The following is a 71883-nucleotide window of genomic DNA, read 5'->3' as shown; positions in this document are numbered from 1 at the left end:
TTTAGAGTTAGTCAGGAGCAGTTAACGAGGAATTACTCCATGAGTAGACTAGCCCTTAATTAGCGTAGCCTAATGCCCAGGCAGTTTTCTGCCAATACCAGCTATGGGGCACTTTGTATTCTACAAGGGAACTAGACTTCCATTTTAAAACGATGGGGGAGGGCGGCCCAGAAATACTCTTCTTTACCACTTGCTATAGCTCATTCCCCTTTAAACAGGGTCCCACCGTGGGTCAAGTTGTCTAGAGCTCTAAAGAGGGAGCAGACTTGAGTTGAGCAGCTGGAGCTTTGAAGGTGGTGAAGGGGGGGATTAGATGTGGAACTGTAGAGGGAAGCACGGGCTGGTTGAGTAAGATGTGGAACTGTAAAGGGAGAATTTTGGAGTGGTGGATCTAAAAAGCATCCCAGCTCCCTAAGTGCACTGCAGAACCCAGGTCTCTGATGAAGTCCACCCCTTATCCTGCAGGTGCAGAAGGAGCCTGTTACCTGATGGAGGCTTGGGACTGGTCTGGTGATGGTCACTAGGACACAAGCCTTGGTCCAGCCGAGCCTCTCTGGTTGAGCAGCAGTAGCGCAGGTTGCAGGTGCCGCAGCACAGAGTAGCCTCTGGGCTGTCGTAATGCTCTGGGCACCGAAAGCCCCTATGCCAGAGCTGTGAGCTGTCCGCCCAGCCATGACAGTACTCTCCATCCTGCCCAGAGGTGCCCCCCAGAGTCAGCAACAGCACCAGGACACACAATGGCCCCCTCTCCATGACACAGAAACCTTCGGGCTTCCTGCCTTTCGCCCCCTCCGTCAGAGGACTCAGACTGGAGACCTCCCTAGCCTGTCCCTTGATTAGTCCACGTTCTCTGAACTCCCCAGTTGCTTAGGGCACTCCCGAGCAGCCCAGACCAGGCTCCCTCCCGATTCTATTAGCCACCAGGATGCCCCTGCACCCGCAATCAGCCCACCAGGATGTATGGCTGCCTCCTCCCGCCAGTCTGTGAGCTGTTTGTACTGCCTTCCCACAGCCTGGTGTAAAGCTCTGCTCAGCTCAGCCCTCAAAAGGTTTTATCTCCTGTCCAGTGACCTGCCTCCAATTCTCTCTCCCCCTCCCTCCCAACAACAAAGAAGGACCCACTCAATTCGAAACCATTCCCAGCTCCTCCTGGCCTATCACCCCTCCCCCCCATTTCCCATCCTAAACTCCAGCAGGGAAGAGGCTCTGTTTCCTGCTGGAGATGGCATATCTCACACACTTGATTAGCCATTGTCACGAACAAGGGCACAGTTAGCCAACACTTAAGAGTGTGGGATGCAGCAAGCACAGGGCTAGCCTGGTACCAAAGATCCATTCCCTTAGGGGCCTGCAGATGAGCTGTCAGAGAGGGGCAGCTGGGGAATGAGCAAAAACAATGCATGATGACAAGTGAGAAATTAAATTTCACAAGCAGAGGGAAAGCACATCTACTGCCAGCTTCCAGAGGGCTCTTTAGTGTAATTGGTACAAATTGCTAAGGGACATTTGTATAACACCACGGAAGATAAGCCATTGTTCGCCTTGTTTAACATGGATAATCAAGTATGTAAGTATACAGAACAGGATTTTGGTGTAAAAGTTTTGGCAAAATACATCTTGCGAGGCCGACATTTCCAAATCCTACCCAAGCTGCGCTGTTTTCTGTGCATAGTTAAAGGTGTGGAGGCTGAAACTTGCAAAGAACCTGCCACAAATCTGCCTCACAAAGCTCAGAGCAATCCATGAATCCAAAAGCACATTCAAGGGAACAAGGTACATATTTTAAGAAGCCCTCAGTTACATTTACATAGGAAAAATCACTGTTTTGCCAAGACCCTTTTCCAACACAGGAGTGCCTGGCATTGTCTTTCATTGTAAATAGGAAAAGACCATGCTTTGCTTCTGGCATGTCTTCATTGGGGATTTAGGGTCTGGTGCTGTTACACGGATGTAGCTCTACTAGAGTAAACCCTAGTATACAGCATGGGTGTAAACCTCTTGGGTTTGGGGACCACTGTCCCTGCAATTACATTCGTAGGTAAGGCCCAGATCCAAAAAGGTATTTAGGCTCCTAACTTCCATTGATTTGAATACATTTGTAGATCCGGACCTAAATAGTGTAGACAAGATCTATGTTCCTGAACAGTGCTAAAGCCCTGCAAAACTTCAAGGCCCTGATCCTGCAAACACTTACGCACATGGTCATAGGTGAGGAGGGAACAAGATGGGGCCAAGATCCTGAGTACCTACAGTTCCCATTGACCTCAGTGGAAGTTGTGGTCAGTGGCACTGGAACGTTTTTCATAGTGGAGCTGAAAAGCCAGCCCCCTTACCCCTGTCTGCTTCCCCCCCCCCCTTCCCCGAGCTGGGGCTGGGAGTAGGGCCGTGTCTCTGGGAGGAGGGCACCCGGACAGGGGTAAGGGGGCCGAGGCTAGGGCCAGCAGTCAGGACCCCCAGATGCAGAGCCAGCGTCAGGGGAGTCCCGTGTGCAGGGCCAGGAGCCGGGTCCCCGCTTATGGGGCCGGGAGCAGAGCCCTGCGTAAAACCTGGGGGTACTAAAGCATCCCCTGCACCTCTAGTTCCCGGGCCTATGGTTGTGTGCTTATCACATGAAACAATCAGGCTCACAGCAGGTAAGGCAACATCTTTCACTCCCCTATTGGAACAATTGGCAGCAGTGTTTGCAAATTGCTTTAAGATTCCAGGGTGTAAAACTCTTTACGGATGCAGCATTCATTAATGCACATAAAAGCTTGACCCTGTTCTCATTGAGTTTAAAGGGAGTTTTGCCATTAATTACAGATAGTGGATACAGAATAGAGTCCAGTTCTGCAAACGCACAGAAACACAGCCCAAAATGATCTCCCCTCTGATTACTCCTGTTATAACATTACAGACTGGCATGCACATTTATGCTGTATTGACAATTTCATAGATTCAATTGAATCGTATTTCCAATCTGCCAAAGACTTCAGCTCTCATCACCTTTGGCAGTCTGTCACCTTTCATGCATCACTCTTTAATTGGCTCTTTGGCAAACATGTTTATGGAGATTCCTCTTCTCTGCTCAAAATGTTACTCTGAAATCTAAATAGAGATTTCATTTAACAAGAGAGATTTCCAAACACTGCTCAGTGAACTGAGATATACTTTCTGCCCTGCTGCATCTTAGCTTTGCAACAGACAGCTTGACTGATTTGCAAAGGACCTGATCCTGCAAAGAGCTGAGCACCCCCTACGAGGTACGGAGCACAGTCTGAAGACAATGGGAGGTGAGTGAGCCCAGCACCTTGCAGGACTGGGCCCATAAACAACTGGGAAGATGCTTTATATTCTGTCCAGTCACAAGCTGTCAAATTTGTCTGAAAGCAAATGATGGCTGATTTAGGCATAGACCCCTAGCTATATTGAACCAAACTAACTTCCATCATGATTATTAATGATTAAGAATAAATGCAGAGAGGCTCTGGGAAAGTGCTCAGCACTTCTCAGGGTTTGTCACAATAAAATAAGCATCAATAATAATAATCAAATTAACACCCTACACCTGTTACAATGTAAGTACACTATTGAGGTTGCAAAATCAAGCACTCTGAAGTTAGGAAATGCCTGAATTAAGATTGTCTGTGCAACCTTGGTTCAACCCCCTTGTGCATGTGCATTATGATACAGTCATTAATTACATGGTCATGTATTACTTTTTTTCCTCAGGTCCCCTGCCTCATTCAGTGCACAGGTAAATCCTTAAAATCTGAGCTCACGTGTTCTGCATGGACATGAACGTCCCGGAGCATTTTTATAAATTCAGGGGGCTGCTGTAGTGCCCTTGTCCAAAATCTCCCCTCTTCACATGGTTGTGCAGTGGACTGTGCTCTCGTCATCCACCTGGCTGCTGCCACAGAGCTTGCTGCACTATAGATGTGGTGTGGATGGTCCAAAGATTGTATGTGCAGATGTAACTTGTGAACTACTTTGGGATCCTTTCAGCTGAAAAGCTCTATACAGACAGACTGGGGAGCTGGTTGCAAACAGCTGTAATAAATGTGAAATGACAGTTTCCATTCTATTCGATTCCATTCTAATTCCCTGAAAACAGTCACTCACAACATTCAGCTCCTCCCAGGATCGGGCCCATAATAAATACATGGTACTACATGAGGCATAATAAGTACATTAAATAAGAACATTCGCTATTCGCTTGTCCTGCAGTAGCAATGAAGTGTTTTTGACAAAATGCCCCTAACAACTTGTGCCTACTGAGAACTGTCTCACTAATTCCTGTTCAAATACTTTGGGAAACGACTTTGGTGCCCTGCAGTCACTGAGCTCTTTACATTTCATGAGTGCAGTTATTGAATACATTTTGCCTATGAGAAATTATACAAAATTCAATTATAGATAACCAGTCACATACCACAATGTATATCTATATATGCACACACCGTAATACAGCCCATCTCATCCGATCCCATGTTGGCTGTGCACCATTAATGTCATCTGCCTCATTTGCTAACCACCAGGCGGGGCCCTCGCTACAACTCACCGGTGTACTTCACAATGCGGCAAGACTGCCATCTTTTCTGAGGAGTTGAGATTTAGTGTTGGTGAAAGTGCTGCCTTGAACACTGGATTTTTTTGTTTGGTTAAAGACAAGTGGAAATACCGCAGGTTTCTTCTTCACTGATCTGCCAGTATTCCTTCACGCATGTAGAGGGGTCAACCCATGGAGATGAGGGGCTAGTTCAGAGTCCAGGTTTAATTACTGGGGCGAGAATAGGAATGGGAGTCAGTGAGGATGGCGAGACAGAGACTGGACAAGGAGCCTGGGGTGGGGAGACTGGGACAAAGATGGGTGATGACTGAGATTGGATGAGGAGCATGAGTTGAGGAGAATGGGACAAAGTGCCTGGAGAGGGAAACTGGCACTAAGAGGGGGAAGTGGGGAGATTGAGATTGGATAAGAAGAGACTGGGGGAGACTGGGCCTAGCTGGACAAGGAGACTGGCACTGGAAGCCAAGGTTGAGGAAAGACTGGGACTTGGACGGGTGGCCTGGATGGGAGACCGGGGCTGGCTGTGCAAAGAGACTGGGATGGGAATGCAGAGCCCATGAGGTGGAGACTGGAATTGGTTAGGCAAGGTGAAAACCTTGTGTGTGCAGTGTTTGTGCTTTATGGGCACTGAAGAGCAAAGCTGTCTAGCTGGCCTTGATGCTATTGTATCTAAAATCAGTTCTGTGCAATTTCTGGTCTCATTAGGGAATTGGGTCCTGATTCTCACTCTTTACAGTTGAGCAACTCAGCTGATTGGAGCTACTCCTGATTTACAGTGGTCTAAGCAAGTGGAGAATCAGTATTCTTAATTATCTTAATTATCACACTGTAAAATGCTTGAGGACAAGTCGGGGTCATTGCTTTGGGCAGGGTTGGGTCCCTTAATGCAGGTGTCAGAGTATTAATGATGAGGATGGTGCTTATGACATTGACTTTATCCTCACGCACAATTATTTCAAATTTGGTGACAATATATACCTCCAGACCAGTGGCACCGCCATGGGCACCCGCATGGCCCCACAATATGCCAACATTTGTATGGCTGACCTGGAACAACACTTCCTCAGCTCTCGTCCACTTATGCCCCTTCTCTACCTATGCTACATTGATGACATCTTCATCATCTGGACCCATGGGAAGGAGACCCTGGAAGAATTCCACCATGATTTCAACAGCTTCCACCCCACCATCAACCTCAGCCTGGACCAATCTACACGGGAGGTCCACTTCCTAGACACCACAGTACAAATAAGCGATGGTCACGTTAACACCACCCTATACCAAAAACCCACCGACCGCTATGCCTACCTTCATGCCTCCAGCTTCCAACCCGGACACACCACACGATCCATCGTCTACAGCCAAGCGCTGAGGTACAACCGCATCTGCTCCAACCCCTCAGACAGAGACCAACGCCTACAAGATCTTCACCAAGCATTCTCAAAACTACGATACCCACACAAGGAAATAAGGAAACAAATCAACAGAGCCAGACGTGTACCCAGAAGCCTCCTGTTACAAGACAAGCCCAAGAAAGAAACCAACAGAACTCCACTGGCCATCACCTACAGTCCTCAGCTTAAACCTCTCTAATGCATCATCAGTGATCTACAACCCATTCTGGACAATGATCCCTCTCTTTCACAGACCTTGGGAGGCAGGCCAGTCCTCGCCCACAGACAACCTGCCAACATTAAGCATATTCTCACCAGCAACCATGCACCGCACCATAACAACTCTAACTCAAGAACCAATCCATGCAACAAACCTCGATGCCAACTCTGCCCACATATCTACACCAGCAACATCATCACAGGACCTAACCAGATCAGCTACAACATCACCAGTTCATTCACCTGCACGTCCACCAATGTTATATATGCCATCATGTGCCAGCAATGCCCCTCTGCTATGTACATTGGCCAAACTGGACTGTCACTACGTAAGAGGATAAATGGACACAAGTCAGATATCAGGAATGGCAATATACAAAAACCTGTAGGAGAACACTTCAACCTCCCTGGCCACACAATAGCAGATGTAAAGGTAGCCATCTTACAGCAAAAAAACTTCAGGACCAGATTCCAAAGAGAAACTGCTGAGCTTCAGTTCATTTGCAAATTTGACACCATCAGATCAGGATTAAACAAAGACTGTGAATGGCTATCCAACTACAGAAGCAGTTTCTCCTCCCTTGGTGTTCACACCTCAACTGCTAGCAGAGGACCTCACCCTCCCTGATTGAACTAACCTCGTTATCTCCATGCTGATTCTTGCCTGCATATTTATACCTGCCTCTGGAAACTTCCATTACATGCGTCTGACGAAGTGGGCATTCACCCACAAAAGCTTATGCTCCAATACATGTGTTAGTCTTAAAGGTGCCACAGGACTCTCTGTTGCTTATGACATTATTATTCAAGGAGGGGATGCTGAAAAATAAACAATAACAAAGAGGCAAGGTGGGTGAGGTAATACGGTTTATTGAACCAACTTCTGTTGATGAGAGAGACACGCTTTCGAGCCTCAAAGAGCTCTTCTTTATTTCCCAGGCCTGACAAAGAGCTCTGTGGAGCTTGAGAGCGTGTCTCTCTCACCAACAGAAGTTGGTCCAATAAAAGATATTACCTCACCCACTTTGCCCCTCTAATATCCTGGAACCAACACAGCTACAACAACGCTGCATAAAACAATAACAATGCGAGCTAGAACTCAGGAGGCCCATCTGATGAGATGACAGGCGGGTACACACCTCTTTCTGCAGATCATTAGCTGAGGTTGATTAGTGAAGGGGCTTCATCTTAGGAGAAGGAGGCGTGCTGTGGATAGTAATTTAGCAGAGCCCCGAGTGCTGCTGTTTTAATGAAGAAACCGCAGGACAAGCTGATAATCACTTCCTTGCTTGATGTAATGTAGAGGAGGAGGAGGAGGAGGAGGCAGCATGTGCATTCTCTGAAGAAATGGCTCGGATCATGTTGTCTGATTTGCTTATGTCTCTGTGTCCCCCTTTTCTGCCCCCTCCCCTGAGCTCACAGCATATGGTGCCAAGCTATTCTTACACTGGAAAAAAAATCCCTCAGCAAGGAACAGACTTTGCTTATTCTGTAAATGCCTCAGTCAGGAGCCAGGTGAAAGTAGATCAGAGAATCAACAAGACACAGTATTTGCCAGTGTGGCTCTTGGATCAGAAGCAGAGGGAGAGGAGCCTGATAAGGTTATTAGTTTGGGAAAGGGGGATAGCATGGAAGTGGGGCACAATTTCCTGCTTGTTTTATACCGTTCCATTAATCCCTTCTTAGAAACCTTCTGGCTGGCTTCAGTGTTGGGTGTCTAGGTGAGCAGCCTCTTGCTGTATTTCATCAGTGCAATTGTGGATAATAATGCCAGAGCAAGGACCACATTCAAACATTAGGAACACAGAGGCCTGATGGGGAGTCACTGAGATACCATAGGCTTGGAGCTTTTTTGCAATACGCATTGTGTCTTTGTTGTAGCAGCGGGAGATGGACAGAGCTCTCCCCCATCCCGCAGGTAACTCTGGTAGGGAGAGTGCGGCGGCCCCCACCTTTTCATTGTGCCCCTCCCCAGTACCGGCAGGCACGAGTCGTCTCTGCAGACAGATGGAGGAAACAATGAGACAATATTGGTTAGCATACCAGGCAGTGATCGCTGTATGCCAGCCGCCGTTGTCTGGTTTTTCAGAGGCATCCCAAAAAGGAGAGTTTGAAGGAGGGTAATGAGGTAGCTTTGCAGATGTTTACAGGGCAATCCTCCTAACTGCGAGGGAAGCAGGGAGAAAGCACCAAGGTACTTGTTTGAAAATTTAACAAGAGGGCAAGGGCCGATTTGAGGCAGGAGTTGACATCTTAACGGTAAATGAGAAGTTAGGTAGGGTGGGGATAGGACATGAAGGACCTTGAAAGTGAAGACAAACCGTTTATATTTGCTGCAATACAGAAGGGGAGGCCAGCAAAGGATTCCAAAAGAGGGGTGACTCGGTCAAAATGATGGGCTAGGCAAATGATCTTTACAGTAACATTCTGATTGCATATGAGTGGGACAAGATTGCATTTGTCAAAGCCAGAGAAAAGGTGTTGCAGGAATACATGAGATGAGGAGATCCTGAACAAGAGCTTCTCCTAAGAATACTGGTGGAAGCTCCATTACATGAGAATTGAACACTAAGTTAGAGAAAGCAGTAGAAAACATAATGTAGGGACCAATCCTGCACTGTTTTCTGGGGAGGTGAGAGTGGGTGCCCTAATAGGTCTTTTCCATCTTTATTGTCTATGATTCTATGAGATACACAATCTGTAGGGCAAAGGGATGAAGTAAATGGAGCGTTGGGGCTTGCCATCCACAGATTCTGGGTCTCGTTCAGCCCTGGTGAAAGGGGGAGCAGCTCCTGACACATGGTCTACATTTGATAGCCAGACAAGAATTCAAAACGCAGAGGGTCAGTGTCTTTAAACAATGATATTGTCTGAGTTATTGCAGAAGCATTCACCAGAACGGAGTTGATGTACTTGGTGATTGACCCAGGACAGTACTGCTTATGGACAGATGCTGCAGTGAAGCACTCACCCCACAGGGGATTGAATGAAGCAGTGATTTAGGAGATGTCAGTTGCAAACCTCAAACTGATGTTTCTTGGTGTGAATCTTCATAGTGTTTTCTGTTTACTGCTTTTTTCTCTCTTGAAATGACTTTGGTTTCTCCTGAGATCTTTTTGCATGACATTTTCTGACATGCTGTAGACACAGGTTGTGATCTACTTGGCAGTTTTGGAATTGCTTGTTTGAGAGCTACCTTGCATGCCAATCAGTCACCTTATAACGGTTTTGAATTTACTGTCAGATAATGCACCACTCACAGATTTACTATGGAGTTCAGCTGTATCCTCATTTGCTTGTGTTTTTGTGACCACCTGTCACAATCCATCATTTTAATTCCTTTTTAATGATTTCCCTGATAAGATTTATCACAGCACAAAGCTTAGGCTGTATTGACTGCAATGAAGGCTTTAGTTTGTAATAAAAGAAACCAAAAGGGGCATGTGGTCAGAGTGACTGGAAGACTCGGGGAATAGTGCATGGAATATGGTCTGTAGAACCGTACACCTCTAGGTCATCAGTTCAGATGGACCCAGAGTTATTTCTGAGCAAAACCAGTCAACCTGAATGAAACTCACTGCTTCAATGTTGAGTTATAGCTTCACCATATGGGTTTAGACGAGAGCAAAACTCACCACGATACAAAACCATGTGAGCAGAAAGGACTAAATTCCTTCCTGATGCAATTCCATTGACTTCCCCAGAGTTACACATGGGATGAATTTGGCACAAATTGCTTTAAAATGCTGACAAAACCCACACGAACCAAAATCAGTGAGTTTTGCACAGTTCTAGTCACATGATACTGTGGTGAGGAATAATTCAACATGGTAGAGCAAGGCAAGGGATGCCAGCTGGGAACAGTATTAAACTGCAAGCAAAAACATCTACATTAAAACAGAGCATTTGTGATTCAGGCTGGGAGAGTGATTTGTATGAAATAAACATTGATCCAAACTGTTGCCCTACATTCAACTATCCCATATGAGCCAAACCTTTCTAGAGGTTTGGAATAGTTTAGTAACTTCATTTTCACGATTTTTGCTTTCCATCGAATGGGCACAGTAAAAATCCTGACTAGTAATCATTCATAGAGTAACAAAATCGATACAAATGGCTTCCAGCTGGGATGGGAAGCAAAAGTGCCAACATTTAGTCGGTCTCATATTTCTCGCCTGTGCAAAAGCAGGAGGTAGCAGAAATTACTCTAGAAATTTGATTTCCATCCCCCGAATAGAGCCAAGAGGTTTGGCCCATTCAGAGAAGCATCCTCACTTTTGGGTGCTTAATGAAAACCAACCTGACCTCAGACCCTTTTGCTGTTTGACCATTACTTCTTATAAGTGATGTTTTAATTTTCCTCCCCAGCTGGTATCAGAGATAAGAGACTAAATCCACTAGACATTAAAACACCGAAGAGTTCTGTCATGTGTTACTTTGGTCTTATGCTCAAAGTCTTTCTCTTCTTCTCCCCGACGGATCTCAGATATAATGCAAAATAATCTGCGAGCCAAAAAAAGTGAGCAATTTAAACTGCTGGTTTTGAAGCTCAGTCCCAGTTCTCTTACCCCTGTTCTTCCTTTTCTAGCATCTTGGGATGTGTCTTCACTGCAGAGTTAACGTGGGCTCTTGGGGTGTCACCCCTAATCCCCCTCCCATCCACACACAAAAACATCTCATCTGAGTATGATGGTGCTTTAAACCCAAGCTTGCTGGCCTGGCTGGATAAGCTAGAGCTAGAGAGTGAGCCACTTTCATTTGGGCCGGTAACCCATCTACTCAGCAATGAGGACTCAGGCTAAACCACAGAAGTGTTGATTGTCCTCCAATGCCTTCCCACAATTCCCCCTGTGTGCCCAGAAAGACAGTCAAGTTCTCCCACGCTTTCGCTAGGAAAGAATCATAGAGCAGTTCAGCTTACTGCAGTACAAAGAATCATGGGATATGCCCCCAGAAATCCTAGCGACACATGGGGCCTGCAGTATTGACCTAGTCTAGCTACCTTGCTATAAGCACTACAGTTCTGTGTCTCCACTGGGATTTTACAGCAGGATAGCTAACAAGTGTTAGTTATTCTGCTGTCAACCCCTCACCCCCCCAACCTTTTTGCAGTGAAGACATAGCTATAGCCTAATTGATGTAGTTGACAATGACTGCTGTAGATAACTATTAGTTGTAGTTGGCAATCCATGATCCACCTCTCGTCCTCTTTTAAGGATTTATTTCACTCTTAATAGTGCAAATCCTGCAACCCATCCCCACATGCTAGGGACACATACTGCTCAAATGACAATGGAGCTGGTGCAGTCTGGCAGCATGGTGGGAGAAAGTCTGTACAGATGTTGAGAGCCTGTACAGATGTAAGGCATCCACAGCCTTTGCAGACTGCAGAGATATGCTCTTCCGGAGGCTCCATCAGTTCATCTACAGTAGCATATGCCCAGGGTGTTGGAAATAAGGGAGGGGCAAACAATGCATCCTTAATTAAGCAGAGCCTTGAGCAAATTCCCTCTCCTCTGCACAGGGGGCCAGCAGCCATTTCTGCATTAGCAGAAGTGTTGTGCCACAGCTTTTTGCAGCTTTTGGGCCTCAGTCCCTGCTGAGCCCTCTCTTATAAAGATGTCTGTTCTCCTCTCAATATGTGCATGTCAGCTCCCATTAGCATCAACAAGGGGTAGGCATATACTGAGGAGAAACTAGACTTTAATTTTTCTCTTGGATTAATACAGAACCAGTAAACTCCCAAGTCTCATTATCTTACAAATCTTCTGAAACAGACACAAAGCAGCAGAACCCTGGGGCGAATAGGGAAGGCTGTAGAAAGTAAAACAGATATATCTGCTGGTTGGTCAGTAACAACACAGTAGGAGTTCAGCAAGATCTGCCTTTTCTTAGTCCAAACCTTTCCTTCCAGACAAGGCTCTTTCTGATCACGCGTGTCAACAATGAAATCCTGCTGGTGTTGTCATCCACCAGGGGGAGCCATTGATTGAGAGACTGGGGACCACAGCAGCAGCATGCCAAGAGACTAGGGCTGAGACCCATATGTTCACAAGCTTCCAAAATAAAAAAACTGAAGACACGCAGCCATAATAGTTGTTTATATTTACAGCTTCCTCACTACAAGGAGAGAAATTGCTTGTTGGCTGAGTTCACTGGCTTTGACAATAAAATACCAAAGCAGTCACAGAGCCATTCAAGAGAAACAGTTGGCTTGGGTCTCTGTTCTGTTCAAATCATTAGTTTCCAGGGGCCGCAGCTCCATATTTGTTATAGAGTGAGCTGGAGAACAGTCCTAGGGTGTATTTTAGGACTCCACAGTTCACATCTATCATGTGGGAACCCACCCACAATGAATCTGTTCAGGTTCCCTGGAACTACTTGAAATTAAAGGTTCCACTGGGTCTTTTTTCCAGTGCCTCTGGAAAAAATTAAAATTAAAGGGCCAGGTCCTCATCTTGAGTAAATCTATATAATCTGATTTACCTCAGCTGAGGTAACTGAGGCCACTCTGACAGCAAATGTAAAAGTGGCATCTTTTCACTTGCCATATTTATTTTGCTTGTATATTCAACATCACACCTGCTTGGCTCAGTTACAAAGGCATGTTTTTACTACTTTTTACTCCTGCTAGCCATTCTGAGCCAACACAGCTTTGGGAGAGTGAACTAGAGTCTATTTTGGCTTGTGCATTATCAACAGATGTGTTAACTAAGGTTTAGTCTACACTACCAAGTTTTGTTGGCATATCTATTGCTGCTGGGGCTTGTTCCGAGGGACAGGCGAACAGGGCAGTTGCCTTGGGAGACAACTTCCAGGGGGTGCCAGACACCTGTACTGCCTGGATTTTTCCCTCCTTCTGTTGAATGGCTGATTGTGTGGGTTTTTTTGTTTTTGTTTTTGCTCAGCTGCTCAAGGGGGGTGTGTGTGGGGAGGGAGGGCATGCTTAAAAATGTTTTCTGCCCTGGCCAGCAGAATGTCTAGGGCCACTCCTGATGTCATTTAGGAGTGTAAAATAGCTATGCCAGCAAACCCTACAGTGTAAATGCAAAGAGCTGACCGAAGAGTACTTCTGTCGACTTAGCTAATGTCATTCAGAGGGTACGTCTATACTTACCTCCGGGTCCGGCAGTAAGCAATCGATCTTCTGGGATCGATTTATCGTGTCTTGTCTAGATGCGATAAATCGATCCCGGATCGATCCCGGAAGTGCTCGCCATCGACGCCGGTACTCCTGCTCCGCGAGAGGAGTACGCGGAGTCGACGGGGGAGCCTGCCTGCCGCATCTGGACCCGCGGTAAGTTCGAACTAAGGTACTTCAACTTCAGCTACGTTATTAACGTAGCTGAAGTTGCGTATCTTAGTTCGAAGTGGGGGGTTAGTGTGGACCAGGCCTGAGGTGGTTTAGCTATGCTTGCAGAACTCCTTATGTCAGCTTATGCTGTGTCTCCACTAGGGGGCTCTGCCAGCATAGCAAGAGTGGCAAAGGCTCAAATTCCAGTTGCAAAGCAACCTGTGCAGTCCCCTTGTCTTCAAATCCAGCCACCAGTTACACTTGTGCTCTCTCACTAAAAGCAGTAGGGTTCCACATGTGTAATGGATGGCACTATTTGGCCTGCATATGTTTACTAGTGATAATCTATGTGCCGGAAAGAACCCAGATCGACTGCAAAAGTTCAGGCAGGGTGTGCAGGACTAGCAGTTAGGAAACAAATACTCTTTTACTTGCAAGTGTGATATAGAATTATTTAGACACAATGTACGAGTAACTCCATGATGAGGTTCTTTGGTTTGTTTTTTTGTTTTGACAAAGTTACTTTTCAGAGTGGAATTGCACTTTAGAATCTGAATTAATCAGATCTTCAGCATTACTCTTCTGAAATAACTGCTTAGGGTGACCACACGACGTCCCATTTTGGCGAGGACAGTCCCTTTTTTAAGCCCTGTCCCAGACGTCCCAACTTTTTTGGCAAAAGTGGGCATTTGTCCCATTTGCTCTCGCCAGCTTGATCAGGGGGATGCAGAGGAGCGTGCGTGGGGGCGAGCAGTGGTGCCAGCTCCGTGCAGGGGGGAGGCAGGGCTCACACAGGGCTTGGGAGAGCAGCAACGCCAACCCTGCATTGGGGAGGGGGCTCAGGCCACCCCCGTGTGCGGGAGGCAAGGGGGTGGCTTGAGTGAGCGGCTGGTGTGCGGCGTGAGCTCAGATGAGTGGCTTGGGCCAGCCCCACGCGGGGGGACGGGGAGGGCTTGTGCTAGCCCCGCACAGTGTCTCATTTTCCCTTTGGGAAATATGGTCACCCTATAACTGCTTTATAGACAATCTACCAGGGTATGAGATAGGGAGAAATGGCAGCGATAACTGGTATCATAGTCCTAAAGAATCAGTTTTAATCTATGGGTGACACAGTTTAAATGAGTCATAGCCACATAGGTCACATGCAAACTAAGTTTTGAGTCTCAGTTGATGTTTTCCCAAAACATAAAAGTGTCAGTAAATTGGAACAGTTCATCAACAGTTGACAGACTAAACAGGAGAAGTCCTGGCTGCAATAGCAGGTGATGTTGTAGGTCAGGACTAAAATGCACTGTTGAGCCTCAGGACTGGAATAAGGGTTGTTGCAGGTCAGGATGAAATTGTATTGGCAGAGCTGTGTTGGGGCAACTTGCACATTGCCTTACTGTGACAAAGAGCACAACATTTGAGTGTATTGCTAATAACTCTGAGGACGTTTCTAACATGAACATCAGGTGTTTGAAAACCAAATCTTGCCAAGTCCTTATTTCAACTCAGGTGGATAAACTGAACTTGGAACTTCCTGCAGCTTTACTAAATAAAAACGTATCACTGATAATTTGTCTCACATAATGGGACCCAGGGTGGCAGACATGGCAGGACAAAGGGAAATCAAAGGACAGAGGAGTATGTAACCCTAATGGTCCAATTTCACCCTGCATTAAGGTTGCTTGGTGGTGTACACAGGGTAGCCCGAAGCGAGAGTAGCCAGAAAAAGATAACCCAATTTTAGAGCTGTTGTAGTGGTTCCTATACTACCTCCTCGTGCTAGAGCATGGCTGGGGTTTCCCTGTGTCAAGCCTTGCTGTCATGACAGTCCTTTTGGGGCCATTGGTAGCCGAGGCAATTTACAACAGCCTTCAGGCTACTCTAACTTACAGTGGGGGACTGGTTGGTGCACAACCAGCCCAGGATCAAGGAAGTGCAAAGGCGGATTTAAAGCACACACTCCTTCTTGGGCGTGGCAGAGGATGGGGATCAATAAAATAGAATCACATCATACAGTCAGAAAAACTACAGATGGAAAAGGCCTATTAGGTCATCTTGTCCATCTCCCTTCCAGAGCAGGATTGTTTCCTACAGTATAAAGTCCAGTGCTTTGCCTGTAATTCCATGCAAGATGGATGAAGTTTGATATGTACAGTGAATCAGAAGAACTGTTGTGTTTATTGACTTCCAAACTGTAACATACTGGTTATTGCTCAACCTAATACTGACACATCTGGTAGTCTCTGTGGAATCCTGGTTAGTGGTTGTACAAACTGGATGGCAACTCAGCCTCACACAGATCACACACATTGAATCATCGCTCAAACACAGGCCTACACTTACATGCAATTGTCCAATGTTTGTAATCTGATTTCCTTCCCCTCACTCCCCAAGTAGGTCTGGTTTGGGGTCCTCTGGCCAAAATCAATCAAGTGATAACATTTGTAAGAATGCACAGTAAAAAACAAATATATAGTTGGAGACTAAAAAGAAGGTGAGAAATTATTCTCATAAACAAGAATAACAGGATTGCTACAGGCAGTGTTAGCCTTAAAATCCTGAGCTCCCCTAGCTAGGTTAATCTTGGGGTATCCCATCCCCCACTCAAATCTCTCTCCATCCTTTCAGATGTAGGTAATGATAATTTATTATCCCCATTTTACAGATAGGAAAACTGATGCACACAGAAGATAAGTGACTTACACAAAGTGATCACACAGCTAAATAGCGGGAAAACATGCAACAGAACTCAGGAGGCTCTAGATTCACTTCATAGGGCTAACTCCTTGACTACAAAAATTCCAAGAGAAACCAGAGCCTGAAATAAATCTATGCAACTGGGTAGGTAGATGATTTACTATATGTATGAACTGGTTGGCTCATGTCTTTCACCGTTTCTATATGCCAGGGTTCGGCAACCTTTCAGAAGTGGTGTGCCGAGTCTCCATTTATTCACTCTAATTTAAGGTTTCACGTGCCAGTAATACATTTTAACATTTTTAGAAGGTCTCTTTCTATAAGTCTATAATATATAACTAAACTATTGTTGTATGTAAATTAAATAAGATTTTTAAAATGTTTAAGAAGCTTCATTTAAAATTGAATTAAAATGCAGAGCCCCCCGGACTGGTGGCCAGGACCCAGGCAGTGTGAGTGCCACTGAAAATCAGCTCGCGTGCCGCCTTCGGCACGCATGCCATAGGTTGCCTACCCCTGCTATATGCTCTCAATAAAGTTATCCAAATTTTTTTTTTGATAAAGCTAGGAAAGCCTGATGTTCAATTATTGCAGGCCTTTAATAACCCTCAAATTAAAAATAATATTGTACAGTTATCCTCAGAAAAGGCAGGCATTGGACTCCCAGCTATTACTGAGAGGCTTGGAATAATGGAAAACAGGATTTTTGCGGGATTCAGATGGAAAAAGAGACTGTCCAAATTAAGTCTTCCTATTCTAAATAAATTAAAAAAAAAATTAAAAATAAATAAAATAAAAAAAAAAAATTTTTAATTTATTTTATTTAATTTCTTTATTATGGCAACATTGGAGAGATGGACTTGACTAATTGGGAATATCGAATAAGGCAACTCTAATTACTGAATTTACATTTTTTGCTTCAGAGGGTTTAAATAATTTGGAAAGCAGCACAAATTGTTACAGAACCTGCTTTGAGGAGGGAGAATTGTTTACATAAGATCATAACAGAAATTGGAAAAACTTCATAATTACCCTTTCTACTTTTTCAGTTATGGAGATTTGCCAATAAATAAATAAATAAAAGATTAATTGACTTAGAGACAATTTCAATCCTGGATTCTCAGTGGAACAGGATTATAGATGGAATATATAAAAATTTACACAATCTGAATAAAATTAACAAAATAATGTATACAGATAGGGGAGGGAAAAGCTTTTGATTTCCATTTGGAAGAGGAAGAATGGAATGAGATGATATAATATACCAGCAGCAGGACCCCACTTACAGCTTGAGGAGAGCTCAACCTAAATTTTTATATGGATTCAGTGGTACAGGCTATTGTCCATGAGATGACACAAGTGGTGCTGGAGAAACTGCAATGGAGAACAGTCCTTAGAACAAACCACCCTTGATCCTGTAAAGAGATAATCCTGAGCAGTCCTGGAAGTGTCCCACTGAAATAAATGGTATTTTGCACAGGCACAGAGATCTGGATAAGTGGATCACTTTGCAGGATCATGGTCCCCATTTGGTATTGCACCAAAATACAGAATTATTGGAAGAAAAATTACCAAAGTTACCAAAAATATCATTGAATGAGAAATATTGAGTTCTCTCTACAGGTGGAAGTCTCAGAATTAGATGATATTGAAACAGTTATGCAGAGCCACAAAGGGGCAGATTTTCTCCTGTGCCCGAGATCTCCCTGGTACTAGAGAGTGGGGAGGAGAGGCTATCAGGGAGTTTTGTTAAACACTTCACAAATAAGGGGCAGAAAAAGGAGAAGGCCTGGTTAATGCACAAACTGAATGGACCTCGGGAAAAGGGAAGCAAAACTGTCAGTGTCACAAATGATTTTGATCATCTTGGTAAGAGGATTTAGGGCTTGTGGATTATTTTTGCCTCCCAGTTCAGCTTTATTTCTGAAATGGCCAAATTCCTCCTACTGTTTCTCCAGTGAATTCAGTTCCCCAAGGAGGGTTTGGCCTACATTGCACCGTATCTGATGCACTTAGCAGAAGTCTAAAATTGCCTTTTAAACAGGACTGTCCTTTGCTTGATTCATTTTTTTTTAAACTGCTACAGTCAGCCCTGATACCTGCTCCTCTTCTGTGCCCCTAGCAAGTAACAGAGTTGAATGAAACAAGTATGTGATAAATTGACCTTTCTTTTATAAAACCTACAGTTTGACTAGAACAAGAAACCAGTTTTAGTTCCTATGAACAATAGACTATTAGTCCCCACCCCCACGCACATTTTATTATCTTTAGTTATTAAAAAGCCCTGACCCGTGGGCTAAAAGGTAACTTTTCCCATTGCCCTGCTACATCCTTTTATTTTTTTAATTAAATCTTGCAGATTTGCCTATATCCTTTAAGTCAAAGGGCAACGTGCTCTGCCCGGGAAAATTAAAGGCAAGCAGCAGACTTTTTCTTGCCTCCTTTGCAGATGGGAGATTGAACGACTTTGGCATTTAAAGATCTAGCTCAGGTTCACAAAAGGCAATGAAACAGAGAAAACAGAATGAGGAGTATCTGCACTGAAGACCAACAGGGAAGCATTTACTCGGCAGTACTGGGTCGAATATGGGCACCTGATATATAAAAACATAATTAAGGTCTGAGTGCTAGCTGTATTCTGTTTCCCAAGACTTCATAATGGTTTCTGGCTTCTTCTAGAAAGTCTATGATCTCACAGGCATGGCAAAGCAGTAGTTCCACAGATTTATAAAGCAGAGCGAAGAAGGATTCTAGCTTCAAGTGTCAGGGCCAATTCTGCTTTCCTATATGCCAATAACCTCAGGAGAGGGGAATTTGGCCTTATGTGTCTACTTTGACAATGTTTTCTGACACTTGCCTAGTCAGATGCTTTACCTCCTCCTTACACTGCCTCCATTAATGTGGGATAACGATTGGCATGGCCATGTTTGAACTCTCTTGAAGTATTTAATATGGGAAGTGATCAACAGTTCTGATTATTCTAAAAATATAATCCAAGTACCAGAATGATAAATAGCAGGGTGCTATGTCTTGAGATCTATTCCTATTCTGTTCTGTACAATCCTCCTTAGGCTTGTTGTTCAGTGTGGCGGCTGCCATTCAGTATTAAAAATGAAGTGTGTGTTGGGGGGAGGGGTGGATAGGTGAGGAATGGGGGATTTTCCATGCCTTTAGTGGAATTTGTCCACCTTTTAAATGTGCAGCTTAGAGCAGCCCCCTGCCCTGCTTAAATGATGCTGAGGGCAGTTTGGGCCCCTGCAGCATCCCACAATGGGAGGACATAAAGTTGGCATAAAGGTACTGTGCTGTGCCTCCTGGGAGTGCAGCACAAAATCTGACCATGTATCTTTAAGAAATGTTGCATGCAGGAATAGGAGCATATGGCATTCTGGTGACTGACTTCATGAAGACTAGAGACCCCATTTGAGAGATCATATCTGCTGAATGGCCTGTGAGATGCAAGACAAAACAAGTATAATTCTGATTCTGCTTCCTTTGAACTTTGCCATGACTTCAGTAGAAGCAGGATTGGTCCCTTTGTGCTCAGCTACTGGGAGGGGAAGGAAACTACACAACTAGGACGCCAACATCACTGCTTTATGTCACTTTCATATCTTGACTACACAGCACAGTATTTTATGTCACTCAGTGTGTTCTGAGCATACAGCATGGTGTTGATGATAAATAACCTGCAATTGTTTATCTTTGTGCCCTACGGTGTCTTCTGTAACAATGGAATGATTCTACTCAATAAGGCTCCCTGGGTGATTTGCCAATGAAATAATCAATCAGTTTAAAAAAGAGAGAGAGAGAAATTTATGCAGCCACCTGAAGGCAAAAAAGTGGGTAAACTGTAGCCTATAATTCTCTCTGTGTTTACAATGGGAAATGAAATGTGAGTAATGATGGCTACAAGTGTAACTAGTAAACAGAACCAGGTTCACAGATATGCACAACACAGAGAGAGAGAGTCTGGAGTCTAGTATACAACAGTTCCATAGTACTTTTGCATTGTAGGCACATGAGAAATCCCCCTTGATTTAGTCTTTAACAAGCTGCCATCTCCAACAGTCCTCTTGTTCATCTCGGGATGAGGTCTGGGTCTCTGGTAGCATTCCCACTAGAGAAGATAGCACACCTGTAAGCCATTCTGAAATTTAAGCTTCATTACAGAAAAGAAAGACCAATTATCTGAATGTGGCAGGGCAAAACCCTAGAGGAAATTCTGTTTCCAGCCACATAAAGCTAGTGTTTGGCTGTAGTCCTGAATTATATCCCCTTCTGTACCTTTGCCAAACAGTCTCTGACTCAGTTCTCCAAATGCTGCCAGTGTTCTAATATAATACTGCATTTCAATACCCACACCTCTTCATGATACAGTGCAATCTTTGGCATGTTTTCAATAGCTTCCCTAAACTCACATCAGAATTCACTTTGATAAGTTTCAGTAGCTTGCTGAGAGGCAGATAATCCATCCTTTGTCACTGTGGATTGAGTCCTGCCTTAGGAAAAACTACAACTCCATATTCACCCAATGAAAAATAAAGTTAATAATAAAACTGCCACTGCTGACAAACTCTTTTAGGTCACAGTTTTGTTTAGTGGAATAAACAGCTTACGAGTGTAAAGCTTGTTGATATTGCAAAAGCTATTGTATTTGAGACAGTCTCTCTACAACATCCTGTTTCTTAAGCACTGTACCTCTTCTCTTTGGTTAGATGGTCATTTATGCTAGAGAAAAATCACAAAGGGTGACCTGCCAGATCAATATATGGAAGTGCCTACTTGTTTTAGGTCCAATGCAACATGATCTCCTTTATCCATTGCTGTAAAATGGCTCTGAAGAGTCCTTTACCCATAAGTTTTACCTCTCCATTTACAGATGTAACTAAACATTGTGAGCCAAATTCAGCCCTTAGCTACCTGAGTGCAACCAATGGCAGTGCTAAAAGGAATACAAATCATCTCTTAACTCACAGGAAATTCATTCAGAGGTTAATGAGTCCCTCTGCACTATGGAATCTCCTTTAAGGAAGGGTTCCAAGAAAACCACATACACATAAACCCCACCAAAGCCATACTGACCAGAAAGGATAGATGGGCATCCCCAGGGAAAATCCATGATCTGTGGGGTTTGAGAACTTAGAGGTGGGAAACCATTGCAAAATATTTTCTGAAGAAATTTGTTTGAAATCATAAATGTGTGCACTCTGGCCTTCCTCAAACTTCTTTTCCATTTCCATTCCATGGACATTCCTGAAACTGAGTTTTAGTAGCTTGAATGTTTGCAAAAAGTGCATTTCATATGAGCATGCCTCATAATGCTCCTGGAGAGTGAATCTATTCAGGAAAGAGAAACAATACCATGTAACATATGGGATATCAGAAATATATATTAGAATTGGAAAAGGTGCTGAGAAAGGCAATTAAAATGATCAGGGTTATGAAACAGCTTATATATGAGGAGTGATTAAAAAAGACTGGGACTGTTCATCTTAGAAAAGAGTGGGGATATGAAAGAGGTCTATAAAATCATGAACAGTATGGAGAAAGTGAATAGGGAAATGTTATTTACCATGTCACACAACACAAGAACTAGGTAGGGGTCACCTAATGAAATTAATAGGCAGACAGTTTAAAACAAACAAAAGGACGTACTTCTTCACAAAGCAATTGTGGAACTTGTTGCCTTGGAAAGTTGTGAAGACCAAATGTATGACTGGATTCAAAACAGAATTAGATAAGTTCTTGGAGGACAAGTCCATTAGTGGCTACTAGCCAGGATGGGCAGGTACACAAGCCAATGCTCTGGATGTCCCTAAACCTCCAACTGCCAGAAGCTGGAACTGGAGGACAGGGGATGGATCACTCGATAATTTCCCTGTTCTGTTCAATCCCTCTGAAACATCTGACACTGGCCACTGTCAGAGATAGGATACTGGGCTAGATGGATCATTGGTCTGACCCAGAAAGACTGTTCTGAGGTTCTGGCAATTCACAACTAAGCAACACAGCTCAAATTTTGATTTGCAAAACACAGAGTTAATCATCTTTATTGAAAGTTTTATGGAATAATTTTGAATAACCAATGAACCTAAGAAAAATCACAATCTATTTGCAGATCTTCATAGGAAAAGGGAAGAAACTTTACTGAATAAATTATCCATTATAAGATTATTCGCTTTGCTCCAAGTGCAACAAACTAGATAAAAATATATTACAAACACAGTGTTCACCAATTAGCTTCTTAAACTCTGCTGGAAGTGGATCAAGTACCAGGAGATTTCATCTGAGTGGCTGTTGATGTCTTTTGTTTTCTTTCCATTAAAAATATCTAGCCACAGCAGCTATAAAAATAAATACACTCATCTGAATATTTTCCTACCTGATAGCCCATTAGTGATTTTCAATCTCCGCAAGCGATGCCTTATTTAGCTGAAAATCCTCTGAATCTGAGCAGGTTGGAGGTGCTGTGCCACAGCCCCATCACAGCATGTCTAGCAGATTATCAGTCTGAAGAAAAGCAACTGGGGAGTCTAAAAATACCATGGACACCTGAGCCTCCCCATTTGATAGTGCTGCATTTAACAAAGCAAAGGGATGGTCTCTTCATGCAGATTGCGTGTTGCTCATTTGTCTGCATTTGCAACCTCTTCTGCAGAGTAAAACAGTTTGAAGGTGAGAGTCGGGGCTGCATAGGGCTCTATTTAAACAGCACAATTGTTGATTGACTTTAGGGATAAAATCTCAGAAAAGCAGTGCATGCTATGTTAGATGTGTGACTCCTTCTTAAATTAATGAGACATGACCAACAACCCAGCATCATGTTTTGGAAAAGGTAACCCTTAATGTCACAAGACTTCATTTATGAAAATCAGAATCTCAGTCCCATCAGCCAGTAGAAGGTCTTTGGAGCTACTGCAATTGACGCAGTCATCTTGTACTAAGGAAGTGGCCGGCCAGCCAAAATAGGAACAAACATTGCAAGGGTTTCCTCACACTACTGATCCACGTAAAGCTTCAGGGGAGGGGCTTTTCTTTAGAGGATTCCCAGAAGTTAAATAGAAATAGGTGTCTTTTGTGGAGGACTGCCCTGAGATCATACAAAGCCTCATCAAAACAGAGCTCTGGCACCTGTTAAAGATCATGTCATTTTAAAACCTGCTTCCACCAAAGATCCCTTTAGAATAATGGGAATCCCTGAGGTCGCCGCGTTTACAGATATTTATGCCCAGCTCTACCTTCATGCTCCTGGGTGGCCTCAGGTTTCCTGGATTGGGTTACTTCCTTTTTAAAATTTTCTCCTCTGGGAAGCTATGTAAGAACAGTCAAAATCCTAAAATATGAGGAAAAAATCCAGATTATCTTGTCCCCTAAGGCACTTAAGTCTCCTGAAAAGACAGCTATTTCTTGAGTGTCATTAAAGTGTGTGTGTGGGGGGGGGAATCTAAGGCCAAATTCATCCCTGGTGTCATTCCTAGGGTTGCCAACTTTCTGATTGCAGAAAACTGAACGTCACCTTTGCCCCACCCCTGCCCCGCTCCATCTCCATGGCCCTGTCCCTGCTGACTCCATCCCCCCTCGCTCACTCTCACCCACCCTTGCTCATTTTCACCAGGCTAGGGCAAGGGGATTGGGTGTGGAAGGGGGTGAAGGCTCAGGCGGGGGGTGTGAGCTCTGGAGTGGAGCCGGGGATGAGGGATGTGGGGTGCAGGAGAAGGCTCTGGGCTGGGGGGTGGGGCTCAGGAGTTCAGAGCGTGGGAGGGGGCTTCGGGCTGGGGCAGGGGGTTGGGGTGCAGGAGGGGATGAGGGCTCCATCTGGGGATGTGGGCTCTGGGGTGGGGCTGGGGATGAGAGGTTTGGGGTGCAGGAGGGGGCTATGGGCTGGGGCCAAGGGGTTTGGAGTGCAGAGCGGGGTGCGGGCTCTGGGAGGGAGTTGGGTTCTGGGAAGGGGCTCATGGCTGGAACAGGGGATTGGGGTGAGGGAGGGAGTTCGGAATGCTTACCTTAGGTGGCTCCCAGAAGTGGCCGGCATGTCCCTGCAGCCCCTAGGTGGAGGCACAGCCAGGCAGCTCTGCATACTGCCTGACTCTCAGGGCGGGGGCAACACGTAGAGTCTCCCTGGCCCCTGCATATAGGGGCTGCAGACACATGCTGGTCACTTCTGGGAATTGCGCAGAGCCAGAGCAGGCAGGGAGCCTGCCTTAGCTCTGCTATGCCGCTAACCGGACTTTTAATGGCCTGATCAGTGGTGTTGACTGGAGCCGCCAGGGTCCCTTTTCGACCGGGCATTCCAGTCGAAAACCGGATGCCTGGCAACCCTAGCCATTCCACTGAATTAACTGTCATTGCACCTGTAATGAAGTTGGCTCCTAAATACACAGTGTGTCATATTGTTAGTACAGATCATATTTCATGCATTTGGTTAATTTCTGAAAGGAGTGTCTTTCAGAATGGTATTTCAGAAATGCATGTGGCTGCATGTGGATCAACCAGGCAGAATCAATTAGCTGGGGAATTTTGTTTCACAGCAAGAACAGTCTTTGCAATGTGGTGTTCACTTGCAAAACTACAGAACCCAGCATCTCCTCAGGACTCAGAGCATTTTCTCTGAAATTGTTTCTTTAATCCCATCTAAGCACATCGTCTTGATGTCAGTATTTTTGGCAACTTGCTCCTGCTACCAGTGTTAAATTAGGCCCCTTTTGTCAGCAGCTACTTGGACATGCTTTACAGGAGTCTGAAGAGATAGATGTCTGAAAATTACCCTCTCATTCTGTACTCCATAAAAATGGCATCATGAAATGCTTCCTGAGTGTCTCCTGCACAAAATGTAAGTGGTCCAATTACCCCAAACCTGATTGTTATACTAATGGGCATTTGGCTAGTGTATGTAGCAAAGCTTAGCTTTTGCTTATAAGATTCCCAAAGTATGGGCATGTACATTGAAAATGAGTTTACAGGCATTTCACTTAAGAGTAACATACTGTAGCCAAAATTAATTCCAACCTTACCCCCATAGTAAAAGAGGTAGCCAGACTGAATGTCAGAATGTGGAATGGCCATAGAAAACCACTTCAATTATTCAAAAAATGCAAACATACAGACTCCTAGGAAAGATTAGCTTGATCTATACTTAAAACCAAATTCATCCCTGTTGTAACTCCATGGAAGTCAAGGATTAATAATGTGAAACGCAGGATTAATATAAAAATATCAGTCCCATTTGAAGACTTTGCAGGTCTTTCCTAGGATGCAGATTGTGTGCAATGGTGATTTCACAGCACAAAACGTGAATGAAGCCTTAAGAGAGAAGGGAAGGATTTGTGTTTGATGCTATGGTCTGAGCACAGACTATGTTATGGTCTGGCTATCAAGAAGTTCTAATCATGGTTCTGATACTGACTCTCTCTATGGCCACGGCCAAGTCACTTAGCTGCTCAGTCTTGGTTTCCTCATCTGTAAAATGGGAGTTATAGTGCTTATCTCACTGGATCATGAGACTCAATTAGTTAGGGTATATATGACAACCTTCCTCAGGCAAAACACCCATTGAAGGCAGTTTTGCAATTGACTTAAGTGTATGCAGGACTGGACCCTTAGACACACCTTAAAATGATTTCTGTTCTACTGTGACACTGAAGCCCTTCATTGGCGCAGAATATATTGAGGTGACATGTCTCCCTTTGCTCCAACAGCATGATGGCACTGCTTGGAACCAGGAGATACTGAGGCCTCCACTAAGCATAACTCTTGTTCTAAAAATAATTTTTGTGGCAGGCACCCTGAAACTCCAGCTATTTCTTTCATTATCATGCCTCCAGTTCATCTCAACATCCACATTATTCCTCCTTAGTGAGCCAATGCTATGATGGGTTTAATGCAGAGGTTTTTTAGACATTCCAACTGATTAGATCTCAGGTTAATCTTATGAAACAAAGCTCAGCCTTACCTCAGCAATGAGTTGATCAACTCATTGAAAGCCCTGCTTTCTAGCAAACTAGCGAAGCCACAGGTGAGGCACTGTGTCAAAATAATATTTTGTCTAACCCCTGGTCATCTCACACATTGACACTGTAATCTCCTCCTTCTCCTCATCTCATTTTGCCAGTGATGTCAGCCATGATCAGCCACTTTTCTGACCTTTGTGTTTTCTCCCATGCCACTGCACACTAGTGGGGAAAAGCTCCCAGTCAGAATTCATAAAGCCATCACTTTGTCCTCATATAAATCCTTCCCCCAAACTCACCTCTACAACCTGATAATGAATAGGCAGGTAGTGAGTTGTGATAACTGCTGCTGACTGGCGAAGAAACGTGCCCATTCTGTTATATTTGTAACCTATTTCCTCTGCTACTCATACCAGTCTGCTTGTGTGTCTATTCCCTTGTAATGTCTCATCTTTTAGGTTGTAAACTCCTTGGGACAGAGACTGAAATTTATTGTATGTTTTTGTAGAGTACCTAGCACAATAGGGACCAGCCTGGTTGCAGAATTTAAGTGGCCTTATTTCAAATGTTTATTATTAATAATGATAAAAGATACCACCACCGTAAAGCAAAAATAGGTTTGGATTGATCTATAGCACCATTTCCAAAACCCAGAGAAGCAAGAGGAGATTGGAGATAATGGTTCACATTCATCACTGAAGCCAAGGAAATTACACCGGTGATTAATTTCGCTTACTGTATTTTCCTTGTTGGAATTTCTGTATGCTCACCTTCCTCCATCCCACACAGCTAGGTTGCCGGATAAAATAAGGTAGATTACAATTGTGGGGGTTCCCATCTGTTTTACTCAAGAAGGTCCTGGACTCTTGTCAGAGAAACTGGAAAATTATATGGTATTTCAGCATTTCTCCTTTAATTAAATCATCTGTGACTCAGGATGCTTAGATTCATGCATAGCAAAAGCAGTGAGGAAGTATAAAAATGCAGTCCTTTACCCACTTTCCAAAGGTGCATAAAAAACCCAAAACCCAACAACAACAACAAAACAAACAAACAAAAACCTAAAGTTTTTTGCTTCTAAATATTTCAACTCAGCTGGCTCATTCATCAGAAGAGTTACTAATTTCACATTTGAGGTAACCATTTCAGGAAATGTAGGATAGATACAAGGTTATTCTTCCCGAAGTAACTTCTCAGCCGACTCAATGTGGTTTTGCCTTACTAAGAACACGCCTGGGAAAACTTCACTGTCCTTGAGTTTGCAAGGTATCATGAATATTGATTATGGAGGCAGCACTGGGTGAATGGTAATTACAGTGGTTCTCCTGTATCAAGTCTGATTATCTAAGAGAGCAAGAAGGCTACATGCTATGAATTTAAAAGGAAACAAATGTAAAAACAGATAAATGCAATTTTTAAAATAAAGTATATAATTAATCTGTGAAATTTACTGCTGTAGAATATTAAGGCGAATAGCTTAGTAAATTAAAAAAATGACACATATAAACAAAAGCAGGCTCTGCAGTGCCACTAACTAAGGTAAGTTTATAAGGGCTACCACCTTCTTTCTTCAGGGATGAATATGAGCACTAGAGGAGGGTCAAAAAGAAATCCTACAAACATAGTGTGGGACAGTTACGTGAATTATGGGCTTTTATATCTTCCTTTGAGCATCCAGCTTTCACTACTGTTGGAAACCATAACTGAAATAGTGATTGAGATCTTTAACTAAGAGACTTCCAGGAAAACATCTGCCTATCTAACACAGGGGTGGGCAAACTACGGCCCGCGGGCTGGATCCAGCCCCTCAGGGCTTTGGATCAGGCCCACGGGATTGCCACCCCTGTGGTGCTGTGGGCCCAGCGCCGTTCCCGGAAGTGGCAGGCACCACATCCCTGCGGCCCCTGGAGGAGGGGGTGCAGAGGGCTCCACGCTTTGCCCTTGCCTGTGGGTACCTCCCCCGAAGCTCCCATTGGCCGGGAACGGGGAACCGCAGCCAATGGGAGCTTCAGGGGAGGTACCCACAGGCAAGGGCAGCGTGGGGAGCCCTCTGCCCCCCCTCCGCCGGGGGGGGGGGGCGGGGAAGTGGTGCTGGTTGCTTCCCAGAGCAGTGCAGGGCCGGGGCCAGGGCAGGCAGAGAGCCTGCCCTGGCCCCCGCTGCACACTGCTGCCACCCCATAGCTGCTCCAGGTAAGCAGCGCCGGGCCGGAACCTGCACCCCGAATCCCTCCTGCACCCTGCATTCCAACCCCCTGGTGCACCCCACACTCCCTCCAGCACCCAAACCCTCTGCCCTGAGCCCCCTGCCACACCCCACACTCACTCCAGCACCCCAACCCCCTGCCCTGAGCCCCTTCCTGCACACCACACCCCCTCCCACACCCTGCACTCCCTCCCACACTCCAACCCCCTGCCCCAGCCCTACATTTATGGCCCTGCATGCAATTTCCACACCCCAATGTGGCCCTCGGGCCAAAAAGTTTGCCAACCCCTGATCTAACATCTGGATTTTGTAGAGATTCTTTGTAGAGATTCATTCGGTTCCCTACTAATTCCCTTTCTGAAATGCTCTTACAATAAACAAAGTCTGGATGAAATCTGCTCACCCCATTTTATCTACAGAATTGCAGCTATTACTATTGGTCATAAACATATCCATTCCCCTTTGTGAGGCCAGGTAATGGTTGCTATTAGACTGGGCTAGGCTGATATGGCCTTGCATGTTGAAAAATTGTATGTGTGAAATAAAATCCTAAATACAGCTTTTAAAAAAAGCAACAGAGGGTCCTGTGGCACCTTTAAAAAAAGAACACCTTAAAACAATGCCCTGAGTAACAATGAAAAACAGCTTTATAAATAACTTAAAAACAGGCAGTGCTGCACCAACATCATGACAGCAGCAACAGAAAGGGTTTGAATGCAGGGCAAAGGAATACAAAATGCTTAATTTAAGACACAACAAAGGATGTACCAGCCCTTCTGGCCGGGGAGGGCATAGACTTTTCTAGCCATGGCCTTGCTGCAATACTGCCAACCAATACTGTGTTAACAAATCATGAGTTGGAACCTCAAAAACCATGAGACTGGCACAAGACTTTAACAACAATAACACATGGACTCCTGGTTCTGGTATTGAGAGTGCCTGGTTTTGAGCTGTTCTCTACCTAGGGTTGCCAACTTTCGTTGGATGTATTCCTGGAGATTTCCTCACATTACATAATTTTTAACTACAGATTAATCTTTAATTCCTGGAGACTCCAGGCCAATCCTGGAGGTTGGCAGCCCCATCTCTACCACGAGGAGGGCTGGAGCCTGATTAAAACGACCACTGAGGCCGTCACAGGATCCCTTTAGAACTGCTCTAAAGTCATGGGCATTGTTAACCCTCCTGTGTATGAGCCCTTGTAGACCTAGCTATGTCTCTGCCCAGACCTCTCTGGCCTGACTGGGGTCCTCTCTAGGCCCCTTTGGCCTAAAACCTACAGCTTGTGTAATGGGCCCCCAGCAGCACATGTATGGGCGAATTGCCCTCTGCCAAGATGGCAGCAGGGGCTTCACGCCGAATTCGCGACAGAGTCTCGCGATGTTTGAGCGAGAGGGGCGGGACCAGGCCTGTGCAGATGGCGGAGGAGGAGGCCGGGTTGTGACCCATGGTGGCTCCCGAGTGAGGAGGGGAGCGGGGAAGTCGGGTCGGGGCCATGGAGCACATCACCACCCCGAAGGTAGGATAGCCGGCTCCAGCGGCAGCGTCCCCGCCCCTTCCGGGGACTCCGCCGATACAGGCCCCGCCAGTGCTCGCTGCCCCCCAACCCAGATTCCGCCCCCCCATTCTCCCCGCCTTCCCCACTGCTCCCCAACCCAGATTCCGCCCCATCTCTGCTTTCCCCGCCCCCCATTCTCCCCGCCTTCCCCAGTGCTCCCCAACCCCGCTTCCGCCCCCTACCTCTGCTTTCCCTGCCCCCCCCCACTGCCCCCGCCTTCCCCAGTGCTCCCCAACCCCGCTTCCGCCCCCATCTCTGCTTTCCCCGCCCCCCATTCTCCCCGCCTTCCCCAGTGCTCCCCAACCCTGCTTCCGCCCCCTACCTCTGCTTTCCCCGCCCCCATTCTCCCCGCCTTCCCCAGTGCTCCCCAACCCAGCTTCCGCCCCCCCCATTCTCCCCGCCTTCCCCACTGCTCCCCAACCCAGATTCCGCCCCATCTCTGCTTTCCCCGCCCCCCATTCTCCCCGCCTTCCCCAGTCCTCCCCAACCCCGCTTCCGCCCCCTACCTCTGCTTTCCCTGCCCCCCCCCACTGCCCCCGCCTTCCCCAGTGCTCCCCAACCCCGCTTCCGCCCCATCTCTGCTTTCCCCGCCCCCCATTCTCCCCGCCTTCCCCAGTGCTCCCCAACCCTGCTTCCGCCCCCTACCTCTGCTTTCCCCGCCCCCATTCTCCCCGCCTTCCCCAGTGCTCCCCAACCCAGCTTCCGCCCCCCCCATTCTCCCCGCCTTCCCCACTGCTCCCCAACCCAGATTCCGCCCCATCTCTGCTTTCCCCGCCCCCCATTCTCCCCGCCTTCCCCAGTGCTCCCCAACCCCGCTTCCGCCCCCTACCTCTGCTTTCCCTGCCCCCCCCACTGCCCCCGCCTTCCCCAGTGCTCCCCAACCCCGCTTCCGCCCCCATCTCTGCTTTCCCCGCCCCCCATTCTCCCCGCCTTCCCCACTGCTCCCCAACCCCGCTTCCGCCCCCATCTCTGCTTTCCCCGCCCCCCATTCTCCCTGCCTTCCCCAGTGCTCCCCAACCCTGCTTCCGCCCCCCCATTCTCCCCGCCTTCCCCAGTGCTCCCCAACCCAGCTTCCGCCCCTACCTCTGCTTTCCCCGCCCCCCCCACTGCCCCCGCCTTCCCCAGTGCTCCCCAACCCCGCTTCCGCCCCCATCTCTGCTTTCCCCGCCCCCCATTCTCCCCGCCTTCCCCAGTGCTCCCCAACCCCGCTTCCGCCCCCATCTCTGCTTTCCCCGCCCCCCATTCTCCCTGCCTTCCCCACTGCTCCCCAACCCAGCTTCCGCCCCCATCTCTGCTTTCCCCGCCCCCCATTCTCCCCGCCTTCCCCAGTGCTCCCCAACCCCGCTTCCGCCCCATCTCTGCTTTCCCCGCCCCCCATTCTCCCCGCCTTGCCCAGTGCTCCCCAACCCAGCTTCCGCCCCCCCATTCTCCCCACCTTCCCCAGTGCTCCCCAACCCAGCTTCTGCCCCCCCATTCTCCCCGCCTTCCCCAGTGCTCCCCAACCCAGCTTCCGCCCCCATCTCTGCTTTCCCCGCCCCCCATTCCCCCCGCCTTCTCAACCCAGCTTCCACCCCTACCTGTGCTTTCCCCGCTCCCCCCATTCCTCCCTCCTCGGCTTCCCCACTGCCCCCCAACCCAGCTTCCACCCCCTACCTCTGCTTCCCCCGCCCCCCATTCCCCTTGCCTTCCCCAGTGCTCCCCAACCCAGCTTCCGCCCCTATCTCTGCTTCCCCCGCCCCCCATTCCCCCCGCCTTCCCCAGTGCTCCCCAACCCAGCTTCCGCACCCGACCTCTGCTTTCCCTGTCCCTCATTCCCCCCACGCCTTCCCCAATGTCCCCCAACCCGGCTTCCGCCCCCCACCTCTGCTTTCCCCGCCCCCCCTTCCTCCCTGGCTTCCCCAGTGTCCCCCAACCCAGCTTCCGCCCCCTACTTCTGCTTTCCCTGCCCCCCACTTTCCCCAGTGCTCCCCAACCCAGCTTCCGCCCCCTACCTCTGCTTTCCCTGCCCCCCCCCACTGCCCCCGCCTTCCCCAGTGCTCCCCAACCCCGCTTCCGCCCCATCTCTGCTTTCCCCGCCCCCCATTCTCCCCGCCTTCCCCAGTGCTCCCCAACCCTGCTTCCGCCCCCTACCTCTGCTTTCCCCGCCCCCATTCTCCCCGCCTTCCCCAGTGCTCCCCAACCCAGCTTCCGCCCCCCCCATTCTCCCCGCCTTCCCCACTGCTCCCCAACCCAGATTCCGCCCCATCTCTGCTTTCCCCGCCCCCCATTCTCCCCGCCTTCCCCAGTGCTTCCCAACCCCGCTTCCGCCCCCTACCTCTGCTTTCCCTGCCCCCCCCCACTGCCCCCGCCTTCCCCAGTGCTCCCCAACCCCGCTTCCGCCCCATCTCTGCTTTCCCCGCCCCCCATTCTCCCCGCCTTCCCCAGTGCTCCCCAACCCTGCTTCCGCCCCCTACCTCTGCTTTCCCCGCCCCCATTCTCCCCGCCTTCCCCAGTGCTCCCCAACCCAGCTTCCGCCCCCCCATTCTCCCCGCCTTCCCCACTGCTCCCCAACCCAGATTCCGCCCCATCTCTGCTTTCCCTGCCCCCCATTCTCCCCGCCTTCCCCAGTGCTCCCCAACCCCGCTTCCGCCCCCTACCTCTGCTTTCCCTGCCCCCCCCACTGCCCCCGCCTTCCCCAGTGCTCCCCAACCCCGCTTCCGCCCCATCTCTGCTTTCCCCGCCCCCCATTCTCCCCGCCTTCCCCACTGCTCCCCAACCCAGCTTCCGCCCCCATCTCTGCTTTCCCCGCCCCCCATTCTCCCTGCCTTCCCCAGTGCTCCCCAACCCTGCTTCCGCCCCCCCATTCTCCCCGCCTTCCCCAGTGCTCCCCAACCCAGCTTCCGCCCCTACCTCTGCTTTCCCCGCCCCCCCACTGCCCCCGCCTTCCCCAGTGCTCCCCAACCCCGCTTCCGCCCCCATCTCTGCTTTCCCCGCCCCCCATTCTCCCCGCCTTCCCCACTGCTCCCCAACCCCGCTTCCGCCCCCATCTCTGCTTTCCCCGCCCCCCATTCTCCCTGCCTTCCCCACTGCTCCCCAACCCAGCTTCCGCCCCATCTCTGCTTTCCCCGCCCCCCATTCTCCCCGCCTTCCCCAGTGCTCCCCAACCCCGCTTCCGCCCCATCTCTGCTTTCCCCGCCCCCCATTCTCCCCGCCTTGCCCAGTGCTCCCCAACCCAGCTTCCGCCCCCCCATTCTCCCCACCTTCCCCAGTGCTCCCCAACCCAGCTTCTGCCCCCCCATTCTCCCCGCCTTCCCCAGTGCTCCCCAACCCAGCTTCCGCCCCATCTCTGCTTTCCCCGCCCCCCATTCCCCCCGCCTTCTCAACCCAGCTTCCACCCCTACCTCTGCTTTCCCCGCTCCCCCCATTCCTCCCTCCTCGGCTTCCCCACTGCCCCCCAACCCAGCTTCCACCCCCTACCTCTGCTTCCCCCGCCCCCCATTCCCCTTGCCTTCCCCAGTGCTCCCCAACCCAGCTTCCGCACCCGACCTCTGCTTTCCCTGTCCCTCATTCCCCCCACGCCTTCCCCAATGTCCCCCAACCCGGCTTCCGCCCCCCACCTCTGCTTTCCCCGCCCCCCCTTCCTCCCTGGCTTCCCCAGTGTCCCCCAACCCAGCTTCCGCCCCCTACTTCTGCTTTCCCTGCCCCCCACTTTCCCCAGTGCTCCCCAACCCAGCTTCCGCCCCCTACCTCTGCTTTCCCTGCCCCCTCTTTCCCCCCGGCTTCCCGAGTGCCCCCCAACCCAGCTTCCGCCCCCTACCTCTGCTTTCCCCTCCCCCCCACTTCCCCCGTCTTCCCCAGTGCTCCCCAAGCCCGCTTCTGCCCCCTACCTCTGCTTTCCCCGCCCCCCCATTCCCCCTGGCTTCCCCAGTGCTCCCCAACCCCGCTTCCGTCCCCTACCTCTGCTTTCCCCCCCCCCATTTCCCCCGGCTTCTCCAGTGCTCCCCAACCCAGCTTCCGTCCCCTACCTCTGCTTTCCCTGCCCCCTCTTTCCCTCCCGGCTTCCCTAGTGCCCCCCAACCCAGCTTCCGCCCCCTACCTCTGCTTTCCCCTCCCCCCCACTTCCCCCGTCTTCCCCAGTGCTCCCCAAGCCCGCTTCTGCCCCCTACCTCTGCTTTCCCCGCCCCCCCATTCCCCCTGGCTTCCCCAGTGCTCCCCAACCCCGCTTCCGTCCCCTACCTCTGCTTTCCCCCCCCCCCATTTCCCCCGGCTTCTCCAGTGCTCCCCAACCCAGCTTCCGTCCCCTACCTCTGCTTTCCCTGTGCCCTTCTCCCTGCTTTCCCAGCCCCCACCCCATTCCCATCGCTTCTCCAGTGGGACCCCCATCACATTTGGCTCCCCTCCCCCGCTTCCCTCCCTGTCTCCAACCTCTTGCCCCAGCTTCCCCAGTGCCCCCCTCCCCAATCCCTTCTGGCTCTCCCCCCTTTCCTCCCTATCTTCAACCACCTTCCCGGCTCCTCCATCCCCTAGGGCTCTGCTGCTTCCCTCCCTGTCTCCTGCCCCGGCATCCCGTCTGGCTCCCACCCTCTGGCTTTCCCAGTGCCCTCCCTGCCTTTCAAATGTATCTGTAACTGTTCTTCCCCCTACAGCTTCCTCAGTGTCCCTGAAAACCTTTCATCCTCTCCTGAGCTTCCGAAACCCCATTTCCCAGCTTTCTAAAACCTCCCCTGTTACTTCCCAACCTCTGGTCCCTGAAACGCTCTAAACCATTTCCTCCCTACTCCAGCTATCTTCTTTGTGAAAGTCTCCCTAAGACAGCTTTTCCACTTCTCTTCTTCTCGGTTGCTTTTAGTCCCAGGTCTGATCATTTCTGTCTTTGGGCCCGGACTATAGATTTGGGATTCTGAAGCTTCTGTTTTCTGACATGCCCCGTTTTTCTTACCAGGGTTGTGACAGATACCTAGCAGCAACAGTGAAAATTCTCTATATTATTAGAAATCAGGCAAGATTCCCTGTTCCAAGTGTAGTAAAAATAAAGATTGTATATTGTATATGATCTAAAGATCTGTATATGTCCTCTACTTCTGTGAATTCTTGTTTGCCGGTCAAAACCGTACCTGAGTACTACATTGATGGATGTTCTATGAATGCATAAAATAACGTGAAGGGTTAACAAATCTTAAATTGCAATCTGGAGGGCTCATATTAGTAGGATGTGTGGGATTAAACCCTTGGTGTAAAGAACACGATTTTCTGTGTTATGGTTTTATTGTTTAATTATGAGGTTAGAGTATCTGTTCGCTCTTGAGTTACATATGTGGGAACTTGAACATGGCTCTTATAATCTGTGCTTACTGCACTTTTCTGTTGTGATCTTTAAAATAAAACCCATAATGAAAGTTTTATTTGCACTAGATGACGGGGTGCTGTGCCCTCACAGGTGTTTTTACTGATCTTTTAAGTGTATTTTATTGCTACTTTCAAGGTCTGAAATTGCTTTGGTGAGAGCAGATGCCTTTAAAAATACTAATGAACATGTGATTCAAGGTGAGATGAAATGACTCTCATATTACATTTTCAGTTTTTTAGGGATGAGGTGAATATCCCTACCCAGGATTTTTCCATTGGCTCTTGAGTTGTTTTGATGTGTTGGACAAACAGATGAGTTATGGTTGAGAGCTACCAAGTGTCTTGGATTCAGACAACTAGACTAACTAGTTTGATTTTGTTGTAGTCTCCAATGTGTTTAAACAAGAACTTGTTTTCATTACATCAAAAGTTATGTTAGTGGCTTTGTTTGTGGACTGTCATGAGCATTGTGTATTTTTGCTTTAGAATTTTGGTTTTTGCTACTCATGAACAGTACTTATTATCCGATACAGTGTGTTACTTGGGGTATGTCCACACTTGCCATTTAAAGTGGGAAAAAGTCCTTTGTGTGTGTGTGTGTGTGTGTGTGTGTGTGTGTGTGTGTGTGTACAAAAACCGTGCTACACTTGCCAATGACTTTTTGTGGTGAAACTCAGAAGTTTCTCCGCAGAAAGAAGACGACCTCCACGAGAAGCATGCAGCACTTATTGGTGATGCTTTTGTGGTGATGTGCAAGTGAAGGCACGTTCTTCCTGTTTACAGAGCGTTTAGCTTCTGCAGGATATCCCAGTGCCTAGGTGACCACTCTGGCCAGCAGCTCTGCTGCTCTGACGCTAGGTAAACAGACATCCACCCCTTTTCCCCCCCCCTTTAAAGCCCCGGGAACTTTGAAACTTCCCTTCCTGTTTTCTTGGCAAGTGTTTCATCTGGCGAGGTGACAATGCCTGTTCCACAAAGCAAACGATCCCCTGCTTGGAGCAATGCTGAGCTACTGGAGCTGATCAGTGTTTGGGGAGAGGAGGCTGTGCAGGGACCCAAGGTGCCCTGCAATCTCCCCCCTTCCCACAAAACCTATCGTCAAAGTGGAGAGAGCTGCACCATGGGATAGCTGCCCTCAGTGCGAGCAGCGATGGAAGTGCTGCAAATGTAAACACTCTCTGATGCCTGTGGAAGTGAGTGAGTACACAAACCAGTGCTTTGCTTTCACCGGTTCACCATGACCGCTGAAACTGACAGCGCAAAAACTCTGAGAGCTTACAGTGGTGCAGTTGCACTGATTCAGCTGTGCTGGTGTAAGATCTCTCCTGTAGCTGCTCTGTGCTAAAGGGAGAGAGCTCTCCTGTTGGCATAATTAATCCACCCCCAATGAGTGGCAGTAGCTATGTTAGGTTTCAGAGTAGCAGCCGTGTTAGTCTGTATCCGCAAAAAGAACAGGAGTACTTGTGGCACCTTAGAGACTAACAAATTTATTAGAGCATAAGCTTTCGTGGGCTACAACCCACTTCTTCGGATGCTATGTTGGCAGGAGAAGCTCTCCCACCGACAGAGTGCTATGCACCTTACCACTTATCCTTGGGCGACATAAGTAGAACTGTAAACATAACCTTAAAGCTTGTCTACACAAGGAAATTGACCAGCATACCTATTGCAGACTAAGCTATTCTGCCATAACTCCCTGTATGGACACCTTATTTTGAAATAATTACTCCAATCATAAAGTGGGCTAATTGTTCCAGAATAAAATCACTAATAGTTTCCATACAGGGGAGTTATTGCGGGCTAGCTATGCTAGTTAATTTCTCCAGTATAGATAAAGCTTTGGAGGAGTTATAGTAGCTTAAAAGGCTTTATCTGTTCGACTTAGAATACTATTCTGAATGCTGAAAAGCTTTTCTAATTGTTTACAAACTGTTCACATTTTGCTTAAAATGAATAGCTTTAGATGAAAACTGAACATGCCATCCCTTCCATTGGTAATCAGCTCCTGGGAGTGAGTAAAAGATTACAAATTAGTTTCGCAGGCTGCTCTAAAATATGTGATGCTGCTACCTTGTAACTTCCTTAAAGGTGAGTAGTGTTTATGAAACATCCCTAGAAGTATTTTGCTTATGTTTAAAAGAAGGGGGAATACATTGGGTTGTGGTTTTTTTTCTTTTCTTTTTTTTTTTAAACATCTTATTTAGGTCATTAGTGACCACAAGTCATGGTTGATTTTTATTTATTTATTTATTTATTTATTTATTTATTTATTTATTTTTATTAAACTGTTCATTTTGGGATGACTTGAGGATTGGCAACTGGGTAGTTGTCCACTTGTTTAAATCAAACTCAAGTTGCTAGTAACAAAGTTGCCACCTAGCTATTCAGTGACCTAAGAAGTAAATGTAACTATATCAATCAGGTTCTAATTGATGATATCATGCACATGGCCTCAGTGATTGGTGCTAATTGACGCTTTACGGTTCTATAGGTGGTCCATTTAGGCTATGTCTACACTAGCACTTCTGTTGGTAAAACTTTTGTCAGTCGGGTGTGAAAAAAACACACTCCTGACCGACAAAAGCTTTTACCAGTGAAAAATGCCAGTGTGGACAAAACTACCGCTGCTTGTTGGGGTGGTTTTATTTCGCTGGCGGGAGAGCTCTCTTCTGCCCGCAAAGAGCGTCTACATGGGAGACCTTACAGTGGCATAGCTGTGCTGCTGTGATACGCAGTGTAGACGAAGCCTAAGATGAAAATTGAGTCACATTGGTGGGATGATGTGGGTGAGCTTGAACTGCTGTTTCCCATGTTGAAGTCATTGTGACTAGAACTTCAGACCTAGGCACAGTCAAATAGAGCTGTTTGGGAAATGTATTTTATTTCCCACAAAAAGAATCTAAGATAAACATTTTAATTTTAATCAAAAAATTTTCATGGGATTCCTTGGGTTTTAATTGAAAACAGAAAACGCCAAAAAATAAAAAGGCATTACTTTTGACTAGCTCTACTTTCAGCCTGGTATGTTTTGCCAGGATTGATTCATGGTTAAAACATAATTTTCTTCCAATTAATGTTCTGTGTTTTTTGCCTTCATTTAAAGAATGCATATATTTGAACATCCTCACATTTGTTTAAGATGTCACTAACAAGTTTGGTGTGGTAAACTACTTGATACAACTGTTGTGTATTTTCAGTCACTGACATTTGATGCTTCCCAACTATAACTGGTTGTAGCAAGTGGAATTTTTCAAGGATACTGGTCCATGAAGTGGTTAGAGTAGGGCTCTTGTACATTTTAACTCTGCCACGTTCCAGAATGTGCAAATACTCCACCACACCAGTGTGTGTGTGGCTGAAATCAGAGGGCAACTTAATAAAACAAAATATAAATAACTTTCAAAATAGTGGGTAGTCTTGCAAGTGACATGTTACGTTTGCTTGGTAAGCCTATCCTGCCAGCTGTTAATTCATTGCTGTGGCCCTTTCAGTAAAGTTAGCAATTTTTTTACTCTTTAGTTATAAAGTGTATTTTTAAACACTAGGGGGGAGGGATAGCTCAGTGGTTTGAGCATTGGCCTGCTAAACCCAGGGTTGTGAGTTCAGTCCTTGAGGGGGCCACTTAGGGATCTGGGGCAAAATCAGTATTTGGTCCTGCTAGTGAAGGCAGGGGGCTGGACTCGATGACCTTTCAAGGTCCCTTCCAGTTCTAGGAGATAGGATATCTCCATTAATTTAATTTAAATTTAAAAAAATTAATTTATTTATTTATTTAAAAAGGTCTAGTATGTATTGAGAGGGATAATTAAGTACACTTGCACTAGGCACTTTAATGTCCAAACAGCTATTCCTTATTGGACTGATAAAGGGCCACTATGGTGCTTATTGCTATAGATGTAAAATATATAATGTTGAAATGAGGCTTGTGTTCCAACCCTCCACTTCCAGTTGCTTAGAATTTTCTGACATTTATTTTTGGCCTGAAATGTTCCATGCTTTCTCTCAACCCAACAGTGACTTTTTACTTTTGATTTTTATTGAAGAGTGTGTGTGTGTGTGAGAGAGAGAGAGAGAGAGAGACTTCCTATATACATTCCAACTAATTTTTTGCACTATTTTTTGCTCATCTGCTAAAATGAAATTAACTACTTATCGTCCTCATTGAAGAAGGACATGAGCCTGAAGAAAATCAGTTCAATAATTTTAAACTTTAAAAATAAGTTCATATTTTTCACAGCATTGTAACTTTCTGTTGACTCTACTGGTTATCTTAGTGTGGCTTAGAAAAATGGGTGTTCACGTTTAAGAACTCTGCTATATAGACAGTTACTAGTACTTTCTCCTTCTCTTAAAGAAACTACATACCTGGTAAACTAAGTATAAAAACCAACGTTAATGCAAAGTTAAAATTGAGAAATCAAGCATCCAGAAGAATAGGAAATTCCAGAGGGCTGTTTCTACCACATTGTTAACTTAGTCATGTTACACATGCAGCATTTTTTCCTTCCTGTATTTTCTTAAACCTTAAAATATCTCTTCAACCTTGCAAAATGGCAAACTTTTGACCATCTCAGGCACAAAATCTGCTTGTCTGTCTTTCACCAATTACCATAATGCTTGATAAAGAGAGAATTAAAATGTTAGTTACCTGTCAAAAATTAATCATTTGGGGTGAATAGAATCTTTCAAGGCTATATTTTATTTATCTGTAGCATTAAAACATACAGGATGTTCAATGTGGCTGAGTTAATGTTGCAGGAGAAACCTTTACTCAAGCATCCTTTCTGAGCTGTGCATTGAACATTTATACATGCTGCACTTCAGATGTAAATTACAGACCTTTTAGCTGTAAGTTGATTTGCTTTTCCTCCCTTTTCCATATTGCAGGTAGAAAATGTCAAATTACTAGATCGTTATACCAATAGGAAGCCAGCAAATGGGACGTTATACCTGACAGCTACCCATCTGATCTATGTGGATGCTTCAGCTGAAGTCCGAAAAGAAACGTGGGTATGTTGTAATGTGTGGAACTTGTAAAAATATAAAGTTAAATGTCTGATTCTGGTTGTGTGTAATTGTGGTTCCATTAATTCAGAGGTTATAATAATAAACTTTTATAGCACTTTACATGAAAGTGTCTTACAAAAATAGAGTTCTTATCCTTTAGACAGTGTTAGATTCAGGAACAGAACCCAGCTTGCTTGACTTCCATCCCCAAGTTCAATATGCTAGAACACAATATCTTAATTTACAGCATTTGGATGTATGAAGAGTTGAAGGCAGCTGTACCTCAGTCTGAGGGCAAGTCTGCATTACCGTGCTACCTTGGTGTAGCTGCACTGATACAGCTGTGCCAATGTAGTGTATCTGGTGAAGATGTGCTATGTGGTGTAGCAGACTTACACTATGTATCTGCAGAACTTTTAAATCTCCAGGACCTTGTTTCTTGTGTTTGCTAGCGTATCTGTTTTCATTTGAGAATAAGATTCAGTATCTTGTGAGTCATCTTTTTTAACAAATAACTGTAATTCAGGGACTACTGTATCATTTCCATCCTAGTTAATGTTGGTATTAAGCAATGCAAGTGTGTGTCCATGATTTCCCCCCAAACATAGGTCGTTTCCAACACCAAAAATAGACTGATCAATAGCTATTATAATTGAAAAGCTCTCATTTTCCTTTGTGCAGTTTGACCATGCAAAGGAAATACATTTTTTTGTTGCCCACCCCTTAATTAAATAACCCAACTTGAGGGGCTATTTGGATTTTTCATGTTTGCTAGGTAATTTGTCACTAATTAGCCAAGAAGGAGCTTGTGGTATTGGACTAGGTGCTGTAAGGAAATGATTAGATAAGCAGAAACTTCTCACAAATATTGTTGCAGAATCATTCATATCTGGTTATAATTCTCACTTGTCAGCTGGTGCAGAAAGATTTAGTCTCCCTTCCTGTTTTTCAGATTCTACATCATCATATAGCTACTGTGGAGAAGTTGCCTCTGACCACATCTGGATGCCCATTGCTTATTCACTGCAAGAACTTCCGTGTGGCACACTTCGTCATTGGACATGAACGGGATTGCCATGAAGTGTATACATCCTTGCTTAAACTTTCACAGCCAGGTACTCAGGAGTGAGTCTGTTTTGAAATCTAAAGACAACTAATTGGCAAGTATGTTTGTGCAATGGGGAAAGCCGTGGTTATCGGGCTGTTGGCTTTCCTCAATCAGCACAGGAAGGAAGGATTTGAAAGGATTTGAAATCTTAAGCCATTTCCACCACTGTTGAGCTGCTGTTTACCTAACACACTGTTGAGCTGCTGTTTACTTAGCGCACTGTTGAAGCACAAAATTCTGGCCCTCAGAAGAGGGCTGGTAGCTTGCAAGCAAATGCAGTATTTACTAGGGCTGTCAACCAATTAAAAAGATTAACCATGCAATTAATAGCATAGATAATGGTATTCTATTTTTGTTTTATTTAAATGTATTTGGAGGTTTTCTACCTTTTCTAATATATTGATTTCAATTACATCACAGAATAATAAGTGTACAGTGCTCACATGATTTTTTTTTATTACAAGTATTTGCACTGTAAAAAAAAGTATTTTTCAATTCACCTAATAAAGAGATTGCACTACAGTACTTGTATCATGAAAGTTGAACTTACAAATGTAGAATTATGTACCAAAAAATGCATTAAAAAATAAAACGATGTAAAATTTTAGAGCCTGCAAGTCCACTCAGTCCTGCTTCTCGTTCAGACAATTGCTCAGACAAACAAGTTTGTTTACATTTGCAGGAGATAATGCTGCCCGCTTCTTGTTTACAATGTCACCTGAAAGTGAGAATAGGCATTCGCATGGCACTGTTGTAGCCGACGTCGCAAGATATTTACGTGCCAGATGTGCTAAAGATTCATATGTCCCTTCATGCTTCAACTACCGTTCCAGGGGACATGCATCCATGCTGATGATGGGTTCTGCTCAATAACAATCCAAAGCAGCGTGGACCGATGCATGTTCATTTTCATTATTTGAGTCAGATGCCACCAGCAGAAGGTTGATTTTCGTTTTTGGTGGTTCAGGTTCTGTAGATTCCGCATCTGAGTGTTGCTCTTTTAAGACTTCTGAAAGCATGCTCCACACCTCGTCCCTCTCAGATTTTGGAAGGCACTTCAGATTCTTAAACCTTGGGTCGAGAGCTGTAGCTATATTTAGAAATTTCACATTGGTACCTTCTTTGTGTTTTGTCAAATCTGCAGTGAAAGTGTTCTTAAAATGAACAACATGTGCTGGGTCATCATCCGAGACTGCTATAACATGAAATATATGGCAGAATGCAGGTAAAACAGAGCAGAGGACATACAGTTCTCCCCCAAGGAGTTCAGTCACAAATTTAATTAACACATTATTTTTTTAATGAGTGTCATCAGCATGAAAGCATGTTCTCTGGAATGGGGGCTGAAGCATGAAGAGGCATACGGATGTTTAGCATATCTGGCACGTAAATACCTTGCAATGCCAGCTACAAAAGTGCCATGGAAATGCCTGTTCCCACTTTCTGGTGACGTAAATAAGAAGTGGGCAGCATTATCTGCTGTAAATGTAAACAAACTTGTTTGTCTTAGTGGTTGGCTAAACAAGAAGTAGGACTGAGTGGACTTGTAGGCTCTGAAGTTTAATGGTGCGATTAAAATTGCAATTAATTTTTTTGAGTTAATCGTGTGAGTTAACTGTGATTAATCGACAGCCCTAGTATTTATTACTGTGTAAATGAGATGGTTGGGAGAGTCTTAAGGCAGAATTGTTCATGCCCTCTGAAATGTTTCTAGTCTGCTATTCCAGAAGAACTTTCTTATGATCCTCTTTTAGTATTGGTGAAAGATGCTAAACTGACAGCCTGGTAAAATGAAATCCTTTGTACAGGCGCAGTGCAGACTTTGCCCACACTGTCCCAGCAAAGTGCTTGAACCCTGGACTAGGTTTGAACTGATGACTTAGAGGACTACAATATGATACAAACCCTCATTTAGTCTCCTGAGCTATTCAGTCTCTTTATTACAGTATTAGAACTAAAACTTTGTAATCTGGCATATGATCATACATAAGTTCCTGGTGCTCTGTTAATGGCTTTTACTGTTCCTATAGCTATGAAATATTACAGGTACTATGGTAACTATCACTTGCAGGAGATGGAAAATTAGTTGGTTTCTATTGCCCTGTGGCTGCATATGTAACTTATGTAACTATTCTGTCCTATTCATGGGTTCTCACAGTTTACTCTTGTCAGTTTAAGATTTCTGTTTGTATGCCTGCTTCATCTGGTTTGGCAGAGCAAATAATTATTCATTATTTGCTAGTATGTGATTGACAGTTGAGGGTTACCTGTTTGGCAAACTGGGTACTTTATCAGACTCTGGCAGGACTCGGTCTGTCTCAGGAGAGCTTGCTGTCTTGAGTATCAGCTGAGTGAGTTATTGACAGGATTTGCACTTTTTTAAGAGAAGGAAGGAAATTGGAGGTGTGGTGTGGAGGGGATGGAGGAATTACCATTTGTCAGACTCAACCTGAAGCCCTTGTTGGGCTGACAGTAATACTCAAGAGATCTATCAAGTTTTCCTGCAGGAAGGAGAGCACACTATTGAAATGGGAAGCTACAGGCTGATAAGAACTGTGTTGTGTGAACTCTTTGCAGAAGCTGTAAGTTTTAGTTGCTCTCTGCTGTTTATGGATTAACTCTTCATGCATTGCTGGAAGAGGCCAATGTATTCTTAAAGAAACCTGTTAAGTAGGAAATAAATTGCTTTAAGTCTAAAATTAAAACTTTTGAAGTTATTCATTTTAAAACACTTATTTTAGTGCTTACTTGGTTTTATGGTAGATGTTTGTATTTTGCTTAGCATCATGATACAGGGTACAGGTGCTATGTATGGACCTGATCCGATTGGGTCCTGAGCAGAGGCAATTCCCAATGACTAAAATATGAATTTGAATGCATCTCAGGATCATATATGTATATATGAATGAACATTACATGTACAATTTTGGCCCTTAACATATTGCCCTTCATAAATATAGTCCTTGATCCTGAGAGGTGTTGAACTCATATTTTTGTCATTAGGCACTTTATCATATATCACCTAATGTGATTAGAAATGTTTTTCACTAACTTTCTTTTTTTAAAATTTAAACCATACCTCTGTGCTCTCACTATGCCCTGAACAGCAACATTTTGCTAGTGCACAAGAAGCAGACTAGATACCTTTTTCAGGCTGAATAAAGTTCCACAAGTGAACAAACAGAAATGGTGAAAATTAAAATAGATACTTCAAATTGTGCCAGTTTTCATCTATGATGTTGTTAGTAACAAAGGTAAAGAATCCGTACAACATATATGATATCTTAAGTCATAAGGTGGTAATTTAGACAATACCTTCTGATGGACAGTGTTTACAAGTTTTTCATCATCATGAGTTATTGACAACGTGTATTCAGTCTCTAATAGCATGCATGCAAAGGTTTCCTCTAAAGAGAAAGTGCATAACAAACTACTAACAAAACTATTAGTGTAGTTGGTTGGTCATGTTAGAAAAGTACAAGTAACTTGCTGTATTTTTTTTCTTCAGTCCCCTGGTGTGGTATAATAACATATGTATGTTTCTAGGTCTCCCAATCATTCTTTACTGACTGCTTTAAATGTTTGGTATAATGATATGCCAAAGAACTGGAAAAGGTTTAGTTCTACTAGTTTTCATTTAGTTGTAATCTAACTGCAAAACGGTGATTTTCCCTGTGTGCCTGACCCCAGGGACAATCTTTAGGAGAAAGTGTTGAACATTTCACTTTCTTTTGCATGTGTATTAAATTTTTCTCTTGACTTAATTTTTAAATTTCCTCTCCCCAGTGAAACCTGAAGAACTTTATGCATTTTCTTATAACCCCAAAATGCCAAAAGATAACCGGGAGATTGGATGGAAGCTGATTGATTTAAAAGTAGATTATCAGCGTATGGGAATTCCAAATGACTTCTGGGAAATAACGGATGCTAATAAAGACTATGAGGTAATTTATTGTGCAAAGTAGCCACTCAGTGCAACATCCTTTTATTTGTACTAATGACGTGGAACAGCCCTTCTTCTGCTGCATAACTGATGCCTTGGGAGAAGTGAGCTCAGCTTATCTAAAGCATCATCTTCTTGATATGAAGCCAGAGATAATGATACTGTAAAAGAGCAGAGAGCTGCAGTCTCTGCTTGATTTGCATGATCCCACTGGGAAAATACCAGATATTCATTTTCTAGAGAAGCATCAAACAAACTCACCAGGAAACTAAGATTCCTTTAGCTTCCCTAGGTAGAATGGAACCTCCCCAATCCCCCTCCCCATATCTACATACCCAGGTGGGTATCTGATGTGTGGAAGAGCAGTGGAACCACTCTGCCTTCTCAGGTTGGGAGTAAAGGGAAAAGAACAAAAGCAGTAAAACTGGCTCATTCTCTACTTGGTTTCAATCCTCTCTCAGAAAAAACGGGCCTAAATCCCTGATTCTTCCACTCCTACTGAGCTGCTCTTGCCAGTTGCCTTCTTCTCTCCTCTCTTTAAGCTCAGTTAAACCCAACAAGCTTTATGCCAAGAAAGATTTTAAGCATCAGTTGTTCAGACACCTGCTTTAAAATGTTCTCTATATTTCTTTGGAAATTGTACATGAAAAGATCCCTTTCCTGGCTAAAAGACAAAGCAGTCAAATCTGAGAAAGGTGGCAGTCTATTAAATTGTATTGTGTGTATATACTTCTGCCACCAGGCAATGGATATCCACCAAGGAACACAGACTTACATTTTCAGAAGTGACCAGTAATTTTTGGTGCCTCAGTTTTTGAATGCCCAACTTGGGGCCGCTGAAAGGTTGCTCCCAGCACTTCCTGAAAATTAAGTCTCTTCAGCCATCTGAAGTTGATCACCCAAAATCATTAGTCACTTTTGAAATTTAGGCTTCAGTGTGTAACTCTCGTTTGGGATCTTTTTATTTTTAATTCCTCTAAGGTTTCCCAGTTTAGGTTTAAAAACAACAAAATCTAAGTAAAGACTAGCTTTGAGAATAGTTTGTGTCTGAAGTGTACACTGAAAAGACTCCAAGCCTTAAAATTTTTGGGTGCTGAAAATTATTTGCGTATCGGGGTAACACTAGGCTGTGAGTATACACCCTGTGTGGTTGGAGCTCATTCCAAGATGCACAGGGCATTGGAGGGGGGAAGTTATTTTATTTAATTTAAGAACAACCTTTCTTCACTTCTAGTCTTTGCTCCTACATGAGCCACGACCCTCAGAAGATGCATTTTATTAGTATAACCTTACTATTTTATGCATTGCTGTTGTCTTGTTTCTTCAAGGACAAATTGGAATTAATATATCATATGTATACTTAGTTTCGTGCATCCATATTAATGATAGCGTTTCACATGCCTGAAAAACAGCATTAATTATTTCAATCTTTTGAAAGATTAATATTGGTTGTATATCAAGCTGATCCATGGTTACTATTTATTAAAGCTAAGTAACAAATCTTTAATGATTATTCAGGCATCTTAATATCAAGCTGGCAAATAATTTAATATTTGGATTTTTCCCCCCCCTTTGTACTCTAGGTCTGCAACACGTACCCTCCAGAAATAGTGGTGCCAAAGGCTGCTAATAAAGCAACTGTGCTTGGAAGTTCAAAGTTCAGAAGCAGAGGGCGCATCCCAGTGCTTTCCTATCTTTACAAAGAAAACAATGTTAGTTATGCACATTCTACTCTTCTCGTTATTTTTCTTGCTGCCCACCCAGCTTTAATATAGGGAAGGAATGTGATCAAGTTGTTAGAACAGAAGCCAGGAGTTGTATCTCTGCCACTAACTTGCTAGGTGACCTGGTATAATCTGTGAGATATGGGTAATGCTGACCTATTTCATAAGGAGTTGAGGCTTAATTGTTTTTTGAAGCACTTGAGATCCTTCTATGAGCAGTGGATATGCAAGTGTAACTATTGTTTTATACTTTTGAAGAAATTTCTAAACAAACACAACTTCAGCTATCAGAAGTTGAGACCCTTTTTGTTACTTTCTCCTTTTCCCCAAATAAAACAATGCCTTGGCAAAGGTTGTCCTCTAAACCAGCATAAAAAAAGCATGATCCTTTCAAACCTCCTCTTTGAAGTCTCACTTCGACCAATTGTAAGAAATGCCTTTTTGGGTTTGTAAACTACTAAGTTAGTTACAATGGACAATCTTTAACAAATTGCAGCTTAACTCAGCTAAATTTTCTGACTTTTGAACAGGAGGAAGTAGCTTGGAACAAATCCCTATTTTTTTGTATTAGCTCAGAATAAGTGAAGTTTGTTCTAACTGAAGAGTAGAATGCAGCTTTTTTAGCTTTGTTGTTTCAGCATTGTTTCAGGCACAGAGATTAGCAAAATACTGTCACAGTTAAATTTTTAGGCTCGAGGTGCTTTCCTAAGGAAGCTTGCCTTGACACAACAATTGCATGGAGTTGTGTTGTCAGAAACTACTGAAGTGTACAGTGAAGTTCAGCATTGCTACAAGTGTGGATCAATAACAGCTAACTAAAGTCATGAAGAGAGGAAGTCAGAGCAAGAGAAGGGGAGTAGATAAGGGGAAGGGGGACAGCAACAGTTGGGATATGTTGTATGTATTAGACTAAATGGGCCAAATAAACCAGTCACTGTCCAACATTAAACAGTATTAAACAATGTCTGGGCTTTTATATTGGAGACCTCAGCCTGCTTGGTAGCATGGCAAACACACCATTAAAAATTCTTTTAACCTTTTCTTAAAGATACAGAAAAGAAGGAAAAACAGTTAAAGCATTTGAAATTTGAAGTATTAAATAAGGCTTTAATTTTAACAGCATCCCTTCTTCCCTTTAGCTGGAGAGAGTTTTTAAAAGGAAAAACACTGTTTGACAGTCTCTTAAATGGAATCAAAGGTGGTGGTAACTGTCTTTTTGGGGAAAAGAGAAGTTAGTTGAGGTGGGCTGGAGATGCTGTTGTTGTTAAAGTCCAGGCTTAGAAAGAAATGTCCCCTTTTTGACAGTCTCTTAGATGGTATTGAAGATGGTACACCTCTACCCTGATATAACGCTGTCCTCGGGAGCCAAAAAAATCTTACTGCGTTATAGGTGAAACCGCGTTCTATCGAACTTGCTTTGATCTGCTGGAGTGCGCAGCCCTCCCCCTCCCTCCCCCCCCCGAGTGCTGCTTTACCGCGTTATATCCGAATTCGTGTTATATCGGGTCACGTTATATCGGGGTAGAGGTGTAATAACTGTCTTTGCAAGTGTTAGTTGGGATTCAGTTGGAGCTGGTAGAGATGGTAATGTCATCTGAGTCCCTCTCTTTCCGGCCTCTTCTGATCAGGATGGTGAAGGCCTGGAGTCCCAGGAAATGATGGGAGTGGCATCCATGATATGAAGCTCGCTCCAGTAGCCTCCTCTGTTCTTTCCATCTGTTCTTCATTTTTAGTCTTTTAGTACTTTCCCCACAGGATCTTTGTTTTAAGGACCCAAAATGGGAGTGATAGATGGAATAGCCCATCTCCTCTGTGACGAGATCCCCGGGGTGCCGCCTGGGACAGTGGGACCGCTGTGCCCCTTTATCTCTCCAGCCTGGGCCGTCTCTCACAATGCCTTGCTAGTGACAAGCAGCAAGCCCCTCCAGGCGCTGCTATCACTCAGCAGAACAACCGCATGTGGAGCCCCACACTCCGCTAGATTGCGTGAATGGTCCACGAGCCACTCAGGAATCACACAGAGAAAGGCATTAGCAAAATTCCTCACAGCACTGTATCTCAGGAATATACCGTCTTGCACTGCTGAAGGTGAGCAGTGCAGATTTATTAATTGGTTCACCACTTCATCAGTGCATGTGAGTCATTGCATTGTAGCTCCCTTGCTAGACAATGGTTGGTGATGTCTGTTCAACAGCACCCACCCGGGTGTTAGTTACCTCCCTTGTCATTGTCTCTGTATAGTTGGTATTTGGGTGCCTCCCAAACCCACAGCATATTTTAGTGAAAACCATACAACACAATTCTTATAATTTCATATGCATTGGTGATACACATATTTAGATAGAACAATGTCTTTCAGCTCATCATAACCTTTCCCCTGCTACCTCACATGGCATGCTTTATATGCAATATCGCAATTATATACAGATACTTTCCCAAGGTATAGTATGTCACGCCCTCATTATTTTGTCCACCAATTAGGCCTAATATCCAACATACAAGCTTTGGCTCATTAACTTCCAGCTCCACTTCTTCTGTTTTTAGCAAGCATAATTTCAACACAGTCCTTGAATCATATCAAGTTGGCCTTTTTGTTTAGACTAATTCAGTTGTTCTATCTCCCTTTTGCATCTTTTTCCCATCAACATTTGTTATAGGTTATGATGACATTTTATGAACTTCCACATACTTTTAACAGTTTAGTGCAAAATTAAGGTAAATTTGGAGGCCCAATTATTACAACAGATAGAAGTCATTAGGCAGAAGAGCAATGCATTTGAGAGGAGGGTGGATAATTGTCTCCATAGAAGCACAACCTACTTCAGACTCACAAAGCTCTTGAGAAGATTAGAAGCATGAGCTGAAATTTTTCATTAATTTGTCCACTTGACGGAAGTTTTACAGTGAAACAGACACCAGGCTTAGAAGCATCCCCATCAAATTTTAGTGTGTCCCTCAGAGCAATAAATATTCCTGATTTTGATCTTTTCTCTACAGTAAACTATTGTGTGTTTCAGGCTGCCATATGTCGCTGTAGCCAGCCTCTCTCTGGGTTCAGTGCTCGCTGTCTGGAGGATGAACAGATGCTGCAGGCAATTAGACAAGCCAACCCGGGGAGTCCCTTCATGTATGTTGTAGACACAAGGCCAAAGGTATCACTTAATGGGATTTGTGGATGTTCCTAAAGTTCACATCTGTTATGTCAACACTGCTTCCAATGGATCATGGTTTTCAGATCTCTAACCTAGTATAGTATGAGGAAGCTCTGCTAAAATTATGGTGGGGGGATGTCAGAGGCCACTCCTTCCTTCCCCATGAAACTGGTGTCCAGCTCACCACTCCTTAATGATAAACTCAGTGTCCAGCTGCTGTACTTGGACCTAATGTCTCACCTCCTCCCTCCTTGTTTGTGTGTGATCAAACTATGGTGACCATAGGGGCACTCGTTCCTAGAGTATTCCAGATTATCTGGCGTTATAGTTAAGAGTAGCCCAAGTCTAATGACCTTTAGTGGTTGACTGAGGCAGTGGAATGGGTTCCAGTACAGAGGTTAGGCCCTGAGTTTATCATTGAGATGGAGAGGGGAGTTTAAAGTACTGGTTGCACAAGTCTGAAGTGCCAGTATTGGTATGGTTGGGAGGCACAGTGGCATTCAAGGGTTATCTGGTTTCGTAAAGTCTGAAAAAGTGCAGTTCTTGCAATTTTCTGACATAGAAGTAATTTTAATTAATATTGCATTGGTGAGAATAACAGTTGCTAGTGCACTGTGAAACCTGCCATTACAGTATATGGAGTTAGTTTTACCTCAGTAATGGCAATTCAGGGCTAAAACTTCAATGCTGGGATGTTTGCTCAGTAATAGTTCTGACCTAGGCGATCGGGAAACGTTTGCATGAAGTTGCACTGAAACATCTAATGATTACATCTTGAGACATAAATAGCTTGAAAACAAGGTGAGATGTCTGCGTCTGTGGACCTATTCATGAGGAGTTCTAGGCATAAGGAAATTGGAATGTTGGGATTTGCATATTCTACAACTACAAAAAAAAAAAGCAGCCAATATACTGCTGGCCATTTTGAATCTGAAATAGTGAGCTCATCTACTATTAGGGGTATTGACATTACCTGTATTAGACTGGAAATGGGACAAAAGGGGTGCAAATCAGGTGTCGCCTCCAGGTAAACATAGAGGATATTTTATCAAGTCTTCGGCTGCTGAGTATGGTGTTTCCTAGAGCTAATTCTGTTGTGCTATTTGTTCCATGATCATTTGTTTGTAGTAACATTGATCATAATGCATTAATCTGGCATTTGTGTGGCTCTTGTGTACTTTGACAGGTGTTCCATCGACATTTATGATTAAATTAATGGCTATTTAGTGATAATCCACTCGATGGCAAGGGAGATTATAATTAGCCCTATTTCTCCATCCCACCAGTGTCTAACCTGTTTAAGTAGAATGAAATAACCTAGATTTATTTTCACTCTGTGCTACTAGGCTTGTGTATTTGAATCTCTCTACCTCATTCCTTTCCATGGAGGCAAACTACTCCACTTCCAAAATCCATGGAATTGGGATTGAGAGTTAAAACTGAGGTCCTGTCCACATGTGGCCATTCTAGATCTTATGGTAACTTTTGTATGGGCCTGGCTCAATTCCATTCTGGGTAATCAACATCCCTTTTCCTTACCTTCTTCCTGCAACTTCAATTGAATACTGTATTCTTGCTGTTGTAAACTTACACATGGTTGCTGTTTGCTGATAAACGGCTGCCATGTTCCACCTCTGAGTTGGCTGCATTTTAGTGAGAGATTAAACAAACTGTTTGTAAAATGCTTTGGAATCCTTTTATTTATGCAGCACCATGCACATTTATGGTGCTTTATAAAAATATTCTGCTAGATGAAAGAGATGTGTTCATATGTAACTATTGCTTTTATCTGTTGCTTTTTTTTTCTAGCGTCTCAATTAAAAAGAAAATGAATCTCAGTTGTGATAACAGAAACTTCTGTAGTTAAACAAGCTTTTGATACTACCTTGTGTTAGGCAGCTTGAAATTGGCATCCAAGTTCTTCTTTGGCCTTTGCCTAGTGTTAGTTGACTGCACACACATAATTTTAGTAAAACTATTGGAAACAATTCATGGGCAAAAATAACCAAAACTAACAACGTTCCCCACCACGCACTCTTGTGAACTTGCTTTGCTTGATCTCTGCTGTTCTGGAAGATCAAAAGCATTTGTGAGCCAGGTTTGCTTATGCATTTTTTTCACTTGATTTCTACAGTTAAATGCCATGGCAAACCGAGCTGCTGGTAAGGGTTATGAGAATGAAGATAACTATGACAACATTCGCTTTAAATTCATCGGCATAGAGAACATCCACGTGATGCGGAGCAGCTTGCAGAAACTCTTGGAAGGTATGACACGTGCCTTTGACTGGTCCGTGTGTTGTTGGTTGCCACCTATTAACATAACTCGTACTCCACAATAGACACATCCTGTGTACACAACTGCGTGTGCGCTTTGGGGCATGGGATGGAAAACAGATTAGGAGAGTAAATACCTGGCTTTGTGCTTGGCTTATAGAAAGGCTGAAAGTGTTACAGTATTTTATCTGATGTTAAAATGTTCTTTAAAAACTTGTTGGCGAAAGAGACAAGCTTTCGAAGAAGAGGTCTAGGAAGGCTCAAAAGCTTGTCTCTCTCACCAACAGAAGTTAGTCTAATAAAAGATATTACCTCACCCACCTTGTCTCTCTAATATCCTGGGACTGACATGACTGCAACAATACTGCATACTTTAAAAAAGGATCTGATAAGAGGCATTGTGTTCAGTTTTACCATGCATCTAAAATAGAAACTAATATTTAGCAAATTTTATGTAATCAAAAGTAAACAATCTCTTAACCACATACAAAAATAAAAACAATAAAAGGCTATGATCTTCTTACTTGTTTAACCATTCAGATGATTATAGTTAATTTATGAAATACTGAAATGCAATTGAAATAAGTTATTTTTATTTGGGTTATTTTGGTATGAGCAATCTGTGTGATGTGAGAGACTAGGTTTCAGAGCTCTCCTGCAGGAGAGTTAACAACTTGCACTATGTAATTTTTATTTTTTCATTTGTTTTTAACTTCTTCAGTCAAATTTGTTCTTAAATGTGAGTGCGCATTCTTAGGGCATTGCACTGCTATGTGGGATTTGGGATGAATTTGAGGGGACACTCTTCTGGACCAGTGGAGATTAGGGGCCTGAGTCTCCTCTTGTTTACACTGGTGTAAACTGGGAGCCATGCCACTGAAGCTGATGGAGCTGTTCTGGTGTAAAACTGAAAAGGGACTCAGACCCTAAGTGATGAAAGAGAAGAGTGAGAGTATTGATACAGTACTTCCTGCTGGTTTATTAACTACAGTATTAACATCCTTCTGCTGGCAGAGGCTGGGGAACATTGTGAAGCTGATACTATAAGTCCTTCTCTCTTGTCCCATTGCCTAGTATCAGGAGGCATGTAGTACAAACACGGTCATTCAAAATATATAGGAGGCTAATATTTGAGTTGGCAATGTAATGTTATGGACTGATCGAATAACTGATGCCCAGGTCAGGTGGTCTGGTAGGATCCAGGGTTTGATAGTGGCCTTGGGGAAAAATTAGGCTAGACAGGACAGAGGGTTTGGCATATGCAAAAATACTGCTCTAGTCTAGAGAACCCCATGCTGGATGAATTATTTTGGAGTGGGTGAAAAGGCAGAATAACTGCTAGTTTATTCCTATTTTATCCCCTTGGCTAGAAGGCCTTGACAATGATAGTGTCTCTCACAGGTGCTCAGGAACTATTGAACTATAACATTATAAGCATTTTCTACTATGCTTTTCAACATATTATCTGAGCCCTCTTCAAGGTTAGATAAGTCATTTATCTCTAGAAATTAGAACTCCACGTCTTTCTCTAGTCAGTTTCTTATAGTGATTATATGCTGGTGGTGTCTGAATATGTGTGATGATGTCCTATAATGAAGGGATGGGTAAACACATAACACCTTAATCACTTGCCTTGGTTGGAGAGAGCGCTTTTGAAATGAGATTTTGATTCTAGTGGTGAAAGGAGGAGGAAAAATACTCCAGGCTTAAATGCTAGAGCCCTCTGCAAGCTAAAGAATTTTAATTGTGTGTATACACACACAATATCCATAGTGTGTGATCTCTTTAAAGAGAGAAAATTGATTCCTGTATTTCAATACATTAGCTTTCATGATCAACCAAGCTTTGTCACTGTTATTCAGGAGAGGAGGGGAGGAGGATTAGCATTGATGGACAGGAGGGGTTGAGAAAATCATGGTTACTGTGCATTTCATTTGAGAAATCTCAGCTAATTCTTTTGTTTGTGTTTTCAGTGTGTGAAACAAAATCTCCCTCAATGAGTGACTTCCTTACTGGCCTGGAGAACTCGGGCTGGTTACGGCACATTAAAGCTGTAATGGATGCTGGAGTCTTTCTTGCTAAGGTATAACTTTCCCCAACAGAAACCCAAGAGAAGTGGGGGAAGCCCCATTGTTTGGACACTTAACACTAGATTGGACTTAACACCAGAAAATGTAGAAAATGAGCCTGCAATGGTAAAGACCGAACTGGGAGACCTAATTGTGTGTGTCCTGTGACTGTAATATAGTGATTTCCTACGTGGATTGAAACTGTGACCTATCCAGTATATTCTAACGAGCAACACTGCCTACTGTTCATTTGACCTCATTAATTTTATTTTACTTCAATCTGAATAATTTAAAAAGATGCCTACGTGTCCTGATGTGTAGTTAATATTGCAAACAACTCATAACTTTTCTTAACACTTTCACTAGTTATCAAAAATTGTGGTGCTTTAAGTGAGGGATTTTCTGAGTGCGTTTGTCATCTTCTGTCACTATATGCTACAGGGATGGCATAATTTTGAACTTTTAACACAGGCCTCTTTTTCCATGGGCTATTGTAAGGTGCATGACTTGTCTGCAGATCAAGTAGAAGGAGCAAATTTGCTGCAGCAAACAGTTCTTCATTAACCTCAAAGGGAATGCAGGAAATGATTGGTAGAAATCAATTGCCTTGCATAAATATTCTCTCGTCTCTGGGTTGCTCCATTGTGAATTCCTTTCTCTTGATTTGTTTTAAAGAGAAATGATTTTGTATTCATCTTCTGCTGCCAGTACAAAGGAAGAGAGAGACAAATATGGGAGGAATTTTGTGTGATGATCTTCCTCTGTTCCCTAATTTTCGTTGAAAAATTCCCAGTCCCAGGGTAGCAACAGGGTGAACTTTCCTCATTTACATCCTTCCTAAAGATTTCTTCGCCCATAGTGCCCACAAGAAGTGTCAGCAACAAATACAAATATAGATGATATGGATATGAATATACAAATGCTGAGTAATTGCATGTTCATATTGCTGAAATCTCTGTCCTTCCTCATCCCAACTCTTCCTTGCTGTTTGTGTGTCCCTCCCGCCCTGGACTGTGTAACATTTAAAGTTAAATTGAAAACTCTTAGAGGTGAGGGCCATGTTTCTGTATTTGTTCTGTAATGTACCTATTGGTAACTCTATTAAAGATAAATCAGACTTTGTGAGATGAAGGGGATTATGTTTAGCTACCACAACTACCAACTGTTAAATTGTGTTCTGATTTATTCTCCTCTTGGCAGGCAGTGAAAGAAGAAAAAGCCAGTGTCTTAGTCCACTGCTCAGATGGGTGGGATCGTACAGCTCAAGTCTGTTCACTGGCTAGCCTCCTCTTAGATCCGTTTTATAGAACATTTAAAGGACTCATGGTAAGAACAGAAATGCTTTGGGTTTTAAAAATGAAATATGCATTGTAACTTTGTGAAGTGGTTTGGAATGTAAACAAGCCCCGATTAAGCACTTTAGATCACTTTGAGCAGCAGACTTTTTTAGAGTGTCAGTGACCTACAGAAGCAAAGTTATTTATATATTAAGTTATAATTGCTCTGAGTAGCATGGGTACAAAAAGCTAGTACATGATTTATGACTCAAATCTCTATATCCCTGCACATCCATAAGAGAACCGCTAATGAGGCATCTCAGCAAGATGTGCATGAGTATAGGACAGGGGTGGGCAAACTTTTTGACCTGAGGGCCACATCAGGTTTTGTAAATTGTATGGAGGGCTGGTTAGGGGAGGGGGTTGTGGCCCGGCCCCCACCTCCTATCTGCTCCCCCCCATCCACACTCCCCTGTCCCCTGACCGCCCCCGGACCCCCGCCGCCCCATCCAACCCCTCCTCTCATTTCTGATGGCCCCTCCGGGACTCCTGTCCCATCCAACCACCCTTCTCCCTGTTCCCTGACTGCCCCTGGAACCCCTGCCCCTGACTGCCCCCCACTCCTCCATCCAACCCCCCCCCCCCTTCCTGACTGCCTGTGACGAAGTAGGACTGTTCTTAATGTTTCCTCTGAATACTGTGTGGGTGCCTCAGTTTCCCCTATGCATTTCTTAAGTCTCCAGTGTGCATATATGGCCGACAATCTGTCTCCTAGCAACAAATGGCCAGGGCCCTTCCCCCTTGCAAGGGGATAGCTAAAGGTGAACAAAAAGATCAGGTGACCTCCTGGCCTGGGAAAGAGACAAAAGCCACAAAGGAGGGGCTGGAGGGGGGTTTCAGTTTGGAGCTGGCTGTGGATGGGAAGTGAGGGCAGACGGGGTGGTCTGGCTCGCTGGGCTCCAGAATGGACCCGGCTGAGGGATCCCGTTCTCTGTACCTACAAGCTCTGTTTTAGACCGTGTTCCTGTCATCTAATAAACCTCTGTTTTACTGACTGGCTGAGAGTCACGTCTGACTGCGAAGTTGGGGGTGCGTGCAGGACCCTCTGGTTTCCCCAGGACCCTGCCTGGGCGGACTTGCTGTGGGAAGCGTACGGAGGGGCATATGCTGAATGCTCCAAGGTCAGACCCAGGAAGTGAAGCCATGTGAGCTTCTTGCCCTGAAGACAGTCTGCTCCATGGGAGAGGAGGCTCCCCAAAGTCCTGACTGACTGACTTTGTGGGGAGCAGTTCCAGAGCATCGCCCGGGGACTCCTTGACACTGCCCCCCCCCCGGGACCCCTGCCCTCATTCAACCCTCTATTCCCCCGCCCCCTGACCACCACCCCGAACTTCCCTGCCCTCTAGCCAACCTCCCCTGCTCTGTGCCCCTTTACTGCGCTGCCTGGAGCACGGTGGCTGGCGGCACTACACCCGCGCCACCCGGCTGGAGTCGGGCTGTGCTGCCGCCACCACCACACAGCAGAGACCAGGTCAGGCTGAGCTCTGCAGCTGGGCTGCCCCAGGAGCTCACAGCCCCGCTGCCCAGAGCATTGCGCTGGCAGCGGAGCTAGCGAGCTGAGGCTGTGGGGGAGGGGCAACAGTGGGGGAGGGGCTGGGGCTAGCCTCCTGGGCCAGGAGCTCGGGGGCCGGGCAGGATGGTCCTGTGGGCCGGATGTGGCCCACAGGCCGTAGTTTGCCCACCTCTGGTATAGGATGTGAAGGCTTACAAAGAGGCTGGGAGGGAAGCTTGTGGTTTAAGACCCATTATAGTAAACTCTCTGTTCGGGTGAAATTCACCCTGTGCAGAGGGTCAGCATGAAGCCCATGCATCACTGTTTTAAAGCCCTCTGCACAGGCGTGAATTTCATCCGTTTGCTTTTAACAAATTAGTTGCCTTGTTTTTTGTGCTAAATTGTCAATGTAAAATGTAACTTTACATGGTGCGCTGCATCTCTGCCCGCCTGCATTTGTTACAAACCCATTAGAGATGGGCTGCTGCTCATTAGCCCCTTGAAAAGAAACTGAAAGCAATGCAAAACACTGCAACTTTTGTTTGTCTTCTCCTGGACAGATGCAACTGTGCTGCACTGAGAAGATTGTTACCTCAGGTCAATTGCTAACTTTTTTTGCTGCTAAATTCTGCTGCAGCATTCTTTTATCTGTACAGTGGGGTCTTGATCCAGGTCTAGGGCTCCTGTGTGCTATGCTACTACAAATAATAAATAACTGTCAAGTTTCTATTGGAACATGAGACCTCAGCATGATCAGCCTGGTACATAGTACAATATTGCAGTGACAGTGGGTCCTGATCAGAATCAGGTGCTAATATAATATAAAAGAAATTTTTTTCATTTTTGTAACATCCAAAGTGTACCTTACGAATCATAAAACTAGTCATTCCTAGGTGAATATAATAAATACCTGAAAAAGATCCCGAAACCATTAAAACAAACAAAATAATGTATTTGCCAAAGAAACACCACATGTAAGTTTATGGGTATCTTCTGCTCTTTAAATCCCTGGATGATGACTTCTGGCTGACTATGTAATACAGTCTAAAAAGATATGCCTTTAAGGCACCAATTCATTTATTCAGTGCATTGCTATACCTGTCCTTGCGAAGCTGCTCCCATACATTTTCTTTGATAAGGGTTTTATGCAGGTTCATACTTAGGTAAAATAGAAACGTCTCAATTAAGTAAACAAAAAAATCCAGCTACATTTAAGGCCAGAAATTAAGGCCTTTACCATTTGATAGACTACTCCTTTCATTCCCATGTATATGTTCTTAAAAATAAAATTTTCTTAATTCTGGTTTGCTGCACTGAGTATCAAGGTATTTTTGGGTCCCTTCAGAATGAAGTAGCTGTGTAGTGGAATAAACAGTGATGGTTTTAGCATATACCTCAAGAAAAAATGTACAGATGTCTGGTCTGTGGGGTTATGTTTTGAAAGCGTTTACTTGTCTCCTGGGGGTAGTAATGTATTTATTGAAATTAATTCTTGTTAATAAAGCAAAATCACCAATAAAGTGACAGCACAAAGATTCTCACAGGACTATTAAGATTCAGAATAACATCCTATCCCAGCAATAATAATACTGGTGATGGAGCATAGTTCCAATTCCATAAATCATCCTATAATTTTCATCAACCTTTTATTAATAAATATGCAGGGTATGACAGATACTATCAACTAAGCCTAGCTACAAGAATTCTGTGGTATTAAGGCATCATTTCACTTTTTTCCAAGCAACTTAATAGTTTTTCATTTACTTTCTCTCTCTTTGAAACTGAAGGTTCTAATAGAAAAGGAATGGATTGCAATGGGCCACAAGTTCTCACACAGGTAAAAGCAGATTGTACTCAGGGTGTAACAGGAGAGAAGGCTTGAAGGTAAAATGCAACCTGTATGTGTTTAGCATAAGGGGCATTTGCTCTTTTTCTATTGGAATCCTTAGGGGGATTCATCAACTCTTGGGTTTTGTACATGTTTTCCTATATTCTTCCATTGATTTACAAAATGGTGAACAAATTATTTAACCTCTATGCTTCCATTTCTCCATCCATACAATGGGTTGATATTACATTGATACTGTGTGTGAAACAGTCACGTTTTGGAGGGGCTTTTTGCCTCTGATGCCCTTCTGTGTTGACCAGGGTTGGGGGCAAATCCCAACAAACATTTACAGATTATTTGGAGCTTTAACTTCAGCCCACAATTCTAGTACTAACCGACTTAAGACTTGCATTCCATGGACTTATAAAAATTTTACTCTCTCTAATTGATAGTCCATTTGCACTGCATGGTAATTTAATTAACAAATGGAAAATACAGAGATTTACTTGGTCCAGACTAACACTAGGAAGAAATAGTCTTCTTATTCTATAACATTAAATGGTGAAGAACTGAGGTTCTTCTTCGAGTGATTGTTCACGTCCATTACACATTAGGTGTGCGCGCGCCGCGTGCACGAACGTCGGAAACTTTTTCCCTCAGCGGCTCCCGTCGGGCCTGCAGGGTCTCCCCTCCCGCCAGAGCGGCGCCCCGCTCTAGCGTATATATATCCCTGCCGGCCCGACCCTCCCTCAGTTCCTTCTTACCGTCCGTGGCGACGTTGGAACAACTCTGTCTCTCATCTGAGAGTGTCCCTTAGCGTAGTAATTAGTGTTATCTTGACAGTTATCAGTTCTTTAGTAGTTAGTGTTAAGCTTAGCAGTTATCAGTTCTTTAGAAAGACTTAAACTTCTTTGTGTTAGGTGTTTGGTCAACCCCGGCACCGGCCCTGGGCGGCGGGGCATGCTGCACGCCCAAGGCTTCAAGGCTTGTGCCACGTGCCGCAGGCCTATGCCATTGAGCGATCCACACGACTCGTGTCTCCGTTGCCTGGGGGAAGCACACCAAAAGGAGCGCTGCAAGATCTGTAAGGCTTTCAAGCCTAGGACTAAGAAAGAGAGAGACTTTTGCCTTAAGCAGCTGCTCATGGAGTCGGCGCTGCAGCCCTCCACTTCGACGGCACCATCAACCTCGGTGCGGAGTGCCCCGGCATCGGTCCGTGATCCGGCACCAGTGGGGCACCCTAAGCCCGCGGCACCGACTCAGCGGGACCGCCTCCGGCACCGGTCGTCTTCGCCGGCGAAATCGAAGGGCCAACCCAAGGCCCGAGGACGTTCCCCGCATAAGAGGGTGGCGCCCGCGAAGACCTCAAGTGCGCCTAAGGCCGTTGCGGCCCCAGCACAGATCCCGGTGTCAGTGGCTCCGGCGCTGAAGGGCCCGTCGAGCCCCGGGATAGGCGCGTCGAGTGAGGAGGAAGGGCTGGAGGGCCTTGTGGAGCAACCCTCCACCCCGGACACATTTGAGGCAGCAAAGGACCTCATTGAATTGTCCGCTGAGGGCCCCCGCCAAGCCAAGGACAATTTGCCGAGACTGCCATTCAGAGGCAAGCCGGCAATGGTACGCCCATCACGGTCGCCATCTCGGCACCGTTCACGGCGCCGGTCCCTGTCGAGCTCCGCCTCGGTGGACTCCCGACTTCCCTCCGTGCAGAGAGCCGCACAACCGGCGGGCAGCAGTAAGCGCTCGGCACCGACCCAGCAGCCCTGCTCGAGTCGACACCGGGACGTGTCACTCACGCGATCCCCGGAACCGACCACCCGCAGTCGTTCCCGGTCCCGAGGGCACCGGTACCGATCCAGGTCGGCAAGACGTTACTCCCGATCACGGTCGCGGAGACACCACTCACTGACCCTGGATCGGCACCGTTCCACGGCACCACCGTGGCCTTCCAGATCACCGTCCGTGGTTTCGGACGTAGACTCGGGCCGGTCCAATAGATATGCCCACAGGGCACAGGCCAGTAGGGAGCACGAAGCCACTTGGCATCCGCAGTGGGGACAGCCCGGGCACTGGCCCTTCTGGACCCCTTGGGCCTATCATCAGCAAGGCCCCCCGTCCAGGACCTCGAGATCGGGCCTCTCGGGACACCGGTCCCGCTCTCCGCAGTGGCGCCCTCCCTCGCGCAAGGAGGCCACGGTCTCCAGACCGCCGGACCGCGAAAAGGCAGACTCGGCACCGAGCTCGGCACCGTCTCAGACCCATGCCGTAGGGCGGTCTCCAGAGGAGCGCCCAGCTGATGAGGAGTTGCAGGAGGAGGAAGACGCGCAGAAGGCCCTGACCTCTTCCTCCTCGCCAGACGAAGCCGTGGCGGGCACAACAGTGTCCGGCCCTCGCCCGATTGACCATCGGGCGCACCAGGAACTGCTCCGACGAGTAGCCCTCAATCTGGGATTGCAGGCGGAGGAGACGGTAGAGCAGGAGGACCCCATGGTCGACATTCTAAGCCCTGAGGGCCCCTCCAGGATCGCGCTCCCGCTCATAAAAACGGTCCAGTCCAACTACAAAGCAGTATGGCAAACACCGGCCTCCAGTGCACCAACTGCAAAAGGCGTGGAGAGGAAATACTTCGCCCCTTCTAAAGGGTTCGACTTCCTCTTCTCTCACCCAACTCCCTCTTCGCTGGTTGTCTCTGCGGTCAACGAAAGAGAGCGACATGGCCAGCAAGCCCCGGCCCCCAAGGCCAAGGAGGCGAAACGCCTAGACTTATTTGGGAGAAAGGTCTACTCGTCCGGGGGCCTCCAGTTGAGGATCGCTAACCAGCAAGCGATTCTGAACAGACACAACTTCAATTCTTGGGCATCAGTCTCCAAGTTTAAGGAATCCCTGCCTCAGGGCACCCAACCCGAGTTTGCGGCCATAGTAGATGAAGGGAAGGCGGTAGCCAAAACCTCTCTACAGGCCTCCCTGGACTCCGCGGACGCAGCTGCCCGGACAATCGCGTCAGGTGTGGTAATGAGGCGCTCGGCATGGCTACAGGCTTCTGGCCTTCCCCCAGAGGTGCAAAACACCATACAAGACCTTCCGTTCGAGGGATCGGGCTTGTTTTCGGACCAAACGGATGCCAGGCTGCATAGCCTCAAGGACTCTCAAGCCACCCTCAAGTCGTTGGGGATGCACACCCCAGTGACGCAGAGGAAACCCTTCAAGCCCCAACCTCCACAGAGACAGTACCACCCTCGTCCTAGACAGGAACCGTACCGCAGGAGGGGCAGGGATAACAGGCGTAGACGCAACAACACGCCTAACCAGGGCCAAAATCAGGGCCAAAACAAGCCGCAGCCGGGAAACAAACAAGGGTTTTGAAGCTGCGATCGAGGACAGAGTACCAACCTCTATTCCGGACCCCCCTCTGTGTTTCAGAGACCGCCTGTCCCATTTTTACCGTGCTTGGTCACGTATAACATCGGACCGCTGGGTCCTACGCATGGTGGAGGCAGGCTACACCCTTCAGTTTTCCTCGCCCCCTCCCTCCCACCCCCCATCCCCGTCCCTCTTCAGGGACCCCTCTCACGAGCAACTCCTCATGCAGGAGGTGCAGACCCTCCTCACAGTAGGAGCGGTGGAAGAGGTTCCTCCGGACCTCAGGGGGAAAGGATTCTATTCCAGATACTTCCTCATTCCCAAAGCGAAAGGGGGCCTCCGTCCTATCCTGGACCTACCCAAGCTAAACAAATACTTGCTCAAACCACGTTTCCGTATGGTCTCCCTTGGTACTATTATTCCATCCCTGGATCCGGGAGATGGGTACGCTGCCCTCGATATGAAAGATGCCTACTTTCACATCGCCATCCGCCCGGCCCACTGGCGGTTCCTGCGCTTCACTATCAACCAGCGCCATTTCCAATTTACGGTCTTGCCCTTCGGCCTGGCAACAGCCCCGCGCGTATTCACGAAATGCATGTCGGTTGTGGCAGCTTTTCTTCGAAAAAGAAGGATGCGCGTCTACCCATACTTGGACGACTGGCTCCTTGCGGGCCGCTCAGAGGCCGAGGTTCGCTCCCATGTGGCATTGACACTACAGGTGTTCCACGGACTCGGTCTACTGGTCAACGAACCCAAGTCATCGCTGGTCCCCACGCAGAGGCTGGACTTCATAGGGGCAGTCCTGGACTCAGTGGCGGCACGGGCGAGTCTGCCCGTACCGCGGTTCCTGGCCATTCAGAAGGCCGTGAGCTCCATCCAGCAATTCCCCACGACCACGGCCAGATGTTGCTTACAACTCCTGGGGCACATGGCGGCCTGCACCCACGTAGTCGGACACGCCTGCCTAAGACTCAGGCCGCTACAGTTATGGCTGGCCCAAGTATATCGCCCCAGCAGAGACCCCTTAGACCTGGTCGTGACGATCCCGACTCGGGTGTCGAACGCCCTCTGTTGGTGGCTCGATCGGCAGCGGGTTTGTGCGGGGGTCCCTTTCGCCACCCCACAACCCGTTCTGACGTTAGTAACAGACGCGTCGGACCTGGGTTGGGGGGCGCACCTGGGGGACCTGCGCACTCAGGGCTTGTGGTCCAGGGAAGAAAAGTTGCTTCATATCAACCTGAAGGAGCTGAGGGCGGTTCGCCTCGCCTGCCAGACCTTTCACGCTACCATAGCAGGCCACAGCGTGTCGGTTCTGACGGACAACACTACCGCCATGTTCTACATAAACAAGCAGGGCGGGTCCCGGTCCTCTCCCCTCTGTCACGAGGCACTCCTCCTCTGGGACTTCTGCATAGCCCATTCGGTCCACCTACTAGCGACATATCTCCCAGGGGTCCAAAACGGGTTAGCGGACCGCCTCAGCCGGTCCTATCACATGCACGAGTGGACGTTGAGACAGGACGTCCTGCGTTTAATCTTCCGGAGGTGGGGGTTTCCCCAGGTGGATCTCTTTGCCACCGAGGACAACAGCCAATGCCCTCAGTTTTGTTCGTTCCAGAACCACAGTCCGGGCTCATTGGCAGATGCCTTCGCAATACCGTGGGGCGGGAGCCTGAGGTATGCCTTCCCCCCATTCCCGCTCATCCACAGGGTCCTCCTCAAAACCCGCAGGGACAAGGCGACAGTCATCCTCATCGCCCCGGCGTGGCCACGCCAACACTGGTTCATGACCCTGTTGGAACTGTCCGTGACCACTCCGATAGCCCTCCCCCTCCATCACGACCTCATCACGCAAGACCAAGGTCGTCTACTCCACCCGAACCTACCGTCGCTACATCTCACGGCGTGGTTTCTCTCTGGCTGAACGATATGGAGCACAGGTGCTCCCATCAGGTCCAGCAAATCCTCCTTGGTAGTAGGAAACCCTCCACAAGAGCGACTTACCTTGCCAAATGGAAACGGTTCTCCCACTGGTGTGAGCCTCATCACATCCAGCCTCTGCAGGCCTCAATCCCATCGATTCTGGACTACTTGCTACACCTCAGGCATCAAGGGCTCGCCCCCGCCTCAATTAAGGTGCATTTGGCCGCCATATCGGCGTTCCACCCTGGGGAGTTGGGGGTTTCGGTGTTCTCCAACCCCACAGTAGTCCGATTCCTCAAGGGGTTGGAGAGGGTATTTCCCTACTCACGCCCACTGGTCCCTGCGTGGAATCTCAACCTGGTCCTGACTAAACTCATGGGGCCGCCCTTTGAACCCCTAGCCTCTTGCTCCCTCCTGCACCTCTCATGGAAGGTAGCGTTTCTCGTGGCCATCACATCGGCTAGGAGGGTATCGGAATTGAGAGCCCTCACTTCGGAGCCTCCTTATACAGTTTTTTATAAGGATAAGGTGCAACTGAGGCCGCACCCTAAATTCCTTCCTAAAGTGGTCACGCATTTTCATTTGGGACAGGACATTTGTTTACCGGTGTTCTTCCCCAAGCCCCATACGGACCCAAGCCACCGCAGCCTGCATACCCTGGATGTCCGTCGGGCCTTGGCGTTTTATCTAGAACAAACCAGGCCATTCCGCAAATCGACTCAGCTGTTCATCGCCGTTGCGGAGCGAATGAGAGGCCAACCTATCTCGACGCAACGCTTGTCGGCATGGATTGTGCTTTGCATACGCACGTGCTACGAGCTCGCCAACGTACCAGCCCCGGAGATCAGGGCTCACTCAACTAGGGCCCACGCGTCCTCGGCGGCTTTCTTGGCACAGGTTCCGCTCCAGGAAATCTGCAAAGCAGCCACCTGGTCCTCGGTGCATACGTTCACAGCCCACTATGCGATCCATCATCAGACCAGAGAGGATGCGGTTGTCGGCAGGGCTGTGCTTCAATCAGTTATTCCTTGACTCCTACCCTCCTCCAATGGTAAGCTTGTGAGTCACCTAATGTGTAATGGACGTGAACAATCACTCGAAGAAGAAAAAACGGTTACTTACCTTCTGTAACTGTTGTTCTTCGAGATGTATTGTTCACGTCCATTACACTTCCCACCCTCCTTCCCCTCTGTCGGAGTCACCGGCAAGAAGGAACCGAGGGAGGGTCGGGCCGGCAGGGATATATATACGCTAGAGCGGGGTGCCGCTCTGGCGGGAGGGGAGACCCTGCAGGCCCGACGGGAGCCGCTGAGGGGAAAAGTTTCCGACGTTCGTGCACGCGGCACGCGCACACCTAATGTGTAATGGACGTGAACAACACATCTCGAAGAACAACAGTTACAGAAGGTAAGTAACCATTTTTTCTGTACTGAATTGAACTTTGTTTAATGATTGTCTCAATATGAAAATACTCTTATTTAATACTGTAGTCAATAAATATTTTTTCTTAGAGTGAGAGACACTGGAAGAAAAGCCCATTTAGAGATCCACATAACGTTACCTTAGAAGGACTTACCCAAAGATGAATTGCAGCCCAAACACAAACATCCCACAGTTATTCCCTCTGTGGAAAGGACTGTTTTCACCTTTTGTTTTTCTAAGACCGGAAACTAAATGTGCCTTTCACCAGTATTATAAAGGAAGGACAGCATAAAATGTAAATTACTTTTTGCACACTTTGTCAAGTTCTTAGGAAAGAGTGAAATTTCATCATTGCCTAGGAACAAAGGATGAGAGAGTTATTCTGCCTCTAGTAGTGGCTGGTGCATGATGTTTCATGGGAAGGTGAATTTCCCCTTTGTAATTTGGGTTAGCTGCATGATACTCTAGATGGAATGAAGGAGTTCAGGCTGTGATTTTATCCTCTGTATGTGTTCAGCTTGCTCTCTGTAGCAAGAGAGACCATGTTGCCATTAGCTTGGAAAAAATAGTATTGAACAATTTATTTGCCCCAAGCAAACTTGCAAAAGTCACTACTTGTTTCTGTATATTTGAAGGCAGTGTCCCTTTCCAGCCCACTGGCTTTCCTGGCAGTGTGGAATTTTTAGTGCCATAGTAGGAGAATTGCCTGCTTTGCTAAACTGTTGTGATCCCTCCTTTGTTCTGGTCCTTTCGTTTCTGGATTTATTAAAAGGAAAAATAATCCTTCCTTAGCTAGCAAACATTTTGCAAAATGATATGAGGTGTTCTGAGCCTCATCTAAGCTATAATGTTCTTTGGATGATAGTCCATATGGATTCCAGTCTTTGTGTGCAAATTAGATTATTTTGGCAAGCAATGTCTGTTGAAGCCCCTGCCTGTGCCCTAGGTTCTACGCACCCTCCATCTAAGGGCATAAAGTGCGGAACAGGCCCAACCACCCCTCAGTTCTTTCTTACCACCCATGGCAGCAAGATGGAACCCATCCAGTATCTGCCCTTTCCCTGTGCACTGTGGTAGTGAAGTTTTTTACATGCCTAGTCACCCATTGGCAAAATATATATTTTAATTAAATAAGTTTGTTAGTATAGAGTATGGAGGGATGGGGGTGGTACTAGCTTCATGGCAGAAACTAAATCACCAGTATTTAAGATTGGTCCTTTGTGTGACTCTTTGATGCCTTAATGATGGGTTCTCCCAGTGCCTATTCTGCATTGGAGATGGACACATCAGAGAACAGTGTTCTATGTGACACACTTTCTCCAAATGCACTCAGAGTAAGGGAAGCCTGTCTGAAGCTGTTCTTCCTTGAGATTGATACAAGATTCTCAGACACTGAGAGGAGGGCTGTAGCTAGGCCTCAGCCATCTGGTCAGTCTCTCTCTGTTAGTGTCCTGGTGACCGGAGATTGCACCTTGAGCTCCTGGGCCACCTGTACCTAGAGGCCCCATTTGTCTGCCACGACAACTCCAGAGATGAGCCAAGGCACAGATCACCATTCTTGGCACCTAGCAAACTGAGACATGAGTCATCAGATTCACAATACAGACTCATTTGTCAAGACCCTTCCAGTGTACTGGTATCAACCTCCAAGATAGGACATGTGATTCCCACGAAATTGGTGGACTGTGCTGTCCTCAGTACCAAATGCCTCAGTTATGTGCCCCAGAACCTTCCAACCTCAGTACTGATTACCTCAATAGTACTCTCTACTTCAGCGTCCGCTATCTCGGCACCTAAACCATACATGATACAGAGCAGTGGTTCTCAAACTTTTGTATTGGTGACCCCTTTCACACAACAAGCCTCTGAGTGTGACCCCCCCCCCCTTATAAATTAAAAACACTTTTAAATATATTTAACACCATTATAAATGCTGGAGGCAAAGTGGGGTTTGGGGTGGAGCCTGACAGCTCGCAACCTCCCCCGTAATAACCTCGTGACCCCCTGAGGGGTCACGACCCCCAGTTTGAGCACCCCTGATATAGAGTGACTTACTGGAGGCCCAGCACTGGGGTCACCTCTCCTTGACAGAGAGTAAATATTCAGGTCACATGATAGTTTCTCTTATTGTTGAATGTTATAGGATGCAACCTTGTAGCTTTCTTTCTAACTCTCCAGGTGTGGCCATCTGGATGGTGACCTAAAGGAAGTGTCCCCTGTCTTCACTCAGTTCACTGAATGTGTCTGGCAGCTCATGCAGCAGTTTCCCTGTGCATTTGAATTCAATGAGCGGTTCCTTCTCGAAATCCATGACCACGTCTACTCCTGCCAGTTTGGCAACTTCCTTGGGACTTGCCATAGGGAACGGGAGGCTCTGAAGTGAGTTGGCAGTTCATGGGGCAAAGGTCTGGAAGTCTCTTCAAACTCTTTTAAAATTTAATTGGAAAGGTAATCAAGGTTAGGGATAAATTCTCTTAATTCTTGCACGTGCTCTGCAGTGTGAAAGACTTAGACTTAATCTCATGTATAGAGAAGAATGTATCCCAAAAATTCCATGTTTTAAATAGCAACTCCACAGTAACTTGCAGGTGTCAATTTATTCCCCTTCACTTTACTCCATCCATTGTCTAATTTAAATTAATCAGCTACCCAGGGCTTGGACTGGAGTGTGTGTCTGTGGTTGTAAGGCACACTAATTGCACCATAGAAAGGATAAATATCTTCTATGCAGCCCTACTCAAATCCTGAACAGTGCAGCTAGAATTATACTGACACTGTTCGTAACTGTTAGTGATTAGATTTTTTTTTTTTTTTTTTTTTTGTACTTGACAGGATTTTTGAGAAGACCCATTCCCTGTGGCCTTTCCTATTACAGAAGAAGCAGGAGTTCAGGAATCCTCTGTATAAGGGATTCACAGCTTACAAGGAGCTTAAGCCAAACACTCTACCTTTCAGTTTCCAGTAAGTCACTTATTAGAGGAGGGACACTTTTTTTCACAGGAATGGAAGTGATCACTAAAATGCCTTGCCGTGTGTCCTGGGGTGAATCACTTGACTTCTGCGTGCCTCTATTTCCTCATCTGTAAAATGAGAATAACCATGCTTTCCAACTAGTAAAGCAGTTTGAAATTGACAGGTAACCACTAAATAAGTGCAAGTACTATTCTTTTAAATATTTGATCTGCAACTAGCTGCCTCCCTGTTACAGGAAAAAAATAAGAATAATTTAAAATATATGCAGAGTAGTTTTCCAAATTCCTTGTCACTTCAACTCTTAGAGCTTTCCTTAGAGATAGTGGACACATTATTGTTAAAGATAGTGCCTCCTTATATTTATTTTTTTTAAAACAGGGTTATTCTTGTGTTAAAGTGCTGCTGATACACAGAAGCATGCTGTTGCTGCTGAAATTATTATAAAATCGAATGGATTTATTATTATTTATGCTGTTTGTTTTTCATCTTTATTTGCCTTGGACGCTACTGTACAACTGAATTGGTCAATTTCACTTCCTGTTTCTCCGTCACTAGTGCACAATGCTGTTTCAGTCTATAGATCTCAAAGTGCTAAGTGTTACTGCAGAGTCAAGGTACTTGGGAAATGAGGGTGTAGATGGGAAAAGTTAAAGGCATATACGTTAATTGAATTGTCAAAGCTCACAAATCCATTGCAGAGCAAACTTAGACTCATAGACTTTAAGGTCAGAAGGGACCATTATGATCATCTAGTCTGACCTCCCGCATGATGCAGGCCACAAAATCTGACCCACCCACTCCTCGAATAATTCTCTCCCATGACTCAGCTGTTGAAGTCCCCAAATCATGATTTAAAGACTTTAAGTTGCAGAGAATCGTCCAGCAAGCGACCCCTGCCCCATGCTGCGGAGGAAGGCGAAAAACCTCCAGGGCCTCTGCCAATCTACCCTGGAGGAAAATTCCTTCCCGACCCCAAAATTCCTTCCCGACCCCAATTTGGGTCTTCTTCTTATCTGGTACCCTATCCTCTGGATCATGTTGGGCATGGCAAAGAATATATAGATCCTCAGAACTTTTCATTTAACCCTTCTAAAGCTTCATGAAAACTTGTCTATTCATATTAGGTTTTATAAAACCTAGGATTTTAGGTTTTTAAGTAAACGTGGAGCCTGAACTAGTGGAAAATCTCTTCTTTAAACAGGAACAACAATTGCTCCCTGTCACAACCAACAAAGTACAGCAGATCTTTTAATTCCCTTTCCTTCTGTTCTTGAGGTTCTGGTGTGGAATGTATAACCGCTTTGACAAAGGGATGCATCCAAAGCAGTGTGTGTTGGACCATCTCCTCAACTGCATGAGCCAGAAGATGAAGTTGGAGGACAATGCAACTGACCTGGAAAACGTGAGTTCTGCACATGGATAATGTACAAAACTGTATGATGATCTGAGCAAATATGCCTGAGACTAGGATAGTGGAGCCATATATCTCTAGGTGACTGGTGCAAATCCAGCGCAGGTTGGAATCCCAACACTTGTTTGACTATATCTAGGTAATCTGTTTACTTGGCATTTACAACCCAATTACAATTGACTCCCTCATATCAGAGGGACCAAAGAGTAAATAGGTCACATTCTCTTCCCGGTAGAGTTGCCACTCCCGAACAGGGTTGAGGTACATGGGAGAAGCTAGCACTGTTGCTGCGTGTGCTGTGCCACCCCAGAGAACAAAGCACTTAAATCTCTAGTATAATTAATCCATCTCCTTTCACCAGTAACAAAAGAAAATTTTGCTAAATATAGAAGTGTTTTCTTTAATTTGACCTGTTTTACACAGAAAAATGATGATGCAAATTCATAAGGCAGCAAAAATAGTGTAGATCCACTTTTTAAGATCTGTAGGTTTGTACATGAGTATCTCTGTTCTATACAGCCTGCAGAAAAGTGCAGTGTGGCTTTTAATTGCTACCAAAATTCTCTGCTTATGATTTTCCTTTCTGTGCACACGACTAGACATCTAAAAATGGACTAGTGAGGAGGTGTTTGAGTCTTTTGCTAGATTAGTATGAACACTGAAAATTGTAGATTTGCTACCTCAAACACACTTTGTTTTAAGAAAAGCCATTTTCCTGATACTCTTATAAATGCTATGTTGCATACAGATTATGCATAAAATATTATAGTGCTTATTGCAAAAGAGGCATTGACCTGGGAGATGGAGTGCTCAGGAACTGGTGGATGAGAGAGCGTTTTCAAGACTATTAACATTTGTTCAACATAAGGCCCTGGTGTCAGGGTGTCTCATCTTTTGTTAATCTTTTTCGCTAATTCCTGTCTGCTGGTATAGAAGCTGCCCTTCCTAGATGGTCCCCTGCCAGATGAAGTTTGCTCCTTATCTAAAATTGTAAATGCCTCAGTTGAGTCTTCGAAAACCCCAATGCTGAACACTCCCCAGGATTACGAAAGTGAACCACCTGCTCTGTTGACCAATGGTGCCATAGTGGAGGAAGTCGACATCATGCCTGATCAGGACCAAAAGAATAAAGAGAACTTTGTTAATCATCATGACCTTCCTGACCTTCACAGCACCATGGAAGTTATAGAATCAGACGCTAAAAAAGAAAAGCTGCAGTACCAGTGATTATCTCTTATAGTGTACTCTGTGTGAGCCATTCAAATGTGGCAGTAAGGTATGCAAAATCTGTGCCCTGTGAAGGCATAGCTGCCTCGACCATGTACAACCAAGTGTTAATGTGTGTGTGTGGAGGGGCTGTTCTTTGTGAGGTGTGTGAACAATCTAGAGAAGGGATTTTACCTTTAGTTTGGGTTGCATCACCACAGATTAAAAGATGAATGTGCATGCAGAGCTGCCTAGAAGGCTACCTTGACTGAGAGTATAAACCTCATTTTCCAGTGAAAATGTGGTCTCTCCTACCAGGTTTTAAAGATGACTTCTATTACTGGGTTTTCAGAGTATAAAGATGCTTTTGGTCACTTTGATATGGAGGGTTAAAAGCCACACAGTATTTATAACGGGTAGGAGAGATGTGATTTGTGTTTTGGCAATGAAAAGATGTAAATGCCATTTTAGT

At 45.7% G+C, this 71883-nt stretch overlaps 2 protein-coding genes across 2 annotated transcripts in view; one reads left to right on the top strand and one right to left on the bottom strand.

Annotated features, from left to right (window-relative positions):
• LOC135883696 (protein shisa-1-like) overlaps positions 1-753 on the bottom strand; it is a 2262-nt gene extending 1509 nt beyond the window's left edge. Inside the window, exon 1 of the mRNA XM_065410930.1 lies at positions 486-753. Within this exon, the coding sequence (XP_065267002.1) occupies positions 486-753 (268 nt within the window). The remainder of the gene's footprint in view (positions 1-485) is intronic.
• Positions 754-29712: 28959 nt separating this feature from the next.
• On the top strand, positions 29713-71432 carry MTMR8 (myotubularin related protein 8). The gene is made up of 14 exons (XM_065410673.1): positions 29713-29816; positions 40068-40190; positions 41140-41302; positions 45082-45239; positions 46822-46950; positions 49980-50114; positions 52249-52381; positions 54364-54473; positions 55660-55785; positions 59076-59125; positions 68000-68200; positions 68654-68782; positions 70070-70196; positions 71139-71432. Exons 1-14 carry the CDS (start codon positions 29793-29795, stop codon positions 71430-71432), a joined length of 1902 nt encoding a protein of 633 aa, XP_065266745.1. The 5' UTR covers positions 29713-29792.
• The last annotated feature ends 451 nt before the right edge of the window (positions 71433-71883 follow it).

Source organism: Emys orbicularis, chromosome 9 (genome assembly GCF_028017835.1).
Source record: "Emys orbicularis isolate rEmyOrb1 chromosome 9, rEmyOrb1.hap1, whole genome shotgun sequence".
Classification (NCBI taxonomy): Eukaryota; Metazoa; Chordata; order Testudines; family Emydidae; genus Emys; species Emys orbicularis.
This window is presented reverse-complemented; position numbering and strand designations above follow the sequence as displayed.

Coding starts and splice junctions, on each gene's coding strand:
- MTMR8 (XM_065410673.1), top strand. CDS start 29,793: ATGGAGCACATCACCACCCCGAAG. Junction 45,240..46,821: donor ATGCTAATAAAGACTATGAG/GTAATTTATTGT, acceptor TTTGTACTCTAG/GTCTGCAACACGTACCCTCC. Junction 46,951..49,979: donor ATCTTTACAAAGAAAACAAT/GTTAGTTATGCA, acceptor TGTGTGTTTCAG/GCTGCCATATGTCGCTGTAG.